Genomic DNA, 72,089 nt, shown 5'->3' with positions numbered 1-72,089 from the left:
TATAAAGAGCACTTACAAACAAGATAACATTGACTAAAGTGACCAAAAGTTTACATCTCGTCTTTCATCAATTTGAACACAATTGTACAAACAAGCAATAAATCTTCTTTATGCATTCAGGAATCATTTACATACGTAGTATCAAATGGACTTCGACCAAAGTCTCAGTACAAATACGTTCAGGAAAGTTTAATATTTCCAATACACATATTTAATTCCAGAGGCGTAGCTATGATATTTTGCGCCCGGGGACGAACTATAAAATTGGCGCCCCAGCCCCCTCCCCGTTTAATCACATTTTTGAATATTACCCTTGTTTACTTATTATAATGTAACGTTGTAAGCCTCATTTTGGCGCCCCTGTACCTTGGCGCCCGGGGACATATGTACCCACCTGCCCCCTCCCCCCTCCCAGCTACGCCTCTGTTTAATTCTGAAAAATGTACAATAATAACTGTGTTAACTTCAAATACTTGCAGAGCTAGAATTCTTAAGAATACAGCTTAGCATATAATGAATGTGGTCTCTCCACTGAAACAGAGAGAGAGAGAGAGAGAGATTACAGTGCGATGAGGAAATGAATGAGAATGTAAAAAAAAATGTGATAGAAACATTCATATGATATTCGTATGGTTTTGTTTACACGCAAAATTTATAACGGTTTAAACATATATTTTGTCGTATTTTTAGTACATGTGAAAGTGATATATCTGTTAAAAGCACCACGCTTCTAGTATATGTTTGTAAACACTATATAACAATGATATAAGTGTTTATTAGTCTTCGCAAGAGCTTCATCGTGCATGACCAATACAAGACATGTTAGTATTTGGGGTTCTCAAATCAAACAATGCAATCAAAGAATCAAATCAGAAGTTCCGGATTACTTGTGTGCTATTACAGTAATGCTTATAATACTTGGGACTGACCAATCTACTGATACACTTAAAGACACGTAATTGCTATGGGTACAGAGTTCAATAAATAAAGGCACGCCGTTTTGTCAAATTAATGATACATGGCATCAGTGACACCATCCTGAATCATTAAAAGAAGGACAATTATAAATAAAACAGTAACTTCGAATTAGCAGTATTACAACTAGGATGCCAGATTCAGTAAAGATGATTTAAACTAAAAGATCGGACTTAAATAAATATATTTTAGGTTCATTTAAATCAATCATGCCCCAAGATTATTCAGGCCATGTGATTACTTAAAGTTTATATTAGAGTAGATGGACTATTATAATGAGAAAATGATTACCGTATGCACTCGCTTATAAACCGAGTCCAACTGCTATCAACAAAGCATCGGCTCATGGCAAAATCTAAGAAATGAATGACCCCTTATATAGGCTACCACTTATTTCAAGCCTTATCATTCAGCACACTTTAATCCATGGCATTTTAAATCCTTCTTTCATATGTAGAACACTTGCATTTTGATGCATACTATATTTAGTAAAATAGTGCGAATATTTTGCGACTAGTTGAGCTCGACAGAGAAATAAATACTTGCATGTAATTCTTCACAAAGCATCGCAAAGTCACGTTTTTCAATTTCATATATGTGTAGTTTAGCAGTTTCACATTTGAGTGAATGTCAAATTTTTGCTTTTCTGATGGCAGCTTTACATACTTTCCTATGTGCCAAGTGCAAGGCTCCGAATGAGTCTGATCAGGAGCTAGATGTTCCCATTAGACCTTGCAGTACTTTATGGTGAGGAGTAAATTGTGGTCAAAATTGAAAAACGAAGGATGACCATATATATCCAATATAAGATGGTAATAAAATCACTTTCAGAGATGAGTCACCAGGTCGAAACTTTGGATTATGCAGGAGGTGATAATGTGCCTCACGTCCAGACTGCCGTTTTAAATGGTATGCTGTTGATTTCACCTCTGATATCAATGGCTTGTGAGCGAGGTTGCTTGCCACCTGATCGTAACAGCGCAAAGGGCCATATATATTCAGAAGAAAAAAAATAAAAACACACAACAACAAAAAACAATGACATTGGTGAGTGTCATGGACGAAGGCCCCGGCATTTCAAGATTGTGAACTTAAACAAGCAGTGGAGAAGTTTGTAAAAAATTGTTTAAGTAAAATGTGAATGCAGTATGTTGTGTTGAATAAAAGTGAATCGCACATAATCAATATTGGCTTCATTCAGTTTCTTGGCATAAGTTTTGCACTCTTTCTACAGAAGTGATTTACTTTAATCAATATTTCATGATTCACCTACTGTGGCATATTGTACGTTTTATACAAGTTTCTCGAGCTCTGCATACCCTCAAATCATCAGACTGAGTGACTGCATCCATTTCTATTAGTTCCACATCCATACCACACAAAATAATGCCAACGTGACCTACATTTCACATTTTAAGATTTCAGTTGGGTATACATTTTACATTTAGCTTATGACGAGATAATCTTTAGTATCCTGCATTAATACTATTTTATTAATATACCAAAACAAAGTGTTGAGCAAATGCATAGTAGCGAGAACTACTCTCTCACAAAACGTCGGTCACCGTGATCTATATTTCATACTTGACCGACTTTGCTTAAATGATGCATGTATTTTTTTTAAAGCGCTGTTTAAGGTTAAAATTATCAAATTAGATGTATGTATGCATTTTTGTCAGTACCACACCATTTATACAAACGAATGATATGACCTACATTAGGCTAAGGTGTCATAAATTTTATATATTTATCGTTTATTTTTTTATTTGGATTAAATACATGTACTCGGGGTTTCGTTTCTTGTTTATTGCTTTATCCGAAGGTGGCTTATGTGTATCGTGTATTATTTCGAAATGGTGAGTTTGGTTCACCCCATGCTGCACGAGCAAAGCGCTTACGATGGGAAAACCGATATAACTAGAGCGCACAGGCAGTGTATCGCTACATGGCCTGTGTATTAATTACCTCTTCGTAGATTAAAACGTCACATTACGAAGATTCTTGTCAGTGAGCAGTCCACTTCATGATGCGCGATCTCCATCTGCAGAGGTCTGTGAGTTAAATATTATTTTCCTACTTGTGTAGGATAAAATTGTTTTACTATCACATTTTTTTAATATTTTAGGTAATTCAGACTTGTGTTGTATAATGCCATGTTATAGTCTGTTTTCTAGTTTACCTGCGTGTAACTTAACATAACGATTATATTAGCAATAATATTGCATTTATTGAGGAAGAGAAGGTGTTACGTTAAGTCCTGTAAGATTCTTGTCAGATACGGGTTCACTTCTGAACTTAATTATCACCTTGTACGTAGGTCCCGATAATATAATTTGTATACAATCAACTCAAGTTTACAGTACATGACGTCATTACGTGCTGTTATACATGACCGTGTCGTTTGTAGTACACGGAATCGGATATTATCTTTTTAGCTGACTGATTGATCATTGATGACTGATTGGTGATTGACTGATGGCCGGTGACTGGTGAATGCTGAGTGTATGGATGAAGGAGGGACCAGTGGCGTCACTGGGGGGGGGGGTGCGGGGGGTGCGGACCGCACCGGGTGACACCATCAGAGGGGGTGACACCCAAAAGACTGTCTATAAAATTTTCGACTTTTGTGCAGGAAGTGTTCCATGGGGGTGACACCATGAGTTACTGTACATGACTGTCTACAAAACTTCAGAATTTTTGTGCAGGAAGGAGGTCCATAGGGGTGACATCATGAGTTACCGCACTGGGTGACACCAACCCTAGTGACGCCACTGGGAGGGACTGAGTGACAGTTACGCTGTATCTCCGTATATACACCATATTGAATGTGTTGTTTAGCTGTGGTGCTAATTTGGGTTGTTATACCCAGTTGTGCTGCTTTCAAGGGTGATGTTGGCCTGGATGAAGAAAACGATCATCACGTGGTAAAGAACCAAGGCTTCTGGACCAACGAGTCTGCAGAGAACAAAAGATTATACGGAGCTTTAGGCAGATCAGGAGGGGCGGGCCATTTGTGCTGCTCCTCAACCATTCGACAGAGCGTTGGGACTAAGAAGACCTTTCGGATTTATCCAACTCCGCAAGATATATGTCTCAGTGTTTCATATCATATTTCACTATTTTAGTGAAAACTCGTCATTTATATTTCACTATTTGAGTAAAAACTAATCGTGTTTCTTTATTTGAGTGAAAACGTGTAATATTACATTAGTAGTGAAGGGGGGCACTTTACGGACAATGGGAATTAGCATTAAAAACACCCCTGGGTCAGTTTACGGACAATGGAAATTTAACATGGCGAAAAATCGTGGGACACTTTACGGACAAGGGAAATTTAACATGGGAATAAATCGTGGGACAATCTACGGACAAGGGGAATTTAACATGGGATTTTTTTTTTTTTTAAAATTTTTTAAAAAAAAGGGTAGGCAATGGAAAGGCTATCTCTTTTCGAGAAATATGGCTGGCCCTGAAAAGGGCCTTTGGGTTTTTCTTCTTCTTCTTTTATCTTCTTAACTTTTTCCAACATCTTCTTAATTTGTCCATCATTCCTTTCTTCTTTTTCTTTTCTGTTTCCGGCAACCAGTCCGGGTGGCCCATGGCCCTGAACTTCTCTTGGATTTTCATCCAGTTTGTGTTCAGTTTTTCGAATTCATCCTTTTTTCTTCTATTTTCTTCGTCTTTTCTTTCATTGGACCACTTTTCTTTGATCTTCTTGACCTCTTTGGTCAGCACATTCCTCATTAGTTCTTCAGCTTTCTTAAGTTTTTCTAACCCCCACTTTGCGAAACACCAATCTGTCCATTCTACAACGTCTTCTAAAAAGCACCTTGCACTTGTCACATGATCTATTGCTTCTTTTAACTTACCCACTTTGACATACGGTGGGTTAATTAAACCTCTGATTCTCTTCTCCTCATCCTCTATCATTTCTTTCACGATGTTTACGGCTAAGTGCAGGCTGTTTACTTGTCTTGACACGAAGTCTTTTGTCACTTCATACCTCCATTCCTGTTCAACCCTTTCTGCTACACTCAATCCATCTACCATCCAATACCAACTTCCCATAAGATCGTTGTATAAAGCTGAAGCTGCTGGCATCTTCTTGTTTGCTTATTCCGTAGAATGAGCTCCAATGGCCAACACTGTTAGTTTTATACTGAAAGTGCGGACGTGATGGAAAACATCCCCCTAAAAAACATAAAATTGATCTTACCTAGATCATGACCCAACAACGCGCGGACGTGAAGTAAAACATCCCCCTACTTTTTCATTTCATATAATATAACCCTAACTATTCTCTTCACATACTCTAAGAAACCCATAATCTACTATCCACACCAACCTACTTTATCACTTACAAACACAAACACACAATCACACAAACACTTACCCTCACATTTTTTAAAGAAAGAGTTAGTGTTTATATTCACACTACTCTACCTACACACGTTGGCAAATCTATCGTTATTTCTTTTCTAGAGTATTGGGTAGCCCTGAAAAGGGCTGTTTTGTTTGGAACTTCATGGACACCTGGTTAATGGTGGCACCTTCCGGGCCTGGCGCCACATACACATCTTATCCCCCAGTTACTTTTTACCTTTTGGGGGGAGAGAGCAGAGGCAGGATATGTCGCTTCAGAATCCCAATTTTCGCTCTCTGGGATTTTGAAATTTCTTCTCTCCTTTTCCTCCTCCTCTTCTTTGTTTCTTCTTTCCTCTTTATATCTTCTTTCTTCTTCTTCTTTATATCTTCTCTCCTCCTCTTCTTTGTTTCTTCTTTCCTCCTCTCTTATCCTTCCCTCCTCGACAATGGCTTCCGCGGCCAGTTCATTTAATATGCGCCTGGCATATTCCAGATGCACATGAAGCTCCAACAGTTTCTCAAGTCTCGTGTTCATTTTTTGGTGTTGATCAATCAACAAGGGTAGCTGGACTGCCGAACGAGTTTCAATTTATACTGAAAGCGCGGACGTGAAGGAAAACATCCCCCTAATAACATAAAATTCATCTTACCTAGATCATGACCAAAAAAAACAACAATGCGCGGACCTAAAAGAAACACTCACTCACTTTTTATGCTACCCATTACTATTTAAAATTTTTTATAAATCACTTCAATAGACTATCCACATACTCAAATCAATCCAATCTAACCCCAAATTTACACCTCAAATACTAAGAAAATATATCATTTTAATCTACTATCCACACCAACTTATTTTTTTTAAGCTCTTACTAACACTAACTCACCAACACATACCCTCACATTTTTAATAGCAAGAGTTAGTGTTTATTTTCACACTACTCTACCTACTCACATTGGCAAATTAATAGTTATTTCTTTTCTAGAGTATTCGGTAGCCCTGAAAAGGGCTGTTTTTTTTTGTTTTGCAATGGCATTCTTTTTTTAGTTTCTAAGAATGCGATGTCCTCTGAGGATAGACTTTCTGGCAATAGGTCTGCTTCTTCGGAAAGAGAAGAAGAACTCTTTGGTGTCGATACGGCAATCGACAAAGCCTCTGTCAGGTTCAGGTTGCTGCTGCTGTTCTTGTTGTTGCTGTTGCTGCTGTTTTTGAAGTCTGTACTTCTCTGTCCATTCTTCTTTTTCCCTGTTCACTTCTTCTCTGAAGAGCTCTTCTATTAGGTCTTCAGTGATTTTTGACATTCTCACATTCTCTATTTCTTCTGGCTTCGGTATCAGACTGTGTCTGACCCTATGCAAATTCACGTAGGCTTCGTTGAGCTTAGCTAGTTTGGAGCACATCTTCTTAGGAGGATGAGTCGATAATGGATGGTTAGACTGGGAACAACCCCGGTTCTTAAAGTCAAAGCGCGGACGTGAAGGAAAACATCCCCCACACGGTTTTCGATCCGCAACGTTCAGTGAATGTCATGAGAGGGATAGTAAGAAATGAAAGAGCATCAATCCAACAGTCTTATAGCTAAACAAACCACAAAGGCATTTTTTTCAAAACACAACATTTTTATTCAAAAATCACTTAACACTAAACAACAACAACTCTAACATTTTTTTAACAATCATCCAACATTATAACATCTAACAATTTTTTCAAATCACTAACATTTTTTCTCTATCTACAATTTACTTTGAACAGGGCTGACAACGTTGTGAATGAAATTGTGATTTCCACTGTTGGAAATCATTAGGCCATTGATGGACACTACGTTTCCTAGCTTGAGATAAAAGATAAGCATAATGGTCACAGAACCATCGATCTACTTTCACATCGTTTCATGCAGAAGAACGAGGATCGAAATGAGTCACTAAATGTTCTAAGGAATAGCCCAGGCTGCGATGATGCAGAAAATACACACAGTACTGTCCACACACCAAGGAATCTGTGCCTTGTAATTTCACGTTATTGAATCGGGTGGTTTGAGCATTTCTTCTCATAAAGTCAATGATATCGTCTTCCAAAGGGGGCAATCCGTACGAATCGAAATATTCCACACATCCTTCTTGAGGAAAGTAGACGGCTACCCAGTGGGTTCCTGGAAGATGACTGTCGTCCGTGTTGATCACGTAAGCTTGATGGTCTTTAGGTTTGCGATGAGGGAGTTCATCTTTAGCACAGACGACAGGATTCCAAGAAGCCGTATACGAACTGTGGTTCAAAAGGTAATAAAGTTCCCAGGTATCCATTTGTGTTTGTTTTCTTCTTCTTCTTCACAGGTAATAATAAGTCGTCAATTCGATCCTGACTTTTTGCTTGAAAATGTCTGACGAATAAACGGTTATTCGTTCTGTTTCCTCACTCTGATTCAGGAGAGCTTCGATACGATGGATCTCTTCAGTGGTTAATGGTGGACAAGAATGTTCACGCAAGTCTTTATACCACTGGTGCAACACGTCTTTGTCCGAGATGAGACTCCAAGCTTCGTCCAGATACTCATCCAATTTTTCTTCTTGACTTAACATCAGGCATTTATCGTGTTGAATTTGACTGGGATGATCGTTTTGACATCCATAGCAATTTTTCTTGATCAATTCTGTTATTTTGTCGACCAAGTGTTTGGCAAAACAGGAGACTAAATGGGCTTCTTGTTCTGGCCATCTCGATTTCATCATGATCACTTCTTCTTTTTCCACGGTCTCCTCACATTTCATGTCCAAAGTTTCTCCACTAGGTAAAGAGGGATAACAGTCTTCCATGATTTCAAGTAATCTAGAATGACTTCTCTCAAACTGTTGATTTCTATGGTATTATCGAATTCTGCATACAGGATGATGTTCACTGTCTTGTCCAGTTTATCTGCAAACTGAAGTTCCACACGCATCTGGCCAGATTTTATAGGGTGGAAATGTCCCTCGTCGCTGCCTTGGTCTGGAGTGAAATCAAAAGCCCACAAAGCATAGCCTCCTGCATAATCGTCGTACTCAATGCCGTGACTGGTGTTGGTTCCTAACTGGCCGGTGGCTTCGTACAGGGACAAGTACGATCTCAAGTAATTTTGGTTTTTAAAGTCAGGTTCGAAAGGTCGGGTACACAAGGTCTTGCCATCGCGACTGACTTCGATTTTCTTCACGTTGAAGTGTTGAAAGTTGAAAGGATTTTCTTTGATGTCTCCGTTGAAGGCTGAATTCGAGACCATACCAAGGATTAAACGCTTGGGTAGCTGTCCTTGGAACAGATGATCTTCGGTTATGGATTGCAGTCCGCTGGGAATGGTGAACGTTTTCACTTCCACACGTCGTATGGGATACTTGGCGGTCGTTCTGCTCAACGTTTGACTGATTTCGTTACCCACTTTGGGTAACACTTCCACGCGTCGTACGTAGAGTTTGGCCTCTGAAATTATGCTTTTAGGACCCTTAGTAGCATCAGCAGCTATCAAATGGAAAGCGGTACTGCTGAGATTTAGTCTCAAGCGGACATTCACCCCGTTGAGCAAATATTTCTCTTGCAACCACATGTCCAAATGCAAACGATCCATCAGTTCTAAACTCTTTTCACCTAGGATTTTGTCTTCTCTTGCCTCAAAGCCGGGATTGCTTCCATCTACTGCGTCGAACTTCTTCGCTTCGTCACGTTCCCACAGCACGCAGGCATTGAGATGAGTATCCTTGGCATCTATTCCGTACGTCAAGAGATTTTCCAGGTAGGCACGGTAAGGGTAAGTATCCATGCTGCTGCTGACTAGTTTGTTATTCAAGTACAAATCCACTGAGCTGAACAAGGAATGCATGAAATTGTTGACGGGAGCTATTTCGTCAGTGTCACTTAATCCACCATTATCTTTTTTTAGAACTTGGACTTTCAAGTACAAGTAACTGCTATTCAGATCGATGTAATCTTCGGGCTGTCCTTTGATTTCAAACTCGATGGGAGCGGAATCGGTCAATGAGGAGATGGGATTAAATTCCACCCATTGGGATTCTTGCATCGTCATCATGGTGGGGGGCATGGCAAACAGATCCAGTTCCGTCTTGGAACAAGCGCAAGACTCTCGGTGCATCATTTTGTTCTGTGTTTCAATAATCGAAAACGTCTAAGTCTCGAACGGTTCTTCTTTTCTTGGCCTTTCTCGCTTGAAGTCTGGTGAAAGGGTGTTTTCTTCTTCGTCGTCTCTTTCTGCCTTGTCCTTGCTGAATGCTTGACTCGGTAGCGTGCAGGGCATTTATAGGTGTGTCTCGTCGGCCCAAAATGTCTTTGCCCGTTTGCAGCAAGACATTTTTGCCTGCCCTCATGAAGGCTTCTTTAGGGTTTTGTTTGTCGATGATGACATTTTGGAGAAATTCTTTGCCTTGCGTCAGTGCCGCATCTTTCAAGGCGTGCAATCCGCGTGTCACCATCGGTTTCAAGACTGGGGCCACCGAACGAAAGGCCGATTTTAACATGTCTCCTAAACCGTGTCCTCGCTGTCGTGCAACCCCTCGGTACACTGGATACATGACTTAAGAGTCGTGAGAGAACCGTTTTCGAAAATGGAGTTTCACCGTGACTTTTCCTTTGGTGAATGGAATATCTTGTCCCAAATCTCCTTTTATAGTAATGTTGACCGTGTCCAAATACGACTTACTGACCGGCAAATAGTGAGGATGGACAAATTCGCGGTGGACGTGATAAGTGTTTCCACCTTCCTCGTCAGCGTTCGTGGCAGAATCCACTTTGAAAGGAATGACACGCAGTAACGGTACGGAGGTGTGTCCCACCACGTTGTACTCCACCACATCGGAATACACGAACATCAAATTCAGTCCTTGGTTTAGTTCTACCGGGGTACGAAAATACTTGACAAAAGAATCGTTGTCGAAAATGCCTGGTAATTCGCCTTTTAGTTCTACTTGCTTCCTCATCTCCATGTCACCGCCCAACATGTCAAACAATCCAGGACAAAATACAATGGTTACGATTTTAGGCCGTTCAAATTTCATCAAGAAGCGACGAGCTACTTTGTGGTACTCCATGGTGACACTTTTGTTCTTGACATTGACATTGGAACTCTTAAAAGCTTCCCCAAACACACCATTAAACTTGGTAGCTATGGTGTTGACCAAATGTTGACCACTGAAATAATAGCCTGGGAGAATGAACAAGTTGTAGGTCCACGTTTTAGTTTTGTCATTATAGGTTTTATTGGTATATGTGCTACTAGTCTTATCCAACTCTTGTTGCAAATGTGAGTCATGAACTTCCACCGTAAAAGTATTTTGCTGGGGAATGACATTGAGGACTTGGGTCGGGTGAATCATTTCTACCAAAGCCACTTCCCAATGGGCTTCGTGATCTAAGGGGATGGCTTGAGGTAATTTGGCCGTGTAACAGCACAACGTGTTGTTGGGAAACACCTCCATGGAACTGTCACTGGGCAAGGTTAAGTAAAATTGGTTTAGGTGACTCATAATTCCAGAGTTCTGTGGCTGTCCGAGGGGTTAGTGGATGTCAGAGGTGTGTCTCCGCCCAAAATGGGGTTCTGGTTGTGGTTGTTGTTGTTGTTGGAGTGGTGACTGGCACTGGCACTGGACACAACGTTCCCGTTCGAGGAGAATTTCAGGGAGGGATTGGGAAGTAGGTAACCGATGCAACTGCTCAATAAAATGGTCCACAATTGTTTGTCTCCTTGCTGCAAACTCAAATTGGCGATGGCTGGCCCGATGACACAATACACCACGAAGATTTGGCAGAAAAAGACGATTTGCGTTTTAGGCACACGTTCTCCACACCACACCCACAAGGGTTGTTTTTGTAAATCTTGCACAGAAGAACTAGGGGAAGAAGGAGGAGTGGTCGACGTAGCTGCGTCTGATGTGTGAAAGGGCATGATGGTCACTTCTTCTTTTTATAGTCGATGACTTGCGAAGCGTCGATCCAAGAATCGAAACTGGGTGGATATCCTTTCCAACGTACTTTGACTTCTTTGACACGTCGTTTGCCCACTTTACGGGTTCTGCGTTCGAGAATGCTTTCGATGTCGTACACGTCGTCTTCTTTTTTGGTGACACGTTGTAACTCGGGCAAATAAAACGTTCCTTTGAGTACTTCTCCGTTCATGTCTTCCAATTTATAGACGGCAGGATGACGGCCATGCACTCGTCCAGTGATGCGAAACAATTCGGTAGTCCAGTTAGGTAAGTAACCTTTGTCGAAAGTGCGTTTGGTTTTGCCAATGCGCACCCAATCTCCTACGGCCAACACTCCACTTTTCTTGGGGACAGCCCTCGTCGGGGACGTACCGAACAGGCGCTCAAACACCAGCACTTCGTTGTCGGGAGTCACGTCTTGCGGGGCACGTCCGATGCTTCGATGGTAAGATTGGTTGTACGCTTGCACCAGGTGCGGTAAGATGTCGATGTACTTCAGAGTGTGGTGATGCGTAAAATATTTCCACATGCGTTCTTTCAAAGTGCGTTGAAAACGTTCCACGATGCTGGCTTTGGTTTCGGGATTCTCGGTGGTAAAAAAATGAATGTCACGTTTCTTTAATTCTTTTTGGAAAGCTTGGTTCAGAAATTCGGTGCCTTTGTCCGTTTGCCATCGAAGAGGGCGACGACCGCTTTGTTTCAACACCCGTTGCAGGGCTCGCACCAACTCGCTGCTCGATTTGGAAGTCAAGGGCACGACCCAGGCAAATTTGGAAAAGACGTCGATGACACAAAACAAATATTTGTAGCCACGATTGTAGCTGGCCAAATGAGAGACATCGGCTAAATCGGCTTGCCATTGATGATCGATGCCTTCCACTCGGGTGCGACTTCTGGCAAACTTGCGTCGATTGGGTTTGTGCAAAGTGTAGGTAGCTTGTTCTTGTAACCATCGTTGCACTTGAGGTAAACGGAGACTTTTCAGTCGCGTTTTGGCAGCACGATACAATTTTTGAACTCCTGCGTAACCTGCAGGATGGGAGGGATCGTAGTAAATGCTGGCTAAGACTTTTTCCATTTTTTATTTTGTGTTGGTGTGTTAATAAGTCACCCACTCTTCGGTGATGCTACTTTGGGTGGGTCGAAAGGGTGGTTTGGAAACGGATTTACGTGTCCGATGGGCTACGGGAGTAGAAGTCGAAGGTAGTGGTGGTGGTGGTGGTGGCAATGGAATGGCTTTGGTTTTCTTTTCTTTTTTGGCTTCTGGTTTCTCTTCTTTCTTTTTCATTTCTGTCGAAGGAGGTGTGGACATCATCTTTTTAACCCAAGCTTTCATTTCTTCTCGTTGGGGTGTGGGGGACGGGGTCAATAAGGATGCTGCAATCTTACTCGAAATGGGAGCTGCTGACGGTGTTTGAAACACTTCGCGCGTCTCTTCTTCCTCAGGTCTTTGTGGGGTAGCATCTCTGGTGACGGTTGGGGATGACAGTAGTGGTGGTAATGATGATGATGGTGCTGGACTTTTCATCAAGGTCTTAAAATCTTTCAGAGTGGGTAAAGCTGTTTCGTCTAAAGCTTTCTGGTGAAAGAGTTGCAGTCTTTGCAAGAGTTGACCGTACTTTTGCGATTTTTCTGTTTCGGACAAATCTTGGCGATCCATCAAGGACTGCAATTCGTGTTGTAACTGGGACATCTCGCTCAAATTGGGATTGGGAGGTAAATGCGGGGTGCGTTGTTCTTGCCACCGATGGTATTCCATCCATCGTTTGTAAGGCACTAAAGCTAGTTTTCGTCCTTCCATGGGGTTGTCAGCGGTCGATTCTGAGATCTTGGGACTTCCGAGGGCCTTTTTATCTTGCTCCCACCAGTCCTCCCAACATGGTTCCCAAGACTCCTTTCAGTATGGGGCCTAACAAGAGAGGTAAAATGCCTCCACGTTGGACCAACATCTTCTTTTTTTGACGAATGGGAATTTTCTTTTGAACCATTTTCCGAAGAACGTGACGATGTTTGCCTAAGCATTGTTTCTGGTGTTTGGACAAAGGGATCGTGCCTTTCAAAACGTTCAAACAACATTCGCACACGGTATCGATGACCTCTTTGGAGGCCGTTTGAATGAGTTTTTTTCGTAGGGGTGGAGAAGCTTTGGACAGGACAGATAACATGTCCCCATGTTTGGCTAAACGTGGTGGCAGTCCTTTCCTTTTCTTTCCTTGGGGTTTTCTGGAGGGTGACATCTTTGAGTCTTCAGGAGCACCAAAAAACACTGATATCCTACTCGGTCACAGGCCTTTTTTATACTGGAACGCGTCGCCATTGATTGTCTTTACGTCGTATCAGTTTGAGGACAGGCATGACACGTCGTGCAGGGGTACGTAGCGGACTAAATCGAGCCAGTTCTTGCTTGGACAAATCCAGTAAACTTTGTAACATGCCCGATCTTTCATGGACTTTGATTTTGGGAGAAGGTACTTTGTGAGCAGCAGCCACTGCCGCTAAATTGGAAGGTCCTGCCACTGGGGAAGTTCTTTTGGGGGTCATCAACGGAGAAGTTCTTGGTGTAATCAACGTCTCCAAGTACTCTTCAGTTCCTGGTGACATCAACGGAGAAGTGGACAAACGGGAGGCTGTCGGAGACGCTGTGGCAGGTCGTGGTTTGCGAGTGTAAGGCTGCGTCCTGGCCGCAGTGCCTCTCTTGCGACTGGTTTTCTTCTGTGGACTTTTCTTTTTCTGAGGACTTTTTCTCTGTTTCTTTTTCTGGGGGCTTCTTTTCTTTTTTCGGGGTGGTGTCTGGCAAGAGGAGGGTCCCGCCACTGGAGAAGTTCTTCTCTTTGGGGACTTGGTCTTTTTCTTCTTGGGGCTTCGTTGAACTTTTGTCTTGGGGATAACTTTGGGGGCATTAGGATCCCATCTTAAGAGTGAGCGAATGATGACCCCTCCTAGAGTACCGCTCCCTCCAGGTTTCAAAATGATTTGTTTTTTGGTTTGAGTGTCGATGCGGGGATCGGCCAGTTGGACCAAAGCGACTTTGTTTCGATCGAAAAAGCGTTGGGTTTGATGAGGAATCTGAATGATTCCTTGGAGTAATTGACGTGCCGTCACCGTGAACCATCGTAAGACTTCTTTGAGACTAGCTTCTAAGACACGAGCTCGTGTTTGTGGATCTTTTTCTCGACTGATGCCATACAAGGCACGAATCAATTTGACGGGAAGATGCGACTGAAGGGACGTCATGTTCGCACTGAGTGTGAGACAGACGAAAAAGGGTCTGAGGTTTTTATAGATTTTTTGATGGGGAGTGAAATGAAGTCGAGGACGGAGATGTGTACAGGACAGGCCCTCCGTCTTGGCACCAGTGGTGAAACAAGTGGGTACGAAATCGCAAATCCTCGGAAGTGGTAGGTTTCAAATCGACGAGTAAATAGGCGTGTGGCGTTTGAGTGGCATCGTCGTACGCCTGAGTCAGCCAAGGCGTTCCTAACTGTTTGGCTAAGACTTGCACTTGCGATTTATCTCGAGGGCTTTTAAACAAGACCACGTAATGCGCATTGAGACTGATGGTGCGATGGGCTTTACTTTGCTGAAACAAATTTTGGGTGATGTAAACGACACTGGCATTACGGTGATGCCCTTTGCGCGTGAACCACAATTTAATTTCTTCTTCGTCTTCTCCTAACATGTCGTCGAAAATGACCAAATGGGTTTGACGGGAGTCAGAGACGATGCCGTCGTCTTCTTTAGGAATGCCTTCCACAAACACGATGGAATCGCCTTGACTTTCTCGCAAAAGGCTGTACGCCGATTGCCACTCTTTGTAACACCACACGATCCGTTGAGGTGGTCGATCGATCAAATGATGTTTATGTTCGATCAAACGTTTGACGAATTCGGTTTTGCCTGAACCGCTAGGTCCAGCAATGAGCATGTTAAAGGGATGGCGAAGATACAAAGCCTCCCAACTGGCACGATCTAAGTGTTCGTCGATGACTTTGACAGTAGAGGAAGAGGGAGCAGAGACAGCAGAGGTAGCCATGGTGTGAGAAATGTCACTTGTGACACGAAAAACGAACAAGACAAGAGTTTATATACTTTTTTCAGAACACGTTTATTGAATGTTTCAAATATGAACACGAAAGACAAAAATACATACAACCCAAATAGTGATGTACAGGAATATAAAACACAGCAAAGCGATCAAAGTGGAATATAAACAAGTGTCTGTACAACATGTTTTGGGTAACCAAGATGTCCTAGGGACAGTGTGTAATGTTCTTACAGTCTCTACATGAGGTATTGTCACACAAGTGTCCTCCCGGAATGACCTTTCAGGAATGTCCATGACAGTCCTGTCCTGAAGCGAGTGGTTGTTCTCGGTGACGGGTTCTTCTGACACCGTCACTAACACAGGTTGAAAAGTAACTTTTTTCCTTGAACAACTCTTGTGCATACTGGGCCACTTCTTGGGTCCAAGCCTCAAAACCCCCCTTTTTCCAGTCACGAACATTTGTCCAATGAGGGTGTAAGTCACAAGCTACGCACACATCGTCATACACGTCTTGGGTAGCTAAAAGTTGACGAATCTTTTTTTCCTGTTGAGGTCGAGAAGTATCCAGATGAAACCGCAAGGCTTTGAGCAAAAGGAGTTTTCCGTGACCATTTAAGGCCATGGAGGTGGTAAGTACTGATCGTAAAGAGTCCACAAAGAATCGGCTGGTAAACGAAATCCCAGAAAACAAGTCACTAAGACACACACCACTTGTCGTCCCAAATTGAATGGATAAAGTTCTTGTAATAATCGATGGTAATGATCCACGGTTTGAATATGGTCATTGAGTTCCTTCCACGGAATCTGTTGGATTACATACGACATAAGTCGTGGCATAGCTGCCTGTTTTTATAGTCTCTTTGTTTCGAAAAGAATACACGTACTTTCTAGCCAGTGATGTTCGTTTTCCAGTGGGGAATGTAAATCTTGCATACTGTAACCGAAACGTCAGAGTTCGATTAGAAGTTTCCTCTTCCGCTAAGTAGATTCCACGTAAAATATGTTGGTAATCCTTTACCTCGTCTTCCTCAATGGGTTGCTCTAGGTGAATCTCGAAGTAACCAAAATGATCAACACGTGAATCATCGGGGGCCTGGAAGTATTGAACAAGGTCTGACCACTGAAACAATTTCTGACGAATCAGTTCTCTTATACCCTTCAGGTACCAGTGGTTAAAGATCTGGTGACGTAACGGATGCAATTGTTCTTTACGTTTCACTTGTATTTTGACCAGCTCTCGGTAAATGCGTTCTCTCAACTCCACAGGCAAAGCACGAATGTTCTCTAGCAAAGTATCCATGAATAGGTCATACTAAATCCTCTTTGGTCTGACACAAGAAATGTACTGTTTGCACAAACATGGTTTTACTTCAGTGTCGAATTTAAATCGTTTAGTTACTAATTTGCACATTACAATTCGTTCAGAAGTTTCCTCTTTTCACTAAGTTGACATTGTGTTCAAGATGTTGGTAATTCGTTAACTCTTCCTCTGGAATTCGATGCAGTAAGTTTACAATGATGTAGATAGAATCGTCCATACCAAACCAATCCTTTTTAAAACTAGAGGATCGTTCATCAATGTCTGTCCGATGGAAAACTTTCAGTTGAATCAATCCTTGTATAGCCTTCAGGTACCAGTGGTTCAAACACCGGTGACGTAACGGATGCAATTGTTCTTTACGTTTCACTTGTATTTTGACCAGCTCTCGATAAATGCGTTCTCTCAACTCCACAGGCAAAGCACAAATGTTCTCTTGTAAAGTATCCATGAACAGATTATTATGGTAAGAAGTTACTTCAATGTCTCGGTCCCACTAAGGGTAAGTAATGACAATTCGGTGACCATCGAGCATGTTCAACGTAGGCCGAATATTGCGGTTCCCAGTGGTGAAGTGACACACCGCAACTGAAGCACTTGACTTTATCTCCTTCGCCCAAGTAGAAAAATCCGGCTCTGGCTAATTCTTCGGGGGTCGGTCCTCCCAGATACTTAGGCCATTTTCCTTTGAACGATTGAAGACGATTTTCAAAGTCGCAGTATTCCGACAAACGCACAGGGAACGAATATTCGTCTTTCACAGGTTCGTTTCGATGAGGGTTGAGTGACATGGGTAGGAGTTTGCTCAGGGCTGGATGACATCCGTAGGGGGGTAGACGTGAAGGTGAACATTCCCCTTTAAAACGAAACCCAGTAAAATGTCCAAGAGGACGAGCGGCATCACTTTCGCATCCCACAGGTTTGACACGCACAGCATCACTTTCCATGATAGGGGTAGGGGCACTAAAGTTCCCATGATGTTTTACGGCATCGCTCAGGTCACAACGTACAGCATCGTATCCATCGCAAGGCTCACAATCGCACTCGTCTGCAAACTCCGTTACGCAATTACAATGGTAACCACATGGACAATCGCAGTTTCCTTCCGGACATTTTCCGTCGCAATGTCTGGGTCTTATCCATCCAATATTAGTCACACTAGAGGAAGATACAACTTTTTTACAATCCCCAAACTGGAACGATGTCTCTTTCAAAGTATTCATCTTGTTCGCTCGGTCTTGGTAGTCGCAATGAACTATCGATCTTGCCTAGGGTTCCTTTTTTATATACAGACCAATACCGACGTGACCGTACGGTAAGGTAAAGTGATTGGGAAGTCGCACTCGCTTCTGGTATACAATTTGATAGACTTTTTCCAAGGGTCGACTGACGATGTGGTGAGTGGGTAAAGGTACAATCTTGTTCGGTTGGTGAGTGGTCACTTTAAAGTTTCCATCCTCTCCCGATTGCAAGGCTTCTTTCAATACCCCAAAGTTGACCACACGACTGGTACGATAATTCAGAGTCAGTCCTTTCACTTTGCACGTCGTGTGCACTTCTCCTTGTTTGTCCCGGTATTCGTAGCCGTAATTTTTGGGACCACCACTGACGAAACTTAGAATCTTGTCGTCGGGATGCTCGTCTGTCCAGGCTCCTAAACGGTCTCCTTCGATGTTAGGGTGATGTTGAATCGGGTGATGGATGTAAATGCAACTGTCCGTGTCAAAGTACAGGACGCGTTCTTCTAACAGTTCTAAAGCTTCGTACAATTTTAAGCGAGCATGAGCTGTCACGTAAGCCGCAATGATGACATTTCCAAAAGGGTCGTCTTGTACAAAGTCCAGATCTTCTTCGTAATTGACCAAGATCAAATTCTCTCGAACGACGTCCACGTGTTTCATGTATTTGGTTTTGTCGTGAATCATCTGGAAGTAGCGGGAAGGTTCTGTCAAATATTCCGTCTTGGGTAAACACGGTCGTTGTGCCATTTTACCCCACAAGCAATTTAACATCACTTTGGCAAACGATCGCCTGCCTTCGTTTTTTTCGATGTGGTCTAAAGTGATGCCTTCTTGTTCGTAGTATTTCTCTTTGAATTTTATTTGGTCTTCGGGAGTGTGACACCAGGACGGATAGCCGCTGGCTTCTTGCTTCAGTTTCACAAAGGCATCCACGTAGTCTGCGAAAATGCCTTTCTGAGTAGGGTCACCCTTGTGGTATTGTTGTGTCTTGGGAAAGTGGCAAATTTCGTACACTTCTAACAGTTGGTATCCCATGTCCAGAGCTTTGAACAATTCTACGCTGACCCAGGTTCCCGTCAAGGCACGTTCTTCCTGGGTATGCTGACAAGGTTGGTCTTGGTTGCACGTTTCGGCACAAGTACGGCACAAGGGAAACATCAGTTTGCCTTGACAATGGTGAGGTAAGACGGGATGGTATAGGTTCGTGGGAGGCAAAACTTTACACTTGATCAAGCCTTCGTATTGTCGAATGTTGACCAGGTCGATGTGTTCCGTCAACAATTGCGGGTGCCCTGTAGGAAAGCGACAATATTTGCACACGTAGGGATACAGCGAACACACGTCCAAGTATTTGATTTCTTCTCCTTTGTCTTCGTCGGCTTGGTACAGCAAACAGGTGGCATTGGTCCTTCCTCCGTACAAACTATCCCTCGGGTTCAACGGGTCCATGAACTGGTAACTTTCCACGAGGCGTTTAAACTCGGGATCGGTTTTCATACGGTGATCGTACTCGTGTTCCCACATTTCCACCACTTGGTATCCTTGCTGTTCTAACTTTAGGCGTCGCTGACAAGTGTCCTGGTACAGGTCTTCCATGGTTCGTTGCAAAAACTGATTCTTGGTGCCACGGTCAGGGTAACAGATGGGACATCCGTGAAATAAGCAACCGTTAAACTCGTACACGATCTTGGGGTTTTCTAAGTCCCAGCCATCGACCGAATACGTTCCGATGGTCTTTTCGCCCCCTCCGTTGCGGGCATGCTGAATCCACTTGTCTTCCTTGTCGCACAAGTAATGTAACCAACGTAGGGCTTTGACCGAGTATTGACGTTTGACAAAGTGGGTCGTTTGAGGACTGATGACAGCCACGGTCTTTTCAGGCATGAATCGTTGTCGATACACTAAGGAACACGCTTTGGCAATGGTGCAAGCTTCTTTCAAAGGATCGACCCCTCCGTGTTCCATGAACAGTTCTCGAAATTTTCCACAGCAACGTCGTAAAATGTCCACGTCGGAACGACAATACTTTAACATTTCTTCCTGAAAGTCGAAGGGGTCAGAGGCATGAGCCTGGTACCAAGCGTAGAAAGCTTCTCGCTGTTCGGTACGCATGTTGTCGGGGTCGTAATAGTGAGCCTCAGGCAAATGGGGTAGAACGGCATGTTGATTGGCTTCCGTATTGAAAAAGTGTGGAAAGTACCCTTTAGCCATTTCTGTCATTCCAAACGTTTTAGGCATTCGACTCAAAGGCATGGCCAAGTAACTCATCGAATCTTTAAACTGTACTTGTCCCACTTGCATGAAAATGATTTTGGCTCCGTTCAAAGTCACTTTAGGACGCTCGGTGCCTTGTTCCGTATAGTACCTCAAAAGAAACTGTCCATCGTATCCGGAGAAATTGTGAGCCATCACCGTGGCATGACGATGACAATCTCCTTAACGTTCGATATCCTCTTGGCTCCACGTCTTGTCGACGGGGTCAAGACCCATTGGGCAAAATCGGCTAACGTGTTCGGCCCCCGAAAGATTTTTTCACGCCCTCCGGGAATCTTGCTGCAGTGAGGGCAATGACTGAAGATAGGTTCTTGAATGCACTTCTCGCACGCTCGATGAGCCACGCAGAAATTAGGAATGTGAATGCCGGTCTCTTGCATGCATTCGAAATCGAAAAAGATGAAATTGCCTTTCTTCTTGTGACCGTCCTCTTTCTCTGGTGGGGGTTGGTATTTTTGCACGTAACATTGGTGTTCCAAGTCCACGATGTGGTGACAAATGTGACATTTTTTCTTTCCTGAACATACGTGTGCCTTGGTATTATTGGTACGTATGACTTGTTCACACGTAGAGCACAATCTCAGCAGTTGACAAGCTCATTTCTTCTGTGAACCTTGCGTCTTCAAATGTTGTTGGTAACAGGTAGGGCTGACAAACGTGCGCAGACAAGTTGAACAAGGCACTGGTTCTTCGCTCAGACAGGGTGAAGAGGCCAAACATCCTGTGCATTTCGATCCACAATGCTTGTGTTGCTCTCGATTGTTATAACCATGGTCACATTTCTCACAGTAATAACTGTATCCCAGGAATCCAGTGATAGTGGTAATCGTATCGAAATGGTCATCGTGATAATAGACATGAATGTATTTTCCGTCCTTAAAGTCTTGCCCTCGAAACAATAGAGGTTCGCGCACTTCTTGAGGGTGCACTTTCAAGGTGTATCGTGGAGCTAGGACATCTTGCAATTTTTGCATCTCAGGAATGCCGCAGGGTGTGTCTTTGGGCAGTCCGGCTTGTTGTAACAGGAGTTCTGCTTCATTTCGTTGTTTGGCTCGGTCGGAACGTTGAATAGTGTCCCAGGTTCTTTTCCATTCTACCGTGTCGTTCTTGTTGGCATAGGTTCGTCCCACCACGATGGCACGGGCTAAGCACATCTGGTCATGAGGGTTGTCAATTCGGACGAGACTCTTTTTGGTGTTGCGAAGGTCGTCCACCAATAACATCTTTTTGCGTCCTGTCCCTTGAGGAGGAGAGACGTGGGTCATGTCCAGTGTGGCTTTACCATCGGTGATGTCAAACTGATCCTTAGATTGTTGTACGTGTTGAATCTTGTCCATGACTTTGGAAGCAGTCAATTCTGCAGGGGTGCTAAACTCGATCCAAACAGGGGATTTCAAACCGTCGTGTTGTATGGAAAGTCTCAAGCGATCGTCTTCTTTGGGTTGACATTGTCGCTTGAGTGCGGTGAGAAAAGAATCCCACACCTCGGTGATGAACACTTCTGCTTTCTCTAACGGTACTTCAGCCTTGAAATCTTTAAACTTCACCGTGTATTTGTAAGCCGTGGTTCTAAATTTTCTAGAGGAGCGCTTTTCCGTCTCTCGAATGGAATAGTACTTTTCAGGGTTGACAAAGGGTGATGGACTTGGTTTAGAGGGTTTGGATTCTGGTTCACTCATGTCCTCTTCAAAATCACTGGCATGAATTTGTGCCAAGATTTCAGCCCTGGTACGAGGCGATAGATCACGTTTCTGCCTCTTACTTCTTTCTTCTTCTTTCTTCTCGAATGAATGGGATCGTTTCATCTTGAAAGCAAAAAGTCAAATGACTCAAGTTCAAACACCATAAGCTACTTTATAGTCATAGCAGACCAGCGTATATAAAAGGGTGTGTGTCTTGTCCTTTCACTATTCATTTCACTCTCAAGCCGAGCACAACGATGGAAGAGACTAACCAGATGGAACGTTTCGTCAGAGCTTTGCGAGGGGTCATTAGAAAATTCTCTTCAGACCAGCCTACGGACTACTCTCCTTCCTTTAGAGATAAAAGTCAAGATACCTGCTATATCTGTCAGAAGAAAGGGCATTGGTCTTCAGAGTGTCCAGACCGTCAAAAACGAACAAAAACAGGGACTAAAAAAGACAAAAGTCAAGATACCTGTTATTATTGTCAAGAAAAAGGACATTGGTCTCCAGATTGCCCAAAAAAGAAACAAGAGGAGTCAGAAGAAAAGAGGGATTCTTCAGAAGAAGAGAGGGATTCTTCAGAGAAAGAAGAGGAAGAAAAAAGACAATTCTGTTTACAAGAGGCAAAGAAAGAGGAGAAGAAGAAAAGAAGAAGGGAAGAAAATGAGGAAAAGACGATGAAGAAATTTAAAAAACAGAGAGAGTAAACAAGGAGAAAGAAGAAGTCAATGAACTTTTAATTAAAGTGTTGTGTTGTGAATTGTGAATTGGATTGTAAAAAATGGAGAAAAGAATAAATGAATGATATAAGGTAAGTGTCTTTGAGTTGTGATTTTAAAATAAGAACGTACACTCACGCACTCATACACAGACACGTACTATAAGGGTAAAATGGGTGGGGTTTATTTTTTTGAGTTATTGGCAAATTGAAATTGTATTTCTTTTCTAGAGTATTGGGTGGCCCTGAAAAGGGCCTTTTTTCTTCATGGTGAAAGGGTGAGTTTAAGCAATCAACTTTAACTGCCTTATGCCTTTGCCACGGCCAAGGCCTACTTCTGGACTGCATAATGTTGATAATGATTGGGTTGAAATCACTAAGGGTGGTACGGTAGGCTTAGTCACAGGGTTAACGTGTTTAGCTCGGGAAGGTCGTATTCTCTTCGGTCGTGATAAAGAAGTCTGATACATTTGTTTCAGACTTCTTAACTCCGCTAAAATGTCCAACAGTACCGTGACCGTTTGATTTTCACCCTCTTGTTTCTTTTGCTGCTACTTCTTCTTGCTGTTGCTGCTGTTGTTTTTTTCTTACCTCTTCTTCTTCTTGTTGCTGTTGCTGCAGGAGAAAAGCCTGTTCCGCTTCCTTTTGTCGTTGTATAAATTTCTCCAATTCTTCTTTTTGTCTCTGTCTAAAATTTTCCACTTGCGGTAATGAAGAAGGTAACGAAGGTTCCGGAACAAATTCTTGCGAGGAGAGAAAATCCACAAAATCCCAATTCACCTCTTCTGAAAGTAAGTCCGAGTTCCCTTGGGCAGTCTCCCCTGCTGGTGCACCCCAATGGATCGTTTTCTGAGTTTCCGTCATGTTGAATCACTGTTGCATAGATTGACTGCACACAAGCGCTAGCGAATCTATATAGACTACGTGACGTCACAGACTGCTCTCTTCGGATTGGATGCGGGCTGACTGAATTCTGTAACGCGTGTTCGGATTGGTGAATGAACTCAATCCGTTTCAATCCTTCCTGTCCCTATAAATAAGCGCCGTTCACTGCATTGATTCACCTATTCTCGGAGCCTCAACATGTGGACAGACGTTGAATCTTCAACCCTTGTGTCAACAATGATGTTCAGGACGGACATGCTCATGTATGTCCGATCCAAGTGGACCGTTGTCCACAGGACCAACAGCAGCCTGTGGATAAGAAGAGTCTATATAGAGAGACAAGGTTGCCTCAAGAGGACTCTGATGTATGGCCCTGCTGTAAGACGAAGTTTGAGGAAAAGAAGATGTCGCAAATGCCCTTTATGTTAAGGGCATATTAACATAAACCAAAGGCCCTTTTCAGGGCCAGCCATATTTCTCGAAAAGAGATAGCCTTTCCATTGCCTACCCTTTTTTTTAAAAAATTTTTTTAAAAAAAAAAATCCCATGTTAAATTCCCCTTGTCCGTAGATTGTCCCACGATTTATTCCCATGTTAAATTTCCCTTGTCCGTAGAGTGCCCCACGATTTTTTGCCATGTTAATTCCCCTTGTCCGTAAAGTGTCCCACGATTTTTCGCCATGTTAAATTTCCATTGTCCGTAAACTGACCCAGGGGTGTTTTTAATGCTAATTCCCATTGTCCGTAAAGTGGCCCCCCTTCACTACTTACATTATTTAAGTGAACTATATCATCTTCGTGCGGAAATTGTAAATGTTTAGGCATTATCATTTTTTCAATTGTTTGTGTGGAATCACTTTGAATCATTAATCATTGAATCTTTTCAGTATTTAAGCTTTTTTCTTGAACATCAGTGCCTATTTCCTTCAAATCGCAATGTTATCTGGTTCGTGCATATTTTATTAAATATCCAATATTTGGATTTTGTGTGCGCACGAATCAAACAGTCTTTTTCACTGAATCATTCATCAATAAATATTGTATTCTTGCCACCATCAAAAGTGTTCTGCAATAACCTGACCCAAACCCAGTCATCTTGTTACATAAGGCTTGTCAATCTGATTTCCAATTAGCATTGCATAAACTAAAAATTGTAATTAATACTTCCTGAATGCAGTACCTATATTGCATTGATGTAATTACAAACAGGGCCTTCTTAGCAACATTGTAGGCTCTGGGCAAAGCAATGCACTGGGGCCCCCTACCGGCCAATATTCGTTAGCAATATGGGCAGCATGATGCCCTTAGAAGCTTGAGCCCCTGGGCAACTACCCAGTGTACCCATACCTTAAGACGGCACTGATTATAAATAGGTATTGCTAGTTAATCTTATGCCACTAGAACAAGTTCTTTTCCTTTTGTTTTATAAATTTCAGCAAAGAATTAACGAAGTCTAAAAGATCAAGAGTGTGTTTTGAATTATCCATGGAGACAAGTTGTTGTAAAATTGCAGTAAATGTGACAAATGTTACAAAATTTACATAAACCCAAAACTATTTACCAATATTCACCACTTATATAAAAATGGTCACCTATATATCGCCAGTGTAACAAAAATGGTTACCTGTAAGGGCAGTGCCACAAAAATGGTCACCAAATATCTCGCCAGTGTTACAGAAATGGTCACCAATATGTCGCTAGTGTCACAAAAATGGTAACCAATATGTCGCCAGTGTCACAAGAATGGTCACCTAATATCTGGCCAGTGTCGCAAAAATGGTTACCTAATATCTGGCCAGTGCCACAAAAATGGTAACCCATATGTCGGCAGTGCCACAAAAATGGTCACCTAATTCCTCGCAAGTTTCACAAAAAGGGTTACCCATTTGTCGGCAGTGCCACAAAAATGGTCCAATAATATCTGGCCAGTGTCACAAAAATGGTCACCTTATATATTGCCCGTGTCACAAAGATGGTCACCTAATATCTGGCCAGTGTCACAAAAAATGTTAACTGTTTGTCGCCAGTGTCACTAAAATGGTCACCTATATTTTGGCAGTGCCATAAAAATGGTCACCTAATATCTGCCCAGTGTCACAGAAACCGTATCCTGATATATGGACAATGTCACAAAAATGGTCACCTATAATCTGGCCAGTTTCACAAAAATGGTCACCTATATGTCGCCAGTATCACTAAAATGTCACCTATATGTCGCCAGTGTCACAAAAATGGTCACATAATATCTGGCCAGTATGACCAAAATGGTCACCTAATATCTGGCTAGTTTCACACATATGGTCACCTATATGTCGCCAGTGTCACAAAATAGGTAACCTAATATTTGGCCAGTGTGACAAAAATGGACACCTGATATCAGGCCAGTGTCACAAAAATGGTTACCTAATATCTGGCCAGTGCCACGAAAGAGTCACCTATATGTCGCCAGTGTCAATAAAACTGTCACCTATATGACAGCAGTGCCATACAAATGGTCACCTAATATTTGGCCAGTGTCACACAATTGGTAAATTGATATCTGGCCATTGCCACAAAAATAGTCACCTAATATCTGGCCACTGTCACAAAAAAGGTCACCTGATATCTGGGCAGTACCACAAAAATGATCATCTATAATATCTGGCAAGTGTCACAAAAATGATCACCTGCTATCTGGCCAGTGTCGCAAAAATGGTCACCGTATATCTCGCCAGTTTCACAAAATTGGTCACCTATATGCCGCCAGTGTCACAAAAATTGTCACGTAATATCTCGCCAGTGTCACAAAAATGGGCATGTATATGTCGGCAGTGCCACTAATATCGTCACCCACATGTCGGCAGTGCCACAAAAATGATCCCATAATATCTGGTCAGTGTCTCAAAAAATGGTCACCTAATATCTGGCTTGTGTCACAAAGATGGTCATCTAATATCTGGCTAGTGTCACAAGAATTGTCACCTATAGGTCGCCAGTGTCACAAAAAAGTCACCTAATATCTGGCCAGTGTCACAAAAATGGTCATCTTTATGTCGCCAGTGTCACAAAAAGTGTCACCGATCTGTTGCCAGTGTCACAAAAATGGTCACCTAATATCTGGCCGGTATCACAAAAATGGTCATCTAATATCTGGCTAGTGTCACAAATGGTCACCTACATGTCTCCAGTGTCACAAACATGGTCACCAAATATCTGGCCAGTGTCAACAAAATAGTCACCTAATATATGGCCAGTGGCACAAAAATGGTCACCTGATATATGGCCTGTGTCAACAAAATGGTCACCTGATATCTGGCCGGTGTCACAAAAATGGTCACTTAATATCTGGCAAGTGTCACATAAATGGTCGCCTGATATCTGGCCAGTCTCACAATAATGGTCTCGGAATATGTGGCCAGTGTCACAAAAATGGTCCCGTTATATATGGCCTGTGTCATACAAATGGTCACCTGATATATGGTCAGTGTCACAAATGTGGTCACTCGATATCTGGCCAGTGTCACAGAAATGGTCACCTGATAGCAGGCCAGTGTCATAAAAATGGTTTCCTAATATCTGGCCAGTGTCACAAATTTTTTATCTAATATCTGGTCAGTGCTAGAAAAATAGTCACCTATATGTTGACAGTGCCACAAAAATTGTCACATAATATCTCGCTAGTGTCACAACATTGGCCACCTATATGTCGCCAGTGTCACTAAAATGGTCACCTGTATGTCGGCAGTGCCATAAAAATAATCGCCTTTTATCTGGCCAGTGTCCCAAGAATAGTCACGTTATATCTGACCAGTGTCACAAAAATGGTCACCTAATATTTGACAAGTACCACAAAAATGGTCACTTATATGTCGACAGTGTTACAAAAATGATCACCTAATATCTGGCCAGTGTCGCAATAATGGTCACCTAATATCTGGGCAGTGCCACAACAATTGTCACCCATATGTCGACAGTGTTACAAAAATTGTCGCCTATATGTCGCCTGTGTCACAGATGATCACCTAATATCTGGCCAGTGTCACAAAAATGGTCACCTAATATCTGGACAGTGCCAGAACAATTGTCACTCATATGTCGGCAGTGCCACAAAAATTGTCAGCTATATGTCGCCAGTATCACAAAAATGGTCGCCTATATTTTGCAAGTGTCACAAAACGATCACCTAATATCTGGCCATTGCCACAAAAATGTCACCTATATGTCGGCAGTGCCACAAAAATGGTCACCCAAATGTTGGCAGTGGCACAAAAATGGTCACATAATATCTCGCCAGTTTCACAAAAATGGTCACCTATATGTCGCCAGTGTAAAAAAAAATGGTTACCTAATTTGTGACTAGTGTCACAAAAATGGTAACCTAATATCTGGCCAGCGCAACAAAAATGGTCATCTAACACCTGACCAGTGCATCAAAGATGATCACCTTATATCTGGCCAGTGTCACAAAAGATATATGTCAGTATTATTGTTAAGACGTTGAATGACGATATGAAAATATTTAAATTCATCTTGTATATTCTATTGACAATCATGAATTGCGACGAAAACTCAAAGAAGATTCTCTCTCTCTCTCTCTCTCTCTCTCTCTCTCTCTCTTTCTCTCTCTCTCTCTCTCTCAGCAGCAACTACATTTTATGGAACGTTTATTTCAGACATACAAAATGACCATAAATCGTGTTTAAATCTGTACTGAATATATCTTGTCTGCTACTGTCATCACTATTTTTCTAGAGTACCATTTATTAAAATGATTCATGACGCAGAATACGTACTGGTGTGCGTGGCAAAATATGCTGATAAGCGACTTGAAACTAAGCATGTTCCTAAGGTGAAGACGAATGTTTGATTCTATTTTACCTATTGCCCGAGCGGTATGCTCTTTTTACACTGTATTTTTCACTGTATCTTTTTAAAATTGTACACATATTATCTGTCACACATTTACTATGTGAGCATTTCATTTGAGTTCTAAAGGATGTAATGTGCTTTAAAAAATAACAATGCATATATTGTCACGTATTTATTGAAAAAGTTTTAAATATTATTCTTACTGGTAAAAAACCATAGTGAGATGAAAAAGATCTGTATAATCACAGTTCACTCAAATGGATAATAAATGACGCTCACTTCTGTCTGCGTGAGTTCGAGTCTCAGGCTCGGCTAGCGTGGGTACGTGGGAAAGTGGTTTTTCCAGGGTTCTTACTCAACCAGTTATACTGGCGGTCATGTATAGCCTATCATGTGCTGAAAAATGGCGTTAAGCCCTAGAACAACAACAGCAACAAATGACGCAATACAATACTAAAAATATTATAACTAATAAAAACATTGTTACCTTTGTGGGGTTGCAAATCTTCTAAATTTTACGCCCTTCCAAATAAACTGCTGCACGGTTGCACACAAATTTTAAATAAAATAGCAGATGTTTCTACAATATGTGTGTGCTCTTCTATTTGATTTTTTGCAGAAAACTCAACATGAATGAAAGCCAACCGAGAAGGTCACTTGAGAAGTCCACTATCAGCACTGGGTATAAAACAAATTTGCTCAATATTTCAGTGTGTGTGTGTGTGTGTGTGTGTGTGTGTGTTTAAAATAGAGCTAAGCCAATTAAAATTATTTCACCAAATTCGCGGGCTAAATTCTAATAAATATTACTTACTATAGAGGTTATACAATTATTTTATTTATCTACCTACAATATATTTCTTGCTGATAACTAAAATATTGAACATCGATAAAAATATAAGTAAATTATTTTTACGATTATTATTATAACTATTACTATTATTGTTTTTCTTATTATTAGTAGTAGTAGTAGTTTTAGGGATTAGAGTTATTTTGTACTAGTAGTGGCATCAGCCTACGTAGCAGCTATAACAGTATGTGTGGCATCAGCAGCTGTGGTATTAGTAATATTATTAGTGGCATCAGCAGCTGTAGTATCAGTAAAAGTACTAGTTGCCGCAGCAGATATAGTGGTATAAGCGGCAGCAAAAGCTGTTTTAGCAGTGCAATTAGGTTATTAATCAGTATTATTAATGGTATTATTAATTTTATAACACCAACAACAGCTACTATTACTACTACTACTACTATTTTGTACAGTTTATGTTTTAGTTGCACAAATATATTATCACCGTCTATATAAACTTGATTAAGTTATTTTGTGTGTTACGAAGGTATTTTCATGTGGCCAGATAGAAGCATAGTAATGGCAGTTAATACTATCTCCTTTCATTTCCCAATGGTAGGAATTGTTCGTTTTAATTACTTTACGATTGTTTCAGCTCTCATTAAGCATTGCGAAACATTGATACAAGTTGCACTGCGTTGCATGTACGTTCGGTAGCGTTGTGTTAGTTCTGCGATATTGTTACTTAACGGATTAGGGATTGTACACAAATTGTCTCAACATAAAGCCTTTCAAGTGCTGATTTACCATTACACATCAATCAATAAACGAATAAGTACATGCTCAGCTGAAATGTACTAAGCTACTGTAAGTGAATTCTTCCTGGCCTGTTTAAGGGCGGATTCCCACCCTCTAGTCACAACATATGATAAGATGAATTGAGTTCGAGTGTTGCTGGAAACAATAACATTAGGCAGGAAAAGGACAAGACACAAAGTGGTTTAGATAATGATGCTGCTGTTGTTTTTCAGTGATTGAAGAAGTAAGTACTTCAGTTATCATGCGAATTGTTTCAAGTGGCCGGCTCCAATCACACACACACCATCATCCTCAATGTACGTAAAATCATTTTCCGTAAACAAACATTACTATAAATACGGGCCTCAGCCGGGGCGGGGTGGGTGGGTCTAAAGCGCTCGTCATTACCGATCACTACCCTCCTACCTCAGTCACTAATGTTGTACTCGCAGTTAACCAAACGCATCCGCATTTAGAGAAAATCAAGAGAAGAATCAAACTCTCAGAATGTTGAAAGAATTTGTGCATTGTGTTATGGAAGGATATGTATTAATATAATCAATTCATCCCTCCACATGGCGATACTTTCAGTGAACTGAGCTATTTTGAGCAGAAAATTAAACAGTATCTACAGAAATACAACACAAATTTGGGTTCTTGAAAAAATCCGCACTTTTATGTAATCCATCCTTATATCTACTCCTACACCAACAAATCCGTGAAATGAAGAAATACTGTACATATGTGAGCAGAGTTTGAGGTCAGCATCGATACAATCACAATTTACATTGGGTCCAATGTCATAATAATGGTAAATCTATATAGCTTATGTCCCTTTTGGGCTATATTCTCAACGGAAATGTTTAGGTCTACAATTTGTATTCCTTGAAGATGCGCCGACTTAAATAGCATATACGGTAGCTAAAAACAGTACCGTTTACCTCAGAAGTTACAAAGACATACTCACAAGTGCGTATTTTTACCTCAATCTTACTTATATGTCCATTTTACAAGCAGTAATTGGTGGCATCAAACCGCAGTAAATAGTAATTTCTGCGTTCAACGTTCGTAGAGGTGATGTTAAAAACACATTTTGGGCACAGACCTTACTCAAAGATTACTCATCCCCATCCCAATTTTCTGCCATGCACAACATACTACAGATGTTCATCAATCCATATATATATATATATATATATATATATATATATATATATATATATATATATATATATATATATATATATATATATATATATATATATGTGTGTGTGTGTGTGTGTGTGTATGTGTGTGTGTGTGTATTCATCCAACCATGCATACATATAGAAAGTTAGACATACAGACAGACATATTTCATGTGTATAAGCGCGTGCGTGTGTCTGTGTGATTTGAATTTTTAACGTAGCGTTAACAACTTTCCAGTCATATCGCTACGATGTCTGCAGTGTGGCATTTTTTAATGATGTCTAGCACTGGGGCATCGTGCCGCAGACAAGTAGCATGTTGTCACACTCAGTCACATTATCCAGACACCATGCTAACCAGTCCTAACACTAGCCTCTTAATGATGAGTGCCTAGCAAGGGAGCTGTTAGTACCATTTTTAGAAGTCTTTGGTATGACTCGGCCGGGCTTCGAACCTGTGACATCATTCATTAGAAGTGTAAGCACTAGTCCACCGGAACGGCCATGTGTATATGTATTAGATTATTTATGATTTATTTCGTGCGTGGCGTATAATCTTATAATGTAATATATGCAGATACTATTCCTTGAAACATTTTCAATTAAATCGAGGAAAATTACAAACTTTTTTCTTCTGCATATACCCAGGTTTCGTGTAATATATTGAATGTCTCCAATCGCAAATGATCACGACTTAATGAGTAGCAATCAGGATCCGTGGTGTATTTTGTCTAATAAAGTAGATATTATTACGAAATGCTAGATAATATTTATTTTCAAGGTGTCATATTTAATTTTATATTATAGCTTATCCTTAAATAGTTATTCACTTATCACACTGAAATAAACCAGGAAGTTGTGGAGTGATAAAGATACAAGCGTTTTCAAATGACAACTTTCGCGACCTAAAAACATGTTTTCAAGCACATATACTCTTGAAGTAGACATCACAAAGTAAAGAGACTGGTGTGGGAAATATAGATATAGGAACACTAACCTGACCTACTTAGGTAAGTGACAACTGATCACTTCAGAAAAATTCACACAAGCAAAACTTACCAACGGATTTGAAATGAAGATAAACTGAATGCAGTTTGCAATGGGATTTCGACATAAATCAACAGTCTTCTTTTTTCTGTGCATCTTACTCATCAAACAGTTTCATGCCAAGGATATTTCATTCACAGTACCGGAGCAAGGTAAACTAGCGCTACTTCTTATTAAGTGTTTCCTTGTTCTGTATGTACATGTATATTTTGTATGTTTGTTCTTCTTTAGCATGTTCTTAAATTACTCAATTCTTGCCATTCGTTGTAACGAATATATTCCAGGCAGATAGAATGTAATTTTCACGAAGATGGGTTTTTGTGAAAAAATCATTATCTTCTCTTACAAAAAAACATAAGCGCAACATCGACTAACCAATACTATTTAAAAAATATTAAAATGGAAGTAAATATATGGAATCTCCAATTGAAGAAACAGATCACAGTATGGCAGGTTTCGCTACAGAAGTTTTTCTTTTTTATGACCCATAACATAAGTGATACTAGGCAGTCACCAGTACAGCAACAATTCTCTCTAGACTGCTTGAGCAAATCATATTTTTGCAAGCTAAGTTTATATGTTGAACCAATATGTTTCTACATGTATGCTCAAGCACAAGCACACCCTGTATGAACAGAAAAGTCTCTATGATGTTGGTTTCAAGTATTTCTCGGTTCCGTCTTGTTTGGACATTTTTTATTTATACAGTTATAGCGTTGTATAAATCCATTTAAAATAGTACCAAACTTTCAACAGTATTAGTGTGCTAGAGTAGCAATGTATTCAAGGATTTCGGACTACCTCCATGAGAAAACGGTGGTAGGGAAAGTGCAACAGCTATGCGCTTTATTTCAATGTACTAAAAAGTGGCCTAGTGGTTAGAGCGTCCGACTCGGAAGCGGGAGGTCGTGGGTTCGAACCCCGGCAGAGTCATACCAAAGACTTACAAAAATGGTACTAACAGCTGCCTCGCTAGACGCTCAGCATTAAGAGGTTAGTGTTAGGACTGGTCGGCCTGGTGTCAGAATAATGTGACTGGGCGGGACATCATACTATATGTCTGCAGCATGATGCCCCAGTGCTAGACATCACTATAAACTGCTACACTGCAGACATCGTAGCAATATGACTGAAAAATTGTTAAAAGCTACGTTAGAAATCCTAATCACACACACACACTAAAAAAGGAAAGTGAGTGTGCGTTAAGTAGAACAATTCATCAAAATGTAATGGAGGTTTATGCAGTGCACCAGACTGAATGTTTTCTCCGTAATTCTGTAAGAGAAACTTTATGTGAGAATAAAGAGAATATGCTGTTGTCCTGGAGACAAACACTGCCTTTATGCTCAGTGAGAGGTTACGATCAACTGAAATGGAGTTAGTGGAGGAAGGACAATAATTACATAATACTTCAACAACATGAGTATTATTATGTGATTATTTTTGTCTCCGTTAAAGTTACCTTGCCAGAATTGTGCAGTTATTTACGATACTAAACACCTTTTTATTGCACTCACATGCTCGACACGTGTGCATGAAACAATATAGTGTATTAAGAACTAATTTGCTAAAACAAACCACGTACACTCATGCAGTAGACGCTTTAGAGTTTGGTTGATTAGATGTGTTTGTGAGCGAATTAAGCATGCAGTTTCATCCATTTGAAAACATTAATGATAAAGTTAACAATGTGGACGAGTTCACTGAGTCAAAAACGACATTTTCAACAAGCTTACGAATGAACGTGATATTTGCAATGGCAAAAACAAACGTGAGAGACACAGTAATTGAATATTCCGTTCTGATCATTAAAAGAGTTATTTATAAGAAATATTCGTATCTTTTCCAAATAGAATGGTTATATGACCACTGCTCTCTATGTTCTATAAACAATATAGCATAGTAAACATACTGAGGCAAAGGGCTATCGCATATCTACCACAGACATACCATTTACAAGTCGTCAAAATACTAGATAAAAAGCAACTGAAGGTTTTGGTAGGAGCGACGAGCCTCAGAGCAAAAATGCCAAGACGACGAAAAAGTACAAATTTCTGCTGGCTAAAGAGACTGTTGCACAACAGCTGATTTGCAATTTTTCCTGTGTAAGTATTTCGATGCAATGTTGGGCTAGCGCTATAAGACACACACTGCATGACAGAGGTCATAGATGGGGTCCGTCCAACAGCGAAATGCAAGTGACAGGGAAGAAACATTTCTTCTTTATCTGGTAATAAGGATGGTAATAAATATACTTGCATTTATGCATCTTGAATTTCCTCAAAATATACTTTCTTAGTTAAATCTGCAAATCCAAATTATATGTCCTACAAAATCTGAAACACACCGCAACTGTACTAAAGTTTCGAGTACATTTCCATGTGAAGTCCAACCTTGTTACTGCCCTGAACTGAACCAATAATAGAGTCCATAATAATCAGAATAGGGGAATTGAACTGGATCAAGGCCAAATGAAATTTCCATCCATTCCAGACCAATGTTGTTGCAAATGCGCATTCATTCATAATATGACAGACCGCTCCGGTGTACTAGCGGTTACAGCGTCCACTTTGTATGCGCGAAGTCTTGGGTTCGATCCCCGGCCGAGTCATACCTAAGACGTATAAAAATAGTACTAACAGCTGCCTCACATAGCGCGCAGCATTAAGAGGTTAGTGTTAGGACTGGTCAGCCTGGTGTCAGGATAATATGACTTGGTGGGACATCATGCTTCATGTCTGCGGCATGAATGCCCGGTGCTAGACATCACTATAAACTGCCAAAATGCAGACAAAGTAGCGATATGACTAAAAAAAAATGATTAAGCTACGTTCAAATTCCAAATCAAGTCTCAAATCACATAATATGACTCACAATTTCAGTTTTAATTCCATCAAAGCTACAATTCTTGTTGAAACTAATGTGAAGCGCGCGACGAAATTCAAAGATCCAGGACGGTGCTGTGTGCTCATTAATGTCACTGTGTATTGATGAATATAGCGTTGTGTATTTTTTAACTCAGCATAAATTCAGTTACTTTGTTTCTTGTAGTGTAGTTTGTACAATTTAGCCTTCGGAGGAATAAGAAAATGAAATGAGTATATAATAAAAAAAAGTTACTTTATTTGTATGGGAAAATACGATCTCGTTTTCTCGGATGAGTGATGCCGTCTCAAAGGTCGTGTAGCATGATTCCGAAAGACCGTTTATATTTTCGCATACAAATGCAGTAACCTATAAGTATTGAATAGATCAGTTCAGGAACAGCTGTTTTATTTTGTGGCTGACTTTTTGAATGTCTTTTCGTTAGAAATCCTACTCAAAAACAAGTTTTAAGAGATGTTGCAACAGCATTGTTTGATTCCTTTGCACATCAAAGCAAACATATTAATGGCAAATGATTCAATTATTGCCCTAACCAGATAGGATAGTAAGCAAAGGACAATAGCAACTTCTCTAGAACTGGCCAAGTCTATGCTACTATATTCGTATGACATGGTAATAACCATGTATCGTAAAGTATACCGTTGTTTTGCAGAACAAAAGCAAATGAATATGCAAAGCTTAGCTTATCGTGCCAGTTATGCTCTTGGTGTGCCTAAGGTCCAAGAATTATTGCTTCGCACCTTCTTTGTACTATTGCATGTGTGCATTATTTGAATAACAAATACATAGTAAGATGCTTCCGTATCCTACTACGATATCTGTCTTTCTTAAATCGGAATAGAATCACACACAAACTATATGCTGTAATAAACGACCTGCACGTCACGATACTTACAAAATATAGCAATAGTAGAATCCTACCAGGCAATAAACCACTGCGGAGTTTTATTCAGAAATGAAACATAATTGACCTATTGCCATTGCCAATCAGGCTGTTCGATTACCCGACCAGAAAGTGTAAATGAAAGGCACCTCCATGCATCCTTTACGTCCGCCAGTTTCCTCCAACAAGCTAACTGTGGAGATGATAATCAATTGATTATCGTAACTATTTACTAATTGTGCATTAGTTCGTTGAACCTTTGATCAGTAATGGTGAATTGACGTCAATGGGGTCCTTAATATTCTGAAGTCGATGTCCATATTGTCCAAATATAGGAGTTATTTCTCTCCCAAAAGTTAGACGAAAGTTCGATGGATGAAAGCTTTCGGGTCCACACAATCAGCTAAACAAGGAAACAAATTGATGGCAATTTCCACGTGTCTTTTAAGCACAAAATTATATAGAAATAATAAATTAATGATGTACATGTTGTTCAAAAGAGTAAAATTGTTTTCTCTGACTATATCTTTTAGGTCAGAAAATCACACAAAAAATAACGCAATCATAAACTTATAAAGATATAATGAATTGATTTCATTACAAAAATAAATAAAAAATTTCAGTCATCATTCTATCAGCTTACGTCATGTGGACAATGTAGTTTCTGTGGAAATTTAATGGCAAAACTCTTCATTTTGGCTCCTCTGTTTCAGTTTTTGGTAAATTCAATTACCTCAGGCATTGGATCAACAACTTTAATGACCATGTGAATGCTTTAAAATGATGTAGCTATATGTTGACCATCACATGACATAGATTTAAGATCTTTCTCACGTCTCTTTATAATGGACTTATCTTCAGTCATCAATTCATTTTTTTTTAACTCTTAATCCTTTTTAATCCAGCATTTAGGTCTCATAAAAAACCAATGAGAGATTCATGTTTTCTTATATATCAATTCAAACATTCTCATTTCTAATTTATATTTTCAAATTCGTTAAGAATTTAATTTTGTGCTTCTCTTGTACTTTTCTATCCGCTTTGGCTAGACGTTTCTCAATGCAGCTTTTTATATCTCAAGCTACAACCTTAGATTTTCTTATTTCTCTTGTTGTGCTACTCCTCTCTTATTACTGGTGAAATGTTCACAGCTGTAAATGATACAATTGGATACAATTTCTCTTCCTTGTCAGGGTGCTTCGATTTAGCATGCATCTTAAGTTCTGTTTATTTCTAGAAGCATGAGAAAAATATGGACACCGAATTACTAACTATTCATATATGGATGAAGTAAATACTAAAACATACCGGTATTCGACTTGCTAATCTTACTGAAGTTTCTGAATGCCACGAATTAATTTACATTAATTAGCGCTATGTAAAATAAATGGTAATATCTGTACGAAATAGGGTGTACTTTCAAGGCAACTTTAGTTCATTAGAAAACATTGAATGCACAAATATGAATTAAAAGATGTAAATAATTATCCGAAAAAATGTTGATACAGCAAATATGCAATTTAAGGGGGAAGTAATGGGAAAATAAGAACATTCTGAAATCTATATGGTGCTGAATGATCTATGGATGACCTAATCACTAATTTAGAACATAAGATCACATAAAGTGCAAAATGCATTCATGATATAATTTAGAGATTGAACACCAATTTGGGCAAGTTTGATCAATTAAACGGTAGTTCTTTCATAGACGTACACGCCTGATTAAAGTTATAAAAGTTTGTGCTAGCGTTGAAAATACCGACAACTGTAATGTACAAATAGTTTTCTGTAACTTCAGGTATATGATTTTATTTAATTTTCGTAATGTTTATTCACGGTTGCAAACTGTATAGAGTATCTTTTGTTATGAATTGTGTGCGTGATTTGGCACTGTTGAAGATAAATCACGTTGGATCTATAATAGTTATTTACATACATGTTGACAATTAATAATAATAATCGTGATAATAGGACTTAAAATGGCATCCATGGCGTAATTTCTCAGTGACTGATGGGATATGGAAGTTTCAAGAAGAATTATGTAGATTCCCCATTGGTTGCGTGAGGTCATGTGAATATAGTACGTCGTGACTTAGTACGTTATTAATCAATAGTGTATGTTCTCATATTGGGTCCATTACGAAATAAAGTCGCAATGTACAGTGTATATAAAAAGAAAGTGAGGCATTCGGTTTCATTTCTATTCTGGAGTCAATCACACTTTTTGTGTTCCTGATGAAAGTCTGCAGACGTATTTTATTTTGTACTTTGATATTTGTCGGGAGGAACAGCATTTGTTTGGACTGTTCAGTGGTGATAGAAGGTGCTCATTATTTGGACAATAATATTATTCTGGAACTGTTATAAATTATTCGAAAGAATTTTGGACAACGCCATCTTGACAACGTCATGATCCTTGGAGGACCAGTACATGTCCGGTATGGAACTTCCATGGGAATTTTCATTCGTTTAGGACTTTCAAAGACTTTAAAGGAGACAAGAAACAAAAAAATTCCTTTTATGTATGTAATTCTCTACAAATTTTAAATGGACTGTGATGTTTATAAATTAAATATCGTAGGCAGTTAGTGATTATATTGCGCGGAAGATACCACGATTCCGTAAACTGCCGAGTTTTTCCGAGCTTTGATGAGACGACAGATCACGTGGTCCTGTGACGCAATACTAGCCAGTCCTCAAATACAAACATATCCATGGCGAGCGAGACAGACAGGAGGAGACCAGATTTGGGTTGCTCATGCAAAAGTTGAATATGCTTCTGAGTTGTGCTCATAACTATAGCTGTTGAATTGTGTGTTAACAATGTGTTTAAGACTTGACAACAGAAAAGTACAACAGTAAGAATGTGCTCATATTTCATATCTTGGAATTTAAAAAATGCAATGTAATTTTTAAATAAATACTTATACATCGTGTGCTGTGCAAAAATGTGATAAGGATTAAGTGATGGTGCCCAGTGTAAAAATTTAAAATTTACCACAATGCAATAAATTCATTTAAAAAGGATGAGGTTCAATCGTATTATATGTAAATGACATTCATTACCTACCCCCAACACACACACAAACACACACCACCACCACCACCACCACCACCTCCGAAGGTATGATATCTTGAAAATATACATCCAACACTGATATGCTGAAAGATAATACTGAATTCTGGGCGAAGAGACTAGAACGGAGAAAGACTTGGGTGTGAAACAATACCCATTACTTTGGAAGTGTAAAAGGCATTGAGAACGGTTTTCATCGGTCGAAACTTAAGCATTAGTTTTTCACACACACAAAAAAGCCCACAAATAAATCTGCAAAGCAGAAATCATAAGTAATTAAATTAAACATTAAGAAGCTTCCTTCTTATGATTCAATCACAGTGTATTTTACATGCAGGCTACAGATAGCGTATTGACAAATCTGATAGCATATACGTATCTGGTATAAATAGTTTATGTACCTACTGGTCAGTGCTGAAAGAACTTTTTAGGCCCAGGCCATGACTGAAATTCCACAAGACCGGACAGTTCATACCTGTCAACTCTCAAGCCGGAAAAAAACCCTCCCGATTTTGTGGGTATTTCCACACATATCTCCCGATCTCCTACTATCTCCCGAGTTTTCGCAGAGAACTCTGTATTATTACATTATGTCTGGCAATTTTCATTTCTTAGAAGAAAAAAAAAACATACATAAATAGATAAAACATATACAATCGACAGGTGTCATATTCTATTTTATCACTTGTGAATATTTCTGTGACGAAATAATAAATATCACACGAGCTTTTTTCTTCAGTAAATAAAATGTTAAGATTAAACATTATTCACGTAAATTTCAGATTTTTTAAAACACTACAACTGAATTAAAATAATAAAACCATTTAAAAAAATAAAATTGTCACCAATTAGCTTAAATGCCATGAATGATCACTGTGAATGTTGCCTACTTTTCTCTGCAAACAAAATCAATCTCCATTTCCAGCAAAGAAACTTGACCAGTTAACACCTGGCATTCCTCTACTGTATATGTAAAGTTTAATTACCATGATTAAATTAAAAGAAGGAATAAAAGAAAATATGCCACGCAGTTTATGTACCCCCAAAGAACTAATTCAGAATAAATATTTTATTCAGTAAACAGTGTTACACGCCTTAAGACTTAAACCTAAGGAAATAAGGTGGGATTTAAATATGGGAAAAACAGATTTTGACTGTTAAAATGAAGTCCTAGGCATCATAAGTTACAATAAAAAGGGCATCGTTTATTTGCCTATCAATGCTGATGTTTACATATACATATTGTAGAACATGGTTTCTTTGAAGCATGTCCGAAGGGCGGTCCTTTTCACAAGATAAATTAATTGATAAGGATTAACTGTTAATTAGTTACACTGGCCTTATGCTTGTGTACTCAAGTCTAACCTTTAGCTATTATGCAGTTTAGCCACAGCTGACCAGAATAAGATACAAGGGTCTTGTCCTGGGGGATAATAATGCGTATCACAGGGAGAAAGGGCGCGTCCCATGGGCGCTCGAACACTGGGGCAAGGGGTGGGGTCAATAGTAGTCTCCCCCAATTTCTATTAGCAGCCAGTTAAATTGAAACTTTGATTTTATAACTGACCTCTTTTCTTTTAGTCGCTGCTATTTAAACATCCCAAGGGATAGTTTTATATCAGTTCCAATCATGACAGATTACCGTTTATTCATACTACGTGTACAGGCATAGACTGAAATTTTTTTTTTTTTAATTTTTGTTTAAGATTACTGAAAATTGAGTTTTCGCGAAGCATGACCGTTGCAGGGGTTTAGATTCTTACTTTTAGCAAAGCTTCCATTTGATTAAAATCAGATCTGAGATTTACCAAGGACAGAGGTGATTTGATTTCGATTGTGCCGTGTTAAGGTATGTATGTCAACATCTTGAAAATACATTTACTCACTTCATCAGCGCGATCCAAGTTTCCTCAGGAAAACAATTTTTTTTCGACATACCCGACGGGCACATAACTTTGAATACAGAATGTACCCGAACTAAAATTAGAAGGGCTCCGGGTGTCGGGCTATCACATTTTTAGCACTGCTGGTGTAAATAAAAGATCTATGAATTGATTGTTGCATTTTGTGGTCACTTACTCGGATTTCTGCCTATTTTCGTAACTCACTCGTTTAACACTTTTCCCAGGATTTAAAATATCCAACAGAATGTCTGGAACAGTGACAACTTTTAGTCTAAGCCTAGCATTTGCGTATCCTCGAGCTGTCATATTTTTTTCAGGATCGTTCTCGTAACATTCCTTCAGAAATGTAATGATCACAGAGTGCTGTATGATGTTGCTTTGAAATCGACTCGCTTGTAATAATGTATCCATACTTTCTTTATGCCTTTATCTTTAGAAAAGAAAAAAAAAATGCTGTCCACGGGCTTTTCTTAATGTGCTATTACACTGGTAAGCAACGCAAAACGGCATTGTCTTTTACTCTGGCAACTCCCAGCTGGGATGCTGGAGTCGCTACTAGAACGTCACACTCCGAAAGTAACCGAATAGGCGCGGAAATTTTGCATACGAGGTCACGGAAATTCAGCTCCGCAGATGATACTTCAGAATCAGGTTTTCTTCTATAGTTCTTTTATCATTATTCTGTATTTCCATTGGTTTCTGGTCTCCTTTAATACTCTTCATTTTACTATAAATTCCTCTCACATTTGTTTAGTTTATCACTTTAATAATTAAATTGTTTGTTGAGTTTTATAAATCTTGTTAGTTTTGCTTCTTTTCTGTTACAGAAGGTTTGACCATAGAGTCGTAACACAACCAATACATATGTTAAATTAAATAGAATCTAAACACTCATATTTGAGATCGACAAAGGCCAGTGAGATATACATTTAATATTTAAAGTCTTTGGTTTAACAGATATTTGAGCTGTAAGTCGATTGATGTGTGATGAGATTCAAAACAAACTAAGCACACACAAAAATTTCATTACTTTTTATATGAATCAAAATGAATTGGGGAATAATACAAACCTGTTAGTTAGAAAGGCCCTGATTCCATTCCAGTATTTTACAATCTGTTCGGATAGAGCGCAAGTAATGGCGCAATCTCCGCTCTATATAAAGGTCGACAGAAGTGTTTCGATTCAGACGAAATCTGTCACGTAGGTAAAGGAAAATTAACAGAAAGCTTCTGGACATAGAGAAAAGTGCGTGATAACACAATTAGCACCTATAAAGAGCGTAACATCAAACTTAACTCTCAGAAAGTCTGCGACAATGATTCATTTTCTGGTGAATATTTCAGGCTTGCATGTAATGACTGCATCGAAATAAAAGATTCATCCCACTTTTTATTAATGACTTGTATCGATATATTTCATATTTCTACGTAAAGGAGCCTGTGCTTCTGTGCCCAGAGAACGACGCAAAATAAAATTACTGATGCAAAATACAATTGATTCAGTCAAGGCTCATAGTTCTCAAGCATAATAAGAATAAAAAGAGATACTTGTAAAAATGTTACAATTAGATTCGTAGATATTTATCGCTTCGTGGGACAATCCATTCAGCAGATAGCTAAGAATTTAGATTACAGAATAAAATGCAGAAACAACAAGACACTAAATTCCTACGAATGTACATTTATCCTTACGGCTACTTTAATTTATTGAAAAGACTCACTGAGACAGCAGATTGTAATTGAAGTTTGTTATTCGTGTGCATACATGTCCGATGATGACTACGAAAATGTATATAATGTACTGTTACACTTTACACTGAACATCATAGCTGACCTTCACAACCATTGCGTTAATGAGGCAAACGTAGAGATAGTTTCAGTATAGGAACATCAGTGCAAATATGTACTGACAAAAACTAAAAATGAAAAATGAAGAATATATTCTTTCAGTAAATATGAAGACTTACAAAACAAGCTCAATCAATTTTTATAATGTATTTAGTAGCTACAAGAAAACAATCAACAATCGTATGGAGAAACAAAGACTAATTGAATGACGGATACCTAATTTCATCAGGAAAGCTAGGAATACATAAGAACACATCAAAAAGATTACTATTAATATTATTAAAGAATTGATCGAATAGCAAAAAAAAAATAACTTTGCAAAGAGAATTATGAAAATAATATGGAATACATTAGCAAATCTGGAATTTAAAAAAGTATATAACAATAATTGAACGGAAAAGCAAATATTTAGTTATAAGACCTTGACTTGACAGCAAATCTGACCAGTGTTTTAGTATATGGCCAGAGTTCTCAAAAGTTGCATGAGAGCAAAATATCACATGTAGATCGATTATTGCCTCTTTCAAGTATCAATCTGCTTAATGCAAGTGAACATAGACCTCGCTTGAATGGGAGAAATTAATGTATTATGTTTGCAAAATATAAAATCAAGAAAAATTAGAGATAATGACATTCCATAAAAAATTGATAGAGATACAAAACGTCTAGCCGATGAGTCTGAAGCGAGGAGGAATAGTTTCAGTCTATAGTAATTTCTTTGATTGTACAAGCATAACATGTAAACAGTGCAAATGTACGAAACGGCCCTTCCATACACTGTAAAAAATAAGATATATGTCATTGACACGGTATATACGTTACTTTATAATATTTAGAGATGAATGCTTCTAAGGTTTTGCCTCTCTCGGCATAGCGGCACAAAGTGTTTGCTTTTGAAATGTTTAATTATTAAGTCGATTTTTTAAAACATAAGTTGAATACAAAATAACTCAAAAGTTAATGCACCTATAGTTAACGAAATGCGTGCGCCTGGTATCTGTCGCATGAAAATGGTTAGTGATACCACTAAAGATTTAAGCTGTCACTAATTTTTATTATCTGAGCTCTATTGATTAATTAATGGGAACAACAAACGAAGATATGGTAAAAGGAATGAACACTGACTAAAAAATATGAAAGAGTTTGTAATACTTTAACCATTAGATAAAATAAAAAAACTATTAAAGCACACCAAGAGGATATAAAGAAAATAATCAAGCATTTAGGAATGAACCATCTGTAGTTTCTGTAGTTCCAGTTTCTGACTTTAACACGAGTCTCGCACACCGAAAACCAGGAGAAGGATAAACGAAAAAAATGTAACCTAACTACCTTCCAGCGGGACGTGGACCATTAAAACCGTACCTGTATTTAAATATGACGAAGAAAATGTGCATACAGGACACACGGTACTAATTATACGGAAGAATTGTGAACCAGTCTAGAAATGGGTGAAGAAATAATAGAGTATTTACGGGTTTGGTGGTCCATAATTGGTTAATAATGAAAATTAAAATTTTAGTAAAAATATCTTTTGAGAGCTTATCCTATATGTAATTTTGAAAAAATATAGACAAATTTCTACTGATGTAATTTTAGCATTCTTACAGGCTTGACTCAGGAGTACTCAATAATGAAAATAGCACCTGATTCATTTGGTGCAGAATCAATAACATGTGTTTCATGCACATGTAGGTAAACAAAATGCCGCGGATCATGTGGTGTTCTCCACACATAATTTTAAGGTATTGAATTTTGAATATGATAGTGTTTCCATATGTTTACTATTGGAGTTGAATTAGTACCGTGAGTCCAATAATCATTGACAAAACTAAAGTTAAATGAATCTTCCAGGAATAATAAAATGTCTGAGTTAGTTAAAGTTTGCAGTTGACCTAACTAAGACGTATTTATGCTTTCTGTAGTGTAATTTTTTTTTATTTTACAAAAGAAGGCGGAAGCCTGCACGTATACTTTTAGTTCTGGTATAATTCATTATATTTGATTTTTTTCGTATTTGTTGCCTTATACTTATTTTGAAATGGCAGCCTTCAGTTCACTGTTTCACATAAGCTTCTAGAATAAACTGTCGCGCTGTTATACCCAGTCTATAACATATTGCATTTCAGGTTAAAAAGGGAAATAATATGTATACCTCATTATGTGCATGAACAGCAATTTCCTATGTCTTCTGTGAACAAATTTCTCCACGCTTAAAATAGAACATCTCTACAACGAAATTCAGAGTTGAATTAACAAGGGACAGAACTGTGTCAATCTGTGAAACCTCCATACACGGGTTACCTCCTTTAAATTTACTATTCTTTTTGAGGCACTCCTCGAAACATAATCACAACTTTTCGGCCCCAGAGACAAAACTGAGGCACCGATTTCACCATGGTCGACACACACAACTGTCAATTACATATTCAAGTATTTTACACGCAGTAATTTTTTAAAAAGAAAATGATATCTTGGCTAAGGTCAATTGCGTTCTTTCATCTGTTAGGAAATAAGTACCGATTTCCTGAGTCATCACACACACACACACACACACACACACACTGACTGTTGTCACTGGTAATTTTCATTGTGAAACTGAGTGTTACCAGATAATTATTAATCCACCCGCTTATGGAGTCTGTCTTTTTCAAACATGGCTCTATGCTCCACATGAGTACTCGATACAATTCAAAATTACCTTTGTCAAAGATCTTATATATGTGAAATTGTTACAAAATAAACTAATAAACTATACCTTGATCATTAAATGCAAATTTACTTTGAAATCTCTTGCTTTGTTGAATAGTTTGTTTTATGAGCTATCGAAGTTAATGAGGAGTTTTGAGAATATCGGGTCTGCAACAACACAACAATCTCAATTTACTGGATTTGCTAGCAAATTTTAAAGAATCAATGCCGTGTCATAGAGACTTTACCTTACTGTTACATCAATCATTTTGGTCATACTGAGACGGCATACGAAAGCGCCAGAACTGCTAATTAAATTTAAATGCGACACTAGGGGAAACATAGTGAATCACAAGTTGAAATGTCGCTTTTCGTCCAAATATAAGAATAAACGTACTGACTCAAATCTGATTATTGTAAAGAGAATACTTCTAGCAATGTTAGCATATGTGGCTCTGGTACAACTTTCCTAAAGATAAGCAGAATTTTTCGTACTCTATCATGTTTTTGATAGATGCCGTTAGTGTACAAATAATAGCCGTTATAAAGTGAACAAAAGTAGGTTGGAAACGTATTATGTAACGTATCCAATTAAATATGATTATAGTTAAATGTTTGGTATTGCATATATGGTTAATTAGTTCAGTTTTCTGCGACACATTATATCTGCTACAATAATGTTGGACTTGTAATATTTAAAAATGTAGCCATCATTGTTGAAGAACTTTTTTGGGGATTGAATTTTTGCAAGATGGTTACTTGAAAATTCTTTTTATAATTCTCTGTTTAAATTGGGACAACGTATTAATATATTATCAATGAAATTAATTCGTCAGTTTTCGACATAATTCTATATTAAGCTGTTTATGATAAGTTATTTCACTGTGTAAACTGCAACTAGATGAGATGAAGGATGTGTTCTGGGCGTGAGAGACTGGACGGATAATTTCATCCAAAGTTATGAAGCATATAAGAGCTTCGATGGCCAAGGGACATCAATACGATTCGATACACGCCGACCGCTTACATATGTAGCTAGCAGAAACAGTATAAACTGATCCAATCAGATTGCTGATGTGTTTATCTGGAAAAGCAATTATAAATACTGATAACAGCCTCCGCAGACAGCAACATATATCACCCATTAGTTGATCCAGTTCAAATCGCTCATATTCAAGTTTTATAATGAGTTAAGGCACGTGGACATCGCGGAAGTAATCAAATTGTATTACCAGAATGTTTATTCGAAATCTTGTATTGGTCAGTTAATTGCGCTTGCTACGGGGGTGTAACACGTTTATCTGCAAGACGGTATTTGTCCAAAATACTGTCATGTGTCGATTGTTGAGGTAAAACTAAGTTTATCGACGACCCTTAATCAGCAAAGATGATAAGAGCTATAACAAGTAACCACACACCCCTCATAAAATGCTTGCATGTTTAACCCGTAAAGCATTCATCGTGAGGCTGAAAAGTCACTCCATTCTATCTAAACACAGTATTCTTCTTTAAATAAGTTATTACTACTGCCATCCGCTTTTATTATATAACACAATCCACTTAAACTGGGAACTGCAATTAATTCACTGTAATGTACACCGGTGACGTAACTAGAAATATAACTTGGGTGGAGTTACACACACACACACACACACACACACACACACACACATATATATATATATATATATATGTGTGTGTGTGTGTGTGTGTGTGTGTGTGTGTGTGTGAACATTAGATTATATAAAGAACAAAATAAAAGGCTGAAATCATTTTTTAAAAATTAATTCAGACTTACAACTCCTGAGAACTTCGTCTTGAATGCTTAGATATGTGTACATCCATTTGCATGCATTTTGCGTTGGGGTAGGTAAATATGTAAGCATTAATGCATTGATGTGTACATACAAGACTGAATGATGAAAGCACGAGTGAATGAATTAATGGTTGTATGTATGGATGGATGGATGTATGGATGTATGTATGGATATACATATGTATGTATGTATGTATGTATGTATGTATGTATGTATGTATGTATGTATGGATGGATGGAAGGATGGATGGGTGGATGGATGTATGTATGTATGGATGGATGTATGTATGTATTCATGTATGTATGGATGTATGGATCTATGTATGTATGTATGTATGTATTCATTGATATATGGATGTATGGATGGATGGATGAGCTTCGGATTATCGCAATAATGTTAATAATTGTACCAGGTGTCCGTGAGCGAATGATTTTTTTTAAACGATTCCTTTTTCAAATCCAGGCTCTCAGATTTGTAACGTCTTCCTCGTTTCCGGAGTATATGGCGTGCCTGACAAACATCTTTCGGCTTCATCGAAATATAGTGAATACCATGCGGCCAGATACGGCCGAATTAATACTACATTTGTATATGGGTTCCACGTCGGTGCATGGGCAGCTAGGAATAAAAGGAATGACGAATTCATACAGGTATCCTTGGTTTTCAATCACATACTCAAGTATAATGGAAACTCTAACATTATAGTGCTTTTTGCAATAACGCCCATCTATTTCTGTTAAAATTCTTGATTGAATGCCATCGATCCATTGTACTCTTCTAAGACTTTATTTGTATACGCTTTTTTTCAAAGATAGAAACTGCATTACTTAAAAAATTAAAAATATTAAATTTCTTATTTGTCAGTGTTTATTTTGCTGTTGAGTGTATACTGGTTACTATGAAGGAAAATACAAATATGTATGTGTATATGTACGTAACTGAATACGGTTTGTTTAATCGGAAACGTTCGCCTGTGGCCGAGTGATGATTTTTAAGGGAGGAATAACACATATGTCCAGCAAACGTTCAAACTTTGCAAACCGATGTGTGATTATTATTGTTAAAAGTCAATCACAATCACAAAATAAAGAATTTATTAAATAATAAGTAGTATTGTTGTTGTTGTTGTTGTTGTTGTTATCAGCACGTGGCGGCCAGAATATTTGGTGGAAGAACAACCCGGGAAAAACCACCGACACAAGGGAAACCATAAGCAAACATTCTCGCGTATCCTCGTTAGCCGAGCCCTTGACTCGAACCGCACGCGGACAGAGGTGTGATATCAGAGATCTGTTAAGGCGTGCGCCTGAAATCCACTTTGCTGCCTGAGACCCCAAATATTATTTATTAATAAAGGTAGCAGCTAAAAGACTTCAGTGTCAATCGTGTTACAAGTTAGTCAGTAAGCAAGCCTGATTCTGTGAAATATGGTTAATATTTTATCACAAAATACTAATACTTAGCTCCACGGTAAAGTTTCAAATTAAACAAGAGCACAAACGTACAATCCAAAACGATAGTCGAAGTTAATCAAGAGCCATATCTCTGAAAAATAGTCATAATAGATTGAAATTCAAGCTTGTTCCAGACCTTCTTGAGACGAAGCTTTACTGCCAATTGGGTTGGGATTACACAAAGAGAAATGTAAGTGCTATAGTGTTTTCAGGCTAGTGATGTTGTTGTTCTTGGTAGAGTGTTATCAAGCAAGTGGAGGTGCTATTCTGAGTGGCGTGTTCTCAAGTTAGTGGTGCAACCATTCCTTGTCAACCAAGAACCAGATCTGTAGAATATTGTCAAATTCTGATAATCATAAAATACATCTAAGTCCTTGCAAGCATTAATATCACAGCAAAATAAGCAATCTCACCCCCTCCTCCGATAAGAAAAACAAAACCAAAAACGAAGCTTCTTAATGCTGAAGTATTCACAATTTTGCCTCTAGGATGCCTATTTGAATCGATCAAGGACCACATTATGTAGGTATTGACCAAACGTTCATCAACATCCAACTCACGTGAAACCTTTCTGTCTATAAGCTTTTTAGAAACTTTGGTATAAACGAAGCTAAAAATGTGAATGGTTGAATGATTTCAAGCCAGTGTGATATCTAAGATAAAGTGTATAAAGGGCCATGATTTCGTAAAACATCACTAGAGGTGTAATGATCATGATATGCCTGAGAATCCGTGCTAAGATAAAACATCACAGTAAATATAGTTAAAATCATGTAGGCCTTTGTTAGAATAAAGTTGAATCGCGAATTTGGCTGAAAGTAGAAAGTGATGAAAGTGTTAATACTAGAGTGTTTGTTAGTCATAGGGGCGACAATTAAAGTATATCATTGACGTGGACTCCATGTAATATCAACCAAATATGACTAAATTGAGTCAGATAATGTTGATACTAGATTCATCATACGTTTGTTCACGGAAGAAGAGGGAGATGTGCAAAAATCGAATAATTATTGGCCGAACGCTCTTCCTGTGTCTTTACGCTCGTATTCTGTCGGCACGTACACCTCCAGTACACAAAACGTCCGACGATTGCTAAGCATTTTAATAAGTATGACTGGCATCGCGCATGTCACTGGCATAACACAACATATATGTCACAGCGATGATTCATCGTCTATGTCACGACCGTGACACATCATCTATCTCAGGCCATTATTCATCATCCATGTTACGATCATGATACACCGAAGCAACAATTATTTCAGTCTAAATTTCCTTGTTCATTTTACTAAAAGACAAACCAACAAAGACTCTACATAATTAATTCTTGAAATCATCCAAAAAATGTTGAGGCCATGTTAGTAACAACAGGTGTGTCTTTTGGCGTTCGTGACCACAAATAAGGTTCGACTTGAACCACCACTCAGATCGTTGAGACCATGGTCCAGCTGAATTATAAACATGAATCTATTGTCTGTTTGCTTCTTTTTTCTTCTAAATACGGGAGCCAAAACGCAATCCAGGTGATGCGTATTATCACGTATCTATATTAGGAAATTTCTAGTAATTCAATCTACATTTTACAGGTGCAACTGAAACAACTTAGTCTTATTCAAGCAATTCAAACACAGGGTCGAAACATTACCGGGGATAACCCTGCCAACGCTCAATATGTCAAAAGGTATAAAGTTTCTTACAGCACGGACGAGAAGAAATGGTTTTTTGTCAATGACCCCACAGGAAATCAAAAGGTAATGTTTTAAGCCAGACGCTACCAACAATATCCTAGAATTATCCTAGAATTATCTTTTAGTTTCAAATTAGATTCACTCAGTGAGATCTAAGTCCAATTGTATTCCAGTGGTATTCCAAATAGATTCCAATAATGAATGTGTTGATGTGCCTGTAGTATCAAACGTACTAATATGCCAATGGCCTGGAATGTGGTGATGTGGTAACATATTTAGATGTATTAGAATAATATAATCTAAATTGTCCTTGTCTGAAATCACTATATTTCCAAATTAATGTTTTGGTCGAAGAATATTATTGAGAGCTTGTAACTCTAGTAAATTATAAATCCCCCTCCCCCCCCCCCCCCACAAATTAACACTGAACACAATAATAATAATTCTGCTTCGGATTTTCGGCAAGAACTAATAATTTTTAAAGTGAACAACATTATATAAAGAGCTGCGACACAATAATGAGCCAGGATGTAAGCCAGTTTCCTTCCTAAAACATTCAAAGTTTTCATCAAGTTTAGGAATTTCTAAGTGGAAAATAAATATCCTACATTCAGTTAGATTTCCTGTTCCATTGATGATAATCTGAATAGTCAATCTATACTCATAGACAAATATTAACTATGTATTATATTGTTTACAAAATCAATGTCACTGGTGAGGCACACCATTAACTTGATTTTGGAAAAAGGTCAAGCACCAAGTACACATATGCATAACATATAACCATTGTGAAAAGCCAACAGACAATAAAAATCAAATATACATAACAATATGTTTTTATGCTTGTCTTTATGAATGTTTAAATATTTGTGTTGATGAATATACATATACAAATTAATATTAGATAATTTTCACTTCAGTTGTTTCCTGGAAACATTGACCAGAATTCAATTAAAATGAACCAGCTTGAGTGTCCAATTGAATCTCGATATATCCGAATTCATACGTGGGAGTTTAATGTACATCCATCAATGAGATTTGATCTGGTCGGCTGTTTGTTGACCAAAGGTATTTTATATTTTAAACATCCATGTTGTTATGGTTTAAATTAATGCCTTCACAGGAATTAACAAATTGTTCAGTTAAAAAATATGTTTTCACAAATGGGACAAAGTATATCTCATGTTATAAAGTTACAAGAAGTACAACCGAGATCATAACTTAAATGAAGCTGATAAATCTATATATATATATATATATATATATATATATATATATATATATATATATATATATATATATATATATATATATATATCGGGACGCATACATCTTTCCGTAATAAGCAAATGATGCTTGCCGAGTCTCCTTTTTATTAAAAATATGTATGTATGTAAGAATGCATGTATGTATGTATGTATGTATGTATGTATGTATGTATGTATGTATGTATGTATGTATTGTACATACATGTGTTTCCAAAGCTGTTGAAGATGGTCTAAAAGAAACTTTGTATTGAAGGGTATATATATATATATATATATATATATATATATATATATATATATATATATATATATATATATATATATATATATATATATATGCAGGCACAAACAGCTAAACCATTATCTCAAACTAAGCCGACCACTCCACCTCCGTCACTTCCGAACAGATTGCCTCCGAAATACAACACTAAGATCTTCATCGTGCTTTTAACTCGAAAACAAAATGGCGTTTGATTTCTATAAAAGTCGGACCAGTAGATTTATTTCATTCGCAAGCACTGTGTATATACGCATTAGCGAATAAAGAGAATTTCTCACTCCTGGGAAAGGGACAAGAAAGTAGAATTAATATGGAACAGTTTATGAAATGAAAGACATCCGAGCCACAAAAAGTGTACACAACAGCTGGTAAGAAGCCATTGACTTTTATACGTGACTACACTGCGTTAATCAAACAACGAGCCACCTGTTTCATCCAGATTTCCAGGAACTGTTTTTAAATACATCTAATGATGGCATTCAAGTATGTTGCTAATCAGTCAAAATGTTTAAAAAAGTTTTTATTTGTATTTGAAATAGCCCAGTACATGTTAGTTATATTGCTTATCATAATATAATACCTGGGTACGAGTAACCTTCACATTATGGTCGACAATCTGTATCTTGTTATTTTAGAGAACTCCACTACAGATTGTGATTTTGAGGATGGGCTGTGCGGCTGGACACAAGAAACGGGAAATGACCTTTTGTATTGGACAAGGCAGAACTACACGCGAACGGAAGAGCCTTCAATACCAGCATTATTCCCAGCGTTCTGTGCAGGTAACATAATTCTCCTCCACCATTCAAAGTGAATTAATACATAAGAAAAATAGTATTAGCACATTCTTGTGTGTATGTGTTTTTGTCTCTCAATAATGCAATCTTTATTCCCAAATTATTGTCCTCTTGCGCACCAACCCACGCCATCCCTCGCCCACTCTGGCGAGTGGAATTTACACGGCCATACAAAAAAGATAAAAAAAATTTGAATGTGAACATTTAGCCAGTGTATAAATGCTTATCACTTAGACTCGTAACCTATTTTCAAGTTTTTCGTTATACACAATTTACACTCTCTACGACCAAAATATGATTTTAAGTTCATCTTCATTGTTTGGTGTTTACAAACGAGAAAATAAACAGCCCAACTTGACATCTTTTGAACAACGAGAACAAGAAAAGAAGTATCATAGTTGTAGCTATTGTTTCAATGCAAGCGGGGTTAAGTGGCCAACACAAACTGCTGTTACTTGCAACATATCTTTATTCCCATCTGTCAGTATAACTAGGCGTGTATATTCAGAAATCATTTCTTGCAGCATACACTCCCTAATTTCATTTGATTCCAAAAAGGTCGGATGCCTTGTCGTTTCTATTTTTAATATGGGAATGATATTACACAGTAACCAAATGCACAAAGCCTGTTATGTTTGTTTTAGATAACTGCTCGTTTTTGGCACTCACTGCACAGAACTACCCAAACCCTAACATCACGCTCCGATCAGCAAATATCATACAGTTTATCCCGAGATCTTCCATTCCGCGTTGTCTTCGTCTCTGGTCTTCTGTCATGAACATCACCAGCGCTTACATTAACCTGACAGTAGTTGGATGCTTAAACCAGTCGGCCACGGTTTCGTCAAAGATTGTCAATGTTTCTGAGCACGGATGGACGCACGTTACAGTGGATGTGAGGCATACAGATTATAAACTTTCAATAAACGGTGGTTGGGCGGCGCGGGATCAAGGTTACCTGGCAGTTGATCATACATCATTGATCGCAGGAATATGTCCAGGTGAGGGTTTGATGTATATCTAGCTTTAATAGTTGTATGTCCCGCAATATTCAGTGGAGGTAAACTATTTTGTTGCCTGATGATAGAAACACACTTGGCCTTTACTCTTTGATGCTAGAATATTTGAGTCTCTTTCAACGTCAAATTTATCCTTTTTGCATTGGAAATGGACGAAAATGATCCCAGTTTTACCCATGTCCGCCCACCTTGTCACTCGTTGTTTTTGTTGTTGTAGAGTTTAACGCCATTTTTCAGCACAAGATAGGTTATACATGGCGGCCAGTATAACTGGTGGAGGAAGAACCCGGGAAAACCCCGGAAAGAACCACCGACCCACGAGAAGCTACTGGCAAGCTTTCTCACATAACCATATTGGCCTAACTCAATACTCGAACCCATTCAGACTGAGGTAAGATGGTAGTAATCCGTAACGGTGTGCGCTTTAGACCACTCGGCCACTAGGTCCCGTCCCCGTCACTCGCTCTTGATCTGTTATATTTTTATTTATTTGGTTTTATTTTAAACTCAATAACCTAAGACCGATTTCATGGACTTGGGCAAAATGTTATGGAGCTTTTCTATTGAGAAGATATATGTCAAATATGATTTTCCACTTTTTATACGTAAGGCCCCTATCTGGCTTTTAAGTATGGCCCCTATTTGGCTGATAATTTTGCCCATGGATATCGATGGTGTTTATTTCAGTTGTGCGATACTGGCGTGGGAATCCGTATCGTATGTCATGTTTCCAGTTACAAGGAAAGGTGCTAGGTAGAAGGGATATTTCTTTGTAGGGGTATTTCCCAAATAAAGAGGTATTTATATCAAAGGTTATCATTATTCTACTATTTCCTTTGTGAAGAATAATGATCAATTGCACCGATTTCAACCTTTTTAAAACATATGTTAGTCATTACCTGCAAACGGAATCTTATTTGTAATTCTCCTTTTAAAGATTTGAAGAGCATGTAGAACACATATATATAGTCAAAACTGAATAATGACAATATGTCTTTGTCGTAATGATATCAGCGTTTGTTTTGCCTTCAGACTGTGACTTTGAACACGATCTCTGCAATTGGAATAATACCGGCATCGTCAACTGGAATCTGACAACAGATGGTAAGACTCCATGACATTACAAATAAAATGTTTAGTCCTCCTCCCCTTCATCATCGTGCTCGTTTACCTCCTCCTTCTTTTCTTCAGCATCCTCTTCTTCTTCTTCTTCTTCGTTTGTGATATCAACTATAGACTACTTCACATATCCAAGCTCAGATTGTCTCTAGGTTTTGGTTGGTTTTGTTTGAAGCATTGCATTTATTTCTAATAATACTGTCATTTAGCTGGACATGCTTGTAACAAAAGTCGTATTCTCTTAAAATAGATGTTTTCAGCTGTTATATATAAATTTGTCTGATCAGTGGTGAATGCAATATCGAAAAATATTAGTAACGAAAGTAAATCATTTTTTCTTCTTCCTTTGTTTTGTCCCGTATACCTGGCAACCACGGAAAATGTTCATTGTATCCATGATAAACCATCATCAAAATCTAAACAGATAAGTGACATGTTCATTCGAATCACTCTTTTAACTGTTGTTGAAGCTGATATGTGTAATTCGCCATTTTGACTAAATATTCTGGTCGTAAATTAAAGTGCAGAAATGCCAAAAAACGTTGCTAATTGCTATGGTATATCCATGCTCCGGGTCAGTATTCCACTGATGACGTTCATCGCTTTAAAATTCATATAAAGGCAATGCATTTAAATAAAATGATCATTAAGGTAGGTCACTGTATCAAATTGCTAAAAATACATAAAAACGTGCCACTGGTCACAACAGTCAAGCAGGCATTTTGCCATTGATGCCTCTTAATCAAATCAGTACAAGAAAAGTTAGTGGAGCCATTATCTCGTACACAGTCCTAGGGTAACGTGATAGGTTTCGCAGTATCAGCTGCATCTATAAGTATAAGATGAACTGATTTTGAGATACTGATGTGTAACGACCTCAAAGCAAGAAGTTTAGACAAAAGTCAAGATGATCGTGAGGTAACTATTTAATTTAGTAGGATATGGTTGAAGTGCCTGAATAAAAGGTTTTCCACGACTCTAGCGACATTAACGTTGATTAAAGGGATATTTTAGTTGTTGTTGTTGTGTGGGGTTTTTAAAATCTTATTCTCAAAGACAAGAAAGTTAAAGATTTATCGAGCGCCGATATCTGTCTCTGGAAATGCAGAGTACAAAGAACAAGAAGTTATGTTCACTGCCAAAGCTGTAAATGCTTGCTTGTGTCCGTCCCCGTAAAAAGTCACAATAGTGTACATGGACATGCTAATGGCCAATCTTCCGACTAAATTGTAATTCAATTCTTGTTAAGTATTGGCATTATCCTTGACATTGTCAGATTCAAACAAATAAATTCAAAAATATTACTTTCCTTCATATTTATAGTATTAAGCTGAGTCCTGCAAAATGTGAAAATGTTCATAACTTATTTTTCTCCAGACAGGATCATCCATTTCCTACTCTCTCTCTATCTCTGACAATAAGGAATAATGGACCTTCTCGGAAAAAGTTCTTCCCGCATTGTTTTAACCTGAATGTTATTTTGTCCTATCATTGTCTTTACAGAAGGAAAACCTATCAATGTCTCTTGGAGTAAATATTTTGCCAAGAATAGAATCATAAGAATTTCATGAGATAGTGTCCTTTAATCTATGGATTTTTTTCTCTTTTATTGAAGCTTTCTATTTAATAGATTTTTTATTTCTTTTACTGAATTATATTCATTTCAGGCTCGAGGAAGTTTATTTCGTCTGAGGTTTCTCTGAATGGGACAGGTCTAGCGCGGCTTATAGGGCCAGTTATAGATGTTTCTCAGTCTAAGATGTTCCAAACATGTCTTTGCTTTTCCTACAGTATCCTGGGTGCTGCTAATAATACTCTGCGGGTATTGTTGAATATAAGCGGATTAAAGAGTCTTTTGTGGTATTGGGCAGGTAGTTCCCAGGGATGGATCACTCAGTATATAAACATATCGAACGGTTCTGACTTTCAGATTGAATTTGAAGGAAAACTAGAATATGGTACGGTGACTGTTGATGACATTTTGGTGCTCTATAAGACATGTCCAGGTAAGTCATTTTATAGATCGTATAGCAGTATGACGTATGGATAGTATAAAAATGTAAAGCATTTATATACGTCATTCTATCTGGATCGAATTCTAGTATAAAGTCAAGGTAGTATAATAGTGTACAGCATTAATATGCCATTTTTATATAGATAGTTATACTAACATAAAGTATAGTTAGGACACAGTAATATGGCATTTATATAAATCATTTTATTTAGTATAGTAGTATACATTCTAGACAGGATAACATTATAAAGTATTTACACGTCATTTTATCTAGAGCGTACAATGTTATAAAGCATAGACCGTATAAAAGTATGAAGCATTGATACTAGTCATTTTATAGAGATGCATACTAGTATACATTCTAGATAGGATAACAGTATAAATTATTTATTTTAGCAATTTTATCTGCATGATATAATAGTATAAGGTCTAGATAATAGTAACAAGTTAATACATTAGAAAGTTAGAAAGTGATCAGACTGCATGTGATGTGTTAGGTAGGTGGGTGGATTGTGAAATATCTCGAGATAGATTGATAAGTAGATAGGCAGATAGGTAATTACAGAGAGAGAGAGAGAGAGAGAGAGAGAGATAAGAATGCCGTGCACACAATTGTAAATACCACTCAAGTTAGAGACATTTGACTATGGAGTGGATTTACCGACCTCACCGTCCTACAATTAAATATTTTCCCAAAATCAAGTTCAGATTTGCAACCATCACAAATATAATTTAAAAGGTTCTAAAACTTTGCAGAGTTACCAACTACTACAGCAGAGCCAGTTGCAACTATTTTGACAGTCACACCTAGAAGTAATGACAGAAAACAGATCGATTGTGAGTTAATAGTTTAACACCTCAGAGCATTTAAAAATCTATACTATCGATCCCATTCTATCTGCATCTACGTACGATTTACACATGCTTATGTGCTTTCCTACAAATATATGGATGGAGGTCGCGTGTTCAAACACCGGCCGAGTCATGCCGCAGACTTTTAGCAATGGTACTAGCAGGTGCCTCGCTTGGCGCGCATCATTAAGAGGTTAGTATTAGGACTGGTCGGCCTGGTGTCAGGTTAGTGCGACTGGGTGGGACATGATGCTACATGTCTGCGGCATCATGCCCCAGTGCTAGACGTCACTAAAGAACTGTCAAACTGGAGACATCGTAGCAATTTGGCTGAAAAATTCTTTAAGGTACGTTAAAAATCCAAATCACACAGACACTCACACATCACTGTATGTATGTATGTATGTATGTATGTATGTATGCATACACGCAAAAGTAGACATACAAGCCAAAGAGAAAAATTGTCTAATGCTAAAGTATGTTGCTGTTGATTAAAGTGATATTAAGCGAATATGCACCGTATGTCGTATTTGATTCTTGATATTTGTTTTGTGAGGGATGTGGTCGGCTAATTATACTCCCGCCATATGTACAGAGGGCGCTTATATCATATTACACATTTCAGTACGTCCGTTACAAATTTATTTTCAAGCTAATGCCTTTGATAGACTTTTTGAATTACAATCAACATTAGTAACGGTTTTATGTTAAGATGATCATATAACATTTTTCTTTATCTTTAATTCCCTACGAAATTTAAGGGTGTTAAAGCCTCGGTTTGACTTTGACATTTCCTTCAGCTGCATTAAATCAATGTGATTATTATCGTGGTATGAGCACATTTCTGTGTGCGTGTGTTTTCTGTATATGCATTTATTTAATGATGCGTTCCAAAATCGGGGGTGTTATATCTGCTCATGTGGTTATAGCAAAGGGAGGTGGGGGGTCTCACAGTAGCACTGTCAACCAACTTCTTTCTACCACTAACTATCTTAACCAGCTGCAGCATTCCACAATTTGTCTCTACCACCTGTGAGATGAATGGGACGCAAATTCTGCACCCTGGCAAAATTTTTCTCTAACGTTGTCCGTAACAGGTCCACTGCTATGTATTCCTTTTACATGACCTAAGTTAATGAAGACACGTCCTTTATTTATTTAGAGGAGAGTATAAAATCGTTTATACCGGATACTATCCTTTTGCGTTACTTGTGAAGGCTACCGAAACATTTATAATTGAATATAAACATATATTTGTCTCAATTTATTTATTTGTTCTTCTCTTATACGAGAGTCAAATTCCGTAACTTAACCGATGCTAAACAGCTGAATAATTTAAATTATAATTTCTGCCTGGTTTCAGGTATGTGCATTTGTATAGATGCATGATACCTTTCTAGGCCTTCCATCATAATAAACTTTTTGTATTCGTACATGTCCACATACATTCAGTATTATTACAACTTTCTTTTTTATGAACTTCCCATAACAAATATGATCAGATGATCACGCTGAGTATATGCGGAACTACCTTGGTTTCGTTGCCGGTTGCTTTACAGTTTTCGTTGCCTTGGCAACCGCCGTGGTATGCGTAATAAGGTAAGCAATGTTGACTAGTGAAATGATTTCTGTCATCCACATTGTATCCTAGACATCTCCAGGAAATTCCTAAAGGTCAACGTTTAAGGCCTTGGTTCTTAACATATGGTTCGCCACCTAAAACTGTACCGCATTGATGTTTCGAGTGTGTCTCCGAGATAAAGTTTAATAATTTGAAATTTCCGACCCAAGTAGTTTCTTGGTATTTAATGTGTGGCGAGATTACCACCACAGACCTAATATGGGTTACCGTACGAAGAGGTTAAGAACCACTGGCTTACGTAATCGAAGTAACGAAAACTTTCGAAAGGTTAAACTTAGGTACAAGTCTAAAATTCACATAATGTCTGCAGGAATGATTTTTGTTTTTGTCGTAAATGTAAAACAGTGAGAATAAATATATAAATTTTATTTTTTAAATCGTTGGGAGATGGGTCCAAATATTATGTGGAGGCTTTGTATGTTATTAAATGTGTGAAAAAAGATAAAATTATGTAATGATTAAATAAAATTTAGATTTGACATATGTCATCTTGCCTTTCGTAATATATATATAAGCTTTTAATATGTTTGCAAAATTACAGGCGAAAAAGGAGGACAACACAATCTAAAATGGGTGTCATTCAACTCGATGAAATGAAGGAAGCCAACAATTTGGAAGAAGTCGAATACTCAACAGTAATAAAGAAATCTGATACTCTAACTGCCGACAAAATAGAACCAGATTGTGGTCAGATCTATGAAAATCATGTCAATCAAGAAGTTTATCAAATTAATAACCATTCTACACCAGAAGGTGATCAGACGTATGCTCATATTCCTCCGGACGAAAAACAACCAAATTTATATGATGCAACATACGATCATGCTACTTTTGGAAGACCATTATATGGACAAAATGCCAATATGCTATATGTTCCTTCAAATGCATCCTTACATCAAACGGAAAATGGTAAGATAGTGTCATACAGTATTATATATCAGCTACTGCCGAACGAGTCTGCATACATATAAAATAAGGTCTCACTGGACATTTCATCTGGTGAATTTTCATCCGACGATGACCAAATACAGAAAAATGAGAATAATTTTACACTGAAGATACAAATAAAAACAAACTAATGATTTTTATAGAAAGTATACATGTGAGATTTTTACTGCAGTAATCAGGTTAATTCCTGATGCAACTGGTAGTTTTTATACTGAACCAACACTGCCACTAACCCCTAAATTTACATTAATTTTTGACAAGAAATAGCTATTTTGAATATTTTTCTGTGACAAGGCAGCTAAAAGAATCAGAATGTGCCTTATGCATCAATAAAGTTCACTAGTACTATAACAAATTAGCATACTTTTCATCACCCCTCAACCATCTAGATTTTTAGATATTTACCTCTGTAGCAGACACACATAAATACGTAAGCCAAGTCGGCAGCTCATTTGCAGCCCAAGTTACGCATTTGACCTCCAATGCAAATCTAACTGTGACCGGCAGTCACCAACAAGCCAACCTATTTCCAAGCCTAACTCAAAGTAAATCTAAACCACATTATAGATTTAGCTTATGTGTGAATTTATAAATGCTAGGCTTGTGATAATTAGATTCATGCCTTCTACCTTAAAAATTAGGTGGGTGTCAAAATACGAAACTATCCAGTGAGACCTTAAGAATTAAAATAGCAGGCTGATTAGGGGAAAATCTTCTTATTTTCAAAATAAAACCAAACCTTAAGAAGTTTAAAATTCAAAATTGTTTGTTTCCTATGATTTATTGAATTTATCGATGACCAAAAGCTATCAAACAGAGCAACGGCTAGGAGACAGCTTCATACTTCATGTATTACTTTCCCTTCTGAAACATACAATTTCCTTATAATATGTCAGTTTCATCATTTTTCATAGCTAATACACCCTCTCTTGTTAGTGTCTGGTGATTTCCGAGATATTTGAGAGCACAAATAATACAACTCTTCATGCAATCTGAAATAGTAGTGAATAAAAGATGTGAAAGAAAGCCAAGGTGAATTTCTTGCACAATAGCTGCAGAATGTACATGGTAAGTACTTGAAAGAATAATAACGATGCATTGCATATATAAACTGACCAGAACTCTCTCACTGATTTCATGAAGAAAGTCAAATCTATTCTAGAATAGAGAAATCCAATGTAGACTTAAGGGAAGCAACTCATCGGATAACATCAAATGTATGGACCAATCTTTGTAAACTGAACCACATCAGCTGGGACACTTAAACAATGAAATTATATACCCAGATTTATCCCATCTGTTGATAAGACAATATGCATGGATAATGTATTTTAAGAACACTAAGAAGGTCACCTTTAAACCATTTTCATACTGGCAGGCACTTAATGTTGTTTAAGTTGCTGCTATTTAGAAGTTAATTTTGCTAGTGATTGTTGCACTGCGGTTACAATTGAAGTGCATATGTTTTATCCAAGACACCTCCTTAAAAAAAGTTCTAAAGCATTTGTCTACGTATTGCAAATAACGACTACCCTACCTGACTATCTACCTGACTACCCTACCTGACTACCCTAACTACCCTATCTGACTACCCTACCTGAGAAATGTTCTTTATTTAATGCGCTCTGAGTACATTTTCTGAAAGAATACTGCCATAATAATTGCACGAGTAAGTTCTAAATGGATGAGATTTCGTAATTGTTGTCACTGTTGTTTTATTTCGCCGCGGCTATTTTTATGTCCTCGTTGTTTAGGCTCTTCATGATGACATGTGTAGAAATCATTTGACCAAAGCCAGGAAACTGTCATTGACGGATAGCATGACAATGATTATGAAAAACGCCATTGCAAAATTTTGACCGACTTATATTTTTATTTGTAATAATTATGGGCCTCTATATTTCATAAAATTATCATGCGAAAATTATATCCATCTACCTATCCATCCTCTACCTTATCTCTCTCTCAGTTTAATTTTGAATTATGCTTTTTTTACTACAGGTGATGTAGAGAATGAGGAAACATACAGCAATGTTCCTATGTGCAAACATTAGTACATTGCAAAATATAAGAGATTATCTTATTCCAACATCGAAACGTTATGGGGAAAAGGACATCGACATTTCTAATAGTGAAGTGTTAGATCCACGCACGAGAAGACGGAACAAAATATAGACTTACACACATACACACACACACACACACACACACACACACACGTGTATTCATATACTTGTGAGGACCTTGACCTATGACTACATTTCGAGGACCATAAGAAAGAATGAAAGTATATGTTAGAAATTTGAAAGTAAGCTTAACTGTAAGCCAGACAATATCTGTATCACTTCATTTTTGCCGTATACTTCTTTAAACGTTATGAGGACTATTCTTACTTACCATCATTGTGAAGAAGTCATTGTGTGGACTAAATACACACAATCAAACACTACCATCAACCAGAGAACCTGAATATTATTTTTTTTGCAGCTGTACAGCAAAAACACGAGAAGATATTTATTTAAAAGCTTAGAACTAATTTATCTGCAATTAAAACTATATACAGACAAATACACGAGCTTAACTTTTCAAATCTTATTAAAATAAAAGTTTAAATTATTTTACCAAAAACAAAACCTCAAACACTGTTTTGTAACTTCGTAACCTCTTTTATTGACTCAATCAAAAATTTACCATCCAGTTTGTCAATGTTAAATAGCATTATAGCAAAAATATGCATCAAGTCTAGATAGTGCAAAATAAAAACTTAAGAATATAAAACATATCTAAATTGTCAATTCATCTATTAAAATAAAAAATGTGATTTCAAAAAATGTAGGTTGACACCAAAGCAACACAAATGTCATAAATCAGTTTGCCCATTGCATATTCACTGGAACTGAAGTTGACTTTGGGTAATCTGCGCTTGACTCATTATATGACAATATATCACAATATATTAGGCAGAATAAAACGGGAAGTTAAGGAAATTGCGTTACATTCGTTTTACAGTTAATTTCTATTTTGTTTATGCCTCAAAATCATATTCCCATAATTAAAGTTACTAAAAAGATGTGAGTAAATAATAAATGATAATAAATATGTAACGAGAAGGAAAGGAAGGGTTACAATGCAAATATATATATATATATATATATATATATATATATATATATATATATATATATATATATATATATATATATATAAAGATTGATAGATTGATAGATATATCAATATATAAATATATTATGGTTTTGAAATATTTAGTATTAAGAGAGTATAGATAAAAAGGGGGTGTAGGTAACATAGATTGAACTGAAACATTAAAAAAAAAATTCTAAAGGGTTCATCTGATTTGCTTTTCGAACCGTTATTCAATTCCCGTCACTACGCCTATATATGCTACCAGATCAACATGTACAGTAATAAAAGCTAGACTTTATGGAATCATATTTTGTTCTTAAAACTAAATGATTTGAGAACAATGACTTATCCATTTGCTTAACAATAATCATCTAGTCACCATGAAGTCGGCGACATGCGTTTAAACATTCTATGACGAGAGGACGTTTGAGAAGGAGTTACGTACACTTATTTTAATTCGTTTCCTTCATTTTCAAACAATAAAGAGTTATCTGCCTTCTGTGATGTTCAAGTAAACAATCATACAATAGATGATCAACACCGATTTGGTTGCCACTGTTTAGGCTGAGTGATTAGGCATTTAAAGAAATAGAAATGGCTAAGATAATTATGGATACGTACTTTATAAAGCATGCCTGTAAAATAAATCTCACACGAGTTACATTTTTAAAATATCCACGTATTACCAAATTACTATAAAATAGCCGACATGCATCAAAATAAACTTTGAGAAGAAGATTGTTTAGGGTCGGGAATTTTGGCTTATAATGCAGCCCGCAATCTTTCCAATGATGTTTTAGGGCTTGAAGTCCGCGTACCACGCGATGTACATATTTTTCATTAAAAGAAAAAAGAGGCTTGTCGAACATCCTTTTAATGAAAAATGTATACAAATGGTTTATAATTGATACAACGTACATACTGTACATATACTACATTTATATCACATGCAAATACATGTGGATTTTTTCACTTATAATCGAGTTAAAGATTTACTATAGGCAACTGTGTATTGACCGAGCGAATGAACTACTGGCATCCCTACCAAGTGTATCCGCTTTAAATGCAGTATGTGCCTTTTGTTGCTATTTAAAATCACCTTCTCAATTTTATAAGCTGATTGTTTTCTTTTGAAATTCTACTTTGTACATTGATACAATCAATATAAGACACCTTTATGATTTAAAATTGAAAGATGGTATTAATGGAGTACGTAGAGCACTACAAACACATGATTAGCTCAATCATTGACATGAACGATCACTCTTTCACGGACCAGCGTATGGAAATTAGTGTGGAAAATAGACCAAGCGAAATGATGAACAAACAAGAGGTAATTACACTATTTTAATATATTTACAGTTGATCTAAAGCATTATTTTGCTTTAATAACAGTATTAACGACCATAAGCTCTCTCTGTATCTCTCTCTCTCTCTCTCTCTCTCTCTCTCTCTCTCCCGTTGGTCGTCTTGAATTAACTTTTATCATCATTCATAAGTCCAGATGCATCTTGGGATAATACAAACGAAAATCCTCCTGTTAGGTCGTCTTTTCATAGATTTTCCCCCGTATCTTGCTAGTATGGTCCAGAGAGAGAGAGAGAGAGAGAGAGAGAGAGAGAGAGGCGGATGGTTGACATTTTCATATTTAATTAATAATAATCGATTTTAGAACATTATAAAAGGTTTACAAAACAACAACTAACCATTAGATATACAACAGTATGGACCGCTCCGGTGGACTAATGATTAATGCGTCCGCCTCGGATGCGGGACGTCGCACGTTCGATCCCCGGCCTAATTATACCAAAGACATAAAAATGGTACATATGCCTCGCTAGGCGCTCATCATTAAGAGGTTAGTGTTAGGACTGGTAGGCTTGGTGTCAGGATTATATGACTGGTGGGTGACATCGTGCTACATGTCTGAGGCATGGTTCCCAAGTGCAAGACATCACTATAAACTGCCACACTGCAGATATTGTAAGAATATGACTGAAATCTTGCTAAGGCTACGTTACAAATTCAGATCACAAACACACATCATAGTACATGTATGAGCATCACGCAACCAATACATTTACCCTATAATGTCGACAGGTTTGTAACTTTCTATCTTTGATTATATAAATCCCAAGGCAAGTACACACATACAGTTACAACGAACCATATTCTTGTATGTTACTTGGTTTAAGTTTAATGTCAAGGTTTTCATGCAGCCCAAATTCTTTATCTACCTCACTCCAGGTTCCTGAGTAAGGAAAGAAGAAATGATTGCAATGAAAAGTGTGTACGCATTTAGAAAACGGGGATTATTAACATTTTTGTCGTTATTTTCATACGTCACTAGTGATTAATAAGTCGGCACAGGCAAAGGCGCTGTTGCAAGAATGTTTATATACGCATATTATTGCTTCATGGGCGGATCACAAATTTGATATATCAAATTGCTTTATACCAACACTATAAAAGCCATGTTATTTTTAATATATATATATATATATATATATATATATATATATATATATATATATATATATATATATATATATATGTAACTGACAAAACAAAATAATATAAATATATAGTACCTGTTGTCAAAACTGGCTTCAAATATTCATGTTATGTCACGGATTACGAAATGGAAATAATACACTTTAACAGGGATAGACTGATTATAGAAACTATGGATCATTATGTAAAAGAAGATTGCGATATATGTAATCATACACAAAGGTGATGTGATGATATATGTACTTTGGGGAGATAGCAAAATATGAAAATTGCAAATCCTAAAGAATTACTAAATGTAGACGACCGCTCATAATTATTTTGTCTTTCCCACGGGATAATGCCCGAGACTAATATGAACTTCTTCCTGGCATCAGGCAAGTAGGTTCTGAAAGTCCTAATAACAATAATATCAGTGTTTATTATATTCTGCATCAAACTGATGACTTGTGCTAGTAACTGATGGCGAGATTTACAACTATAACAATTGTACGAGATAGGTGAGGGTGAGAGCATAAAATCAAATTCAGTTATTTTGTACTCCTACATTTTGAAAATCTGAAATTATCAGTATTCAATTGTTTACATGTAATATATTGCATTGAAACTGTTTCAGATCACATATCGTAACAAGTTCATGATCTTTCTTCCAAGAAGATCAAACTAATATGACCAAAGCAACACCGTTTTGTCCATATCAGACATCAGATCAGCACCATTTATGTTTAGAACAAACTAGGCATCATACGTTTTTCCATGCAAACCCAATGGCTGTATAACTTTCTATTATGGGGTAGAAAAACGATTTTCAAGATGCTACTATGGTGGCCATACATAAGATTGGCACCATTGTATTTAAGACCAAGACATTACAAGAAGTATGTTGGTGAGAACCTCATATTGGTGCGACTATCCACTCAGAAGTAGCGAGAACAATATTGTCAAGATGGATGCATTGTTAGCCATGTTGAATGTTTAAGTGGTATCATTTTCATTTAGAACCAGTTAGACTTTCATAACAATCCGCAAGGTCGAGTCGTACCAGCAGACAATGCTTCTTTACAATGTGTTATCTTCACATTTTTGTAAGATAAATGCATTGATCATAGCTCACTTAAAGCGACCGTGCATGTGCATATCTGAACAATTTCATTAAATTTTATTGTAAAATACCACCGCTGAAACAATGCATTACCAAAGAAGAATATAGCAAAAGCTAGAGATTCCCCTCTTAATTGTTCTAAATTATGCACCAATCCTTTTTGGACTAAGGATGGGAGAGGAGTTCTGTACAGTTGTACATTTCCATTCACTTTCTCAGCTCTCCTTGATTAAAAATATACTCTATTTCAGTTTGAAATACATTTTTAAACCAATGGTAGCAGGTGAACCCCATATTGCTGTAAACTGAGGTTCCTTTTCACTGTGCTCAAAAGATCCATTGTTACAGCGGTATTTTGCAACAAAAACAAAATTGGTGGTGGTTTGTCCTTGTACGTATTATACAGGTGGTACACTGCAAGGATTTGTGCTTGTGATGTATATGTAATTTGTATTTGTTGGCCTTTATGATTATGTGTTACGTATCTCTAAATTGTGATACTGACCTCGGTCAGTAATTGAGTTTAATACCTATCGGACAAAACTCTTATTTTGTGTAAACTTTATAATACATAACTAATATTTATCTTAGACTTTAGATTAAATATTAAGATCAATATTCACTATTTTGGAAATGTACTGGATTGATTTAAGATATTTTGGATAATATCATCACAATACATGAAGACTGTTGGCAAATTAGCACATTCAAGGCTATTGACAATATCAAGTTCAATCCTGGAATCTTTGTTTGCATCATTACTAGAATTCAGAAAGAGGAAAGAGATAGAAAATATGCAAATGGTGTGTGTGTGTGTGTGTGTGTGTGTATGTGTGTGTGTGTGTGTGTGAGAGAGAGAGAGAGTGTGAGATTCAGATATTGATCGTAGCATTAACAATTTTTCAGTCATATCACTACAATGGCTGCAGTGTGGTGGTATATTATATGGTGCCCACGCTTTTCTAAAGATAAATTTCCAGGTCATTTCCAGGGATTTTCCAGGATGAAATTACTTTTTTCAAGGTTCATATGTGATCATTACTGAATGGAATTAAAGAATATTTTAGATTATAAAACATATATTTTCTAAATCTAAAGATGTTGCTCTTTCAAGATTCTCCAAAAGCATCGAAGTCAGAAAAGATGATATGTACAAAACCAAAAAATGTATGACACGCAACAAGTTTGATTCCTATAAATTTGCATGTAAAGTCCTCTCAATGTACATAATAAAAATTCTACTTTATTTTGCATGAACATGCATTACGTTTTTTTAATTTCAAACATTTAATTCTAAAGAATTATAAAGCAACATATATTTATAATAGCATCTCACAAAAAGTAACATTTCCTATTACAGTATAAAAAAATAAACGCAAATAATTAGACTCTTGCCTTGTAACGAAAAGAGTTTAACCCTGAATTTATCTGAGCCAATAATATCCCAAACATCATTTTTCAAACAACCTAATCTCCTTATGACGATCTGGTTAAAAATACATCATTTAAAAATCATTTTCAAAGGGTTGATTTAAATTTTGACAAAAGACCTTCAAAATTATACACTGTTGTATAAACAAGGACTGAATTTTTTGTAAAATCTACATGTCTTCTTGTAGTTCCTCAAACCAGTCCTCAAACATTTATTGATACAGGAGCTTGTATCGTATTTTTAACACATACAATGCTGTCTAGCTATGATGTCGTAGCCTCAGCTTGATTTGTTATGGTTGAAGTAACGAACTGATCCCATATCATGTAATGGAGCAAAACAAATCATCACTAAAGTCAGAAAAACAGTGTAGAAATCAACTACATAAGTATAATCATGTTGTGAAAGAAGTTTGGATTATTTTGAAGTTATTAAGCGCTAACAGGATACAATAAATTGGGCATGGTTACACTAACCTCACCATGTCCACCATGACATATGACGCGAGACTCTCGCCGTGACCCCTGTTCTACGTAAAGCTTGCCAGACCATAATTAGATATTCTACGCTATGTTAGTATGAATCAAGTGGCTATAATGGCTTCTTGGTGGAATTTCAAAGTGCCGATAAACCGTATTTACTTTCAAAGCGCAGAATTTCAGACTCAAATTGTGCTATATTTTTGCTACGATTTGTTTACGTTTCCAAAAAGGCCTCAGTGTCCTTATTATGGCACACAAACAAACTAGGCTGTGAACAGAAGTAATCATTAACTGAACTAATATGGCGGACGATCTAAACAAAAATCCCGGAATACAAATGTAAACGATATTTTACAACTATTTCTACAATGATTTTCGATACTTGCAATATTAAATAATAGGGCTACTCAATTTATTGGATTATATGCAATGAATATATTCAAATTGTTGATATTAGACCAAAGGAGCTCCATTGACACGTATATGCACATGTTAGTACCCTGTCCACGAGGTAGGAGTAAGGCTACTAATATTATCACTAAATGAGGTCAGGCATTTCTGCGCACCTAAGGTTTCCGTCTCCAATACTGAAGCAAAATGCATACCGAATTCTACCGATTGACAAAAACAAAATACTGCAATGCTTACCATTTGAAAAGAGGCAATTGTCACCACAATATTCTGTTTAAAATAATATTATTTTGGACACACGGGATACCGCCACCGTGTTTTCATGACGCGCGATATGTCGGCCATTTCTGCGTAGAGCTTTGAAAAGATGTCACGTTTATCCATCTGGCTATAGAAATGAAATACATTACTTTTGACTGGTCAGTCGAGTAATTTGATCAGGTTTATATCTAGTTTTACAAAGTTCAACGTAATAAAGCGAATAAATGGCAAGATATATTAAGCCAATTAAACCAATCTTGTAAAAAACTAGTAAAATTTAGTATTTTATAATAATAAAAAAGTAAGCTATTATGTGGAACAGAAGCAACAATGAATATGGTGTAATGTATTTAGAACGTCTTGTTTATGGGGAAAACCACTAAAGAATTTAGAAACAGACTATAGCCGGGAAATTTTGTGGGAATCCCGATCTAGCGGCAAGCTAACATGTTGGGTAGCAGACGATTTTGTACGTGTGGGACAACTTGCAAAATTGGAAACTTTGATTAAGATGCATACATTTTTTTTCAGGTGTACATTTCCATCTTTTATTAAATGTATTGATTTGTATGATTCTAACATATGCATAATAATTAGGATTTTCTGGATTACAGGTTCAAGAAGGTTATGGAGTGGGTCTTCATATTGACATTTAGAAATCACATTTTCATATGCATTTCGAGTCGAAATGAGGGATATTTATGTACACTTTATGAGTATCAAATTTTTTGTATTTAAAGTACAATCTTTCTTTCTTGATACAACATGAATGTATGGCAACAAAGAACACGTGATTCTATGTTTACAGAAATGATGTATAATTGCGTAGAATTACCCGACGCGTAGAACTGGCCGACATGGTGGTAATATAAGGGACGACAATTTCTCATTTCATCTCTGAGATTCAACAATTTGGACTACAATATTGGCTTAAAACGATTAGCAGTCCGTTTTTTAATCCGAGTTTCCTTCGAATATTCCCACTCCATTTTTCATATTTGAACATTAAAGTAGAGGTTTGGGGTCATTGCAACTGCATATCGAATTTTTTTGGAATTTGCCGCCACCTTGCGTTAGTGACATATAATAGTCGCTTACCTGCGGGCCTACAAAATTTAAACTTTTGTTATATCGACTCATGCTTGCGCGAAATCGATAGGAAAATTATTTATTTTCTCAGAAATGGCAAGTATTATAATCGTTATGTCGTTAATCTGCAGTCAGTCAAACAAGACGAAACTACGACGTAGATGAAACCTAACCCAGTACTCTCCATTTGCATTGCTAGTCACATGACTTCACAAATCTCAAATGAGGACGCCGCAAGTCAAATAGTCACGTGATATCAACAAAAAATTCCTTTATAATGTTGTTGTGCAGGAATTCAATTATATTAAAGGAAAGTCAGATACTTTTTTTTGTAAAAACCATCAATCCTTCTAGTCAGATTTATCAAGTAGAGATCACATGTCAACGTGGCCGTCACGTGATATAACAATACTCCAAAAGTTGTTCTCGGAATATATAAATATGGATAATTTTGTGTTCTTTCGTTTTTGTATTCTTATTATAACCAACATACGACATTCATTTCAATTTTTATATATTTTTTTCTCTACAACATTTGAAAAGGTGGGTTGTTAGATTTGTGTACAGTACTCATACGACTAGCAATACAAATCGTGAGCGAGCACCAGGTCACATTTCATCAACGACGTGGTTTATCTTGTCTTTCAGCAGATTAAAGACATAACGATTTTAATACTCACAATTTCTGAGAAAATAAGTTATTTTCATATCGATTTCATGCACCTATCGTTCGATCTAGAAACGTTTAAAGTTTGCTAGGCCATCCGGTAAGCGGCTACGCTTTGCCACCACCATGTTGGCCTCTTTTGATGCTAGATTGCGTTTCATAACTTCCATGTAAGGAAAGATACGGAAATCGAGCTGAAAATGAAAATAAAAATCTACTAGACGAATCTAATCCACTGGTCGTTTGGATTGACTCATAATATATGTTTACTGCAAGCAACCAAATAATCCATTCTGCACCCTCCGAATATTCTGGTTAGAACTCGATAAATTTAACTCACGATCAGTTTAGTTACGACTCAGTAACGTTATTGTTTTGGGTGTTAATTGGTGGCGGGAACTTCCCTCGTTTTTCCCGACTTTCATCAATATTGCAAACATCCAGGACTCTTGATGGTCGGGGAAAATTATCATTTCTCCCGACTTTTTCCTGATTTTCCGGTAGGGTGGGAACTCTGTAAATAGTGATGTCTAGCACTGTGGTATCACGCTGCTGTCATACTAAGACACATTATTCTAACACCATGATAACAAGTGCCAACATTAAACTGTTAGTGCTGAGCACCTAGCGCGGAAGCTATACCATTTGTATGCCTTAGGTATGAATCGGC

At 37.8% G+C, this 72,089-nt stretch overlaps 1 protein-coding gene across 5 annotated transcripts; it reads left to right on the top strand.

The window, feature by feature from the left end:
• The first annotated feature begins 32,020 nt into the window (after positions 1-32,020).
• On the top strand, positions 32,021-63,960 carry LOC149793908 (uncharacterized). Of its 5 annotated transcripts, XR_016422890.1 has the most exons (13): positions 32,022-32,286; positions 47,702-47,889; positions 50,280-50,444; positions 51,302-51,449; positions 52,565-52,711; positions 53,371-53,727; positions 54,778-54,849; positions 56,532-56,870; positions 57,635-57,715; positions 59,233-59,329; positions 59,914-60,281; positions 61,257-61,388; positions 62,322-63,960. XR_016422890.1 is itself a non-coding variant. In XM_089967855.1 (12 exons), the coding sequence occupies exons 1-12, from the start codon at positions 32,175-32,177 to the stop codon at positions 62,372-62,374; spliced, it is 2,127 nt and encodes a 708-aa protein (XP_089823981.1). In that variant the 5' UTR covers positions 32,022-32,174; the 3' UTR covers positions 62,375-63,960. The 5 variants fall into 5 exon arrangements, 4 of the variants coding, with proteins under 4 accessions (XP_089823983.1, XP_089823981.1, XP_089823982.1 ...); XM_089967855.1 differs by lacking the exon at positions 61,257-61,388; XM_089967856.1 differs by having other exon boundaries at positions 61,257-63,960.
• Positions 63,961-72,089: the final 8,129 nt, after the last annotated feature.

The sequence above is a fragment of the Sinohyriopsis cumingii genome, chromosome 8, assembly GCF_028554795.1.
Source record: "Sinohyriopsis cumingii isolate HCF-2022 chromosome 8, ASM2855479v2, whole genome shotgun sequence".
Classification (NCBI taxonomy): domain Eukaryota; kingdom Metazoa; phylum Mollusca; class Bivalvia; order Unionida; family Unionidae; genus Sinohyriopsis; species Sinohyriopsis cumingii.
The sequence above is the reverse complement of the archived record's forward strand: the minus strand, read 5'-3'. Positions and strand labels throughout refer to the sequence as shown.

What these genes read in the sequence shown, in the direction of transcription:
- LOC149793908 (XM_089967854.1), top strand. Translation starts at nt 32,175, where the DNA reads ATGCAGTTTGCAATGGGATTTCGACATAAATCAACAGTCTTCTTTTTT. An exon ending in GGAATGACGAATTCATACAG is followed by an intron (nt 47,890 to 50,279) that starts GTATCCTTGGTT and finishes TACATTTTACAG; the next exon opens with GTGCAACTGAAACAACTTAG. An exon ending in ACCCCACAGGAAATCAAAAG is followed by an intron (nt 50,445 to 51,301) that starts GTAATGTTTTAA and finishes TTTTCACTTCAG; the next exon opens with TTGTTTCCTGGAAACATTGA.